The sequence below is a fragment of the Carcharodon carcharias genome, chromosome 33 (genome assembly GCF_017639515.1).
Source record: "Carcharodon carcharias isolate sCarCar2 chromosome 33, sCarCar2.pri, whole genome shotgun sequence".
NCBI lineage: Eukaryota > Metazoa > Chordata > Chondrichthyes > Lamniformes > Lamnidae > Carcharodon > Carcharodon carcharias.
In genome coordinates this window covers 9,369,830-9,441,559 of record NC_054499.1, presented here as the reverse complement: position 1 = coordinate 9,441,559, position 71,730 = coordinate 9,369,830, and the positions used below count along the sequence as shown (strand labels likewise).

General features: G+C 46.0%; 2 protein-coding genes across 4 annotated transcripts; both read left to right on the top strand.

Annotated features, from left to right (window-relative positions):
- Positions 1-633: 633 nt before the first annotated feature.
- mblac1 (metallo-beta-lactamase domain containing 1) lies at positions 634-5,162 on the top strand. Of its 2 annotated transcripts, none has more exons than XM_041178971.1 (2): positions 634-733; positions 4,427-5,162. In XM_041178971.1, the coding sequence occupies exon 2, from the start codon at positions 4,505-4,507 to the stop codon at positions 5,159-5,161; it is 657 nt and encodes a 218-aa protein (XP_041034905.1). In that variant the 5' UTR covers positions 634-733; positions 4,427-4,504; the 3' UTR covers position 5,162. The 2 variants fall into 2 exon arrangements, with proteins under 2 accessions (XP_041034905.1, XP_041034904.1); XM_041178970.1 differs by lacking the exon at positions 634-733 and adding an exon at positions 3,092-4,334.
- Positions 5,163-21,083: 15,921 nt separating this feature from the next.
- Positions 21,084-43,293, top strand: tm4sf21b (transmembrane 4 L six family member 21b). 2 transcript variants are annotated; one of them, XM_041178973.1, is made up of 5 exons: positions 21,084-21,557; positions 30,607-30,672; positions 36,642-36,799; positions 39,343-39,532; positions 43,021-43,293. In XM_041178973.1, the coding sequence occupies exons 1-5, from the start codon at positions 21,378-21,380 to the stop codon at positions 43,030-43,032; spliced, it is 606 nt and encodes a 201-aa protein (XP_041034907.1). In that variant the 5' UTR covers positions 21,084-21,377; the 3' UTR covers positions 43,033-43,293. The 2 variants fall into 2 exon arrangements, with proteins under 2 accessions (XP_041034907.1, XP_041034906.1); XM_041178972.1 differs by having other exon boundaries at positions 39,331-39,532.
- Positions 43,294-71,730: the final 28,437 nt, after the last annotated feature.

The following is a 71,730-nucleotide window of genomic DNA, read 5'->3' as shown; positions in this document are numbered from 1 at the left end:
GAGACAAAATTTGACACCAAGGCACTTAAAGGGGTGTGGGGTAACGTTTAGCGATTGATGTATTTGTATTCCGTGATCCAATTGTTCCTCTACCCCACCTAGATTAATTGTTTGACTCTGAAAGAGTTACCCCACCTAGACTCGCACCTTCCAAGTGAAAAGTGACCTTCCTATTCTTCCGGCCAAAATGTACTGCCTCACGTTTATCTGTGAAATTTCATTTGCCGTGGTTGTGCCCATTCTGCTAGTGTATTAAACTAATTTGTTGCAGTCCTCCTCGGTGTTGACTGTCCTCCCCCCCCAATTTGTTACGTCATTGACCTGAAACATTGACACCCTTGTTGCTGCGAGAACTGTTGAGTATTTCCAGCTTCCATTGTATTTTGCTCTCCTTAAGTGCCTTGGTGTCAAATTTTGTCTCATTAACGCCCCTCTTAAGATGCCTTACTCTGTTAAAGCTGCTTGATGAATACAAGTTACTCTAACTCAAGCCCCATCATCTGACAGCCAAACCCTTGAAATTTGGTTCATAATTCATTAAAAGGCGGGAGGGCGCCAGAACCTGATTATTATTTATGAGCAGCTTTGATTTCTAAGTACACCCTGGGTTTCCCAGACTCAGTGAGGCGGGCGGGCAGTTTTCTTTTCATGTCTTCAGGCCGGCGCCCGGTTTCGGACCGGGAGCAGAAACGGGCGGCGAGGGCGCCAGTTTTCAGGCGGGACCCGGGCTCAGGTTAGTCCCTGGGGCGGGGATGGCGGTGTTTTATTTGATGGGAATAATCTTTGGTTAAAGTTTGGCCTCCAGCCGGACCCGAGCCCCGGCTTCAATTTCCCCCCAAACCCCGCCTGAAGGAGCCGCTTCCCGGGGCCTCAGGAGGGAAAATAACCCCCAAAACACCCCAAATAACCCCTAAAACACCACAAATCACCCCTAAAACAACCAAAATACCCCCCAAAACACCCCAAATAACCTCTAAAACACCCCAAATAACCCCTAAAATACCCCAAATAACCCTTAAAACACCCCAAATAACCCCTAAAACACCCCAAATAACCCCTAAAATACCCCAAATAACCCTTAAAACACCCCGAATAAACCCTAAAACACCCCAAATAACACCTCAAACACCCCGAATAACCCCTAAAACACCCCAAATAAACCCTAAAACACCCCAAATAAACCCTAAAACACCCCAAATAACACCTCAAACACCCCAAATAACACCTCAAACACCCCAAATAACCCCTAAAACACCCCAAATAACACCTCAAACACCCCAAATAACCCCTAAAACACCCCGAATAACCCCTAAAACACCCCAAATAAACCCTAAAACACCCCAAATAACACCTCAAACACCCCAAATAACACCTCAAACACCCCAAATAACCCCTCAAACACCCCAAATAACCCCTAAAACACCCCAAATAAACCCTAAAACACCCCAAATAACACCTCAAACACCCCGAATAACCCCTAAAACACCCCAAATAAACCCTAAAACACCCCAAATAACACCTCAAACACCCCGAATAACCCCTAAAACACCCCAAATAAACCCTAAAACACCCCAAATAACCCCTAAAACACCCCAAATAAACCCTAAAACACCCCAAATAACACCTCAAACACCCCAAATAACCCCTAAAATACCCCAAATAAAACCTAAAACAACCCAAATAACCCCTAAAACACCCCCAAATAACCTCTAAAACACCCCAAATAACCCCTAAAACACCCCGAATAAACCCTAAAACACCCCAAATAACCCCAAAATACTCCAAATAAACCCTAAAACACCCCAAATAACCCTTAAAACACCCCGAATAAACCCTAAAACACCCCAAATAACCCCTAAAACACCCAAAATAACCCCCAAATAACCCCCAAAACACCCCAAATATCCCCTAAAACACCCCCAAATAACCCCCAAAACACCCCAAATAACCCCTAAAATACCCAAAATAACCCCCAAAACACCCCCAAATAACCCCCAAAACACCCCAAATATCCCCTAAAACACCCCCAAATAACCCCCAAAACACCCTAAATAGCCCCTAAAACACCCCCAAAACACCCAAAATAACCCCTAAAACACCCCCAAATAACCCCTAAAACACCCCCAAATAACCCCTAAAACACCCCCAAATAACTCCTAAAACACCCCCAAAACACACAAAATAACCCCCAAAACACCCCCAAATAACCCCTAAAACACCACAAATAACCCCTAAAACACCCCCAAATAACCCCTAAAACACCCCCAAATAACCCCTAAAACACCCCCAAATAACTCCTAAAACACCCCCAAAACACCCAAAATAACCCCCAAAACACCCCCAAATAACCCCTAAAACACCACAAATAACCCCTAAAACACCCCTAAACACCCAAAATAACCCCCAAAACACCCCCAAATAACCCCTAAAACACCCCAAATAACCCCTAAAACACCCCCAAATAACCCCTAAGACACCCCCAAATAACCCCCAAAACACCCCAAATAACCCCCAAAACACCCCAAATAACCCCTAAAACACCCAAAATAACCCCAACAGACCAAAACTCGTCTTTATTTCTTCCCCTCTTCCCTCCCTCCCTCCCTCCTTCCCCCTCCCCCTTCCCCCTCCCTCTTCCCCACTCCTCCCTCCTTCCCCCTCCCCCTCTCCTCCCTCCTTCCCCCTCCCTCCCCTCCCTCCTTCCCCCCTCCTTCCCCCTGCCCCTCTCCCTCCTTCCCCCTCCCCTTGCCCCCTCTCCCTCTTTCCCCCTCCCTCTTTCCCCGTCCCTTCTTCCCCCTCTCCCTCCTTCCCCCTCCCCTTCCCCCTCCCCTTCCCCTCTCTCCCTCCTTCCCCCTCCCCTTTCCCCCTCCCCTTCCCCCTCCCCTTTCCCCCTCCCGTCTTCCCTCCCTCCCCTTCTACCCTCCCCCCTCCCTGTCCTCTCTCCCCCTTCCCCCCTCTCTCCTCTTTTCCCACTTCCCTCCTCCTCCCCCTTCCCTCCTTCCCCCTCCTCCCCCTTCCCTCCCCCTCCTCTCCCTCTCCCCTCTCCCCCTCTCTCTCCGCTACCTCTCTTTCTCCCCAAGTATAGAGACCGAGAGTGAAGGGAGAGCTGCTCTTTCCTTTCTCCCCTCTCGTACTCCTCCCCACAGAGATTAATGCAAAGGAGCTGAACAGTTGAGGTTAACTAATTCAGCAAAGAGCAGAGGTTGTGACGTTCCTGCTGACTGTGGTTCTGACCCTCAGTGCTTGATGTATTCAGTCTAATCTTTGTGGTAAATCTAAATGAGCAAGAAAATGATGAAGCTAGCAGCAAGTTGCCTTCAGTGCCGTGCTCACTGATTCGAGGGCACCAAACAAGTAGAATCCTGGTTAGATCCCTCCATCTATGTCTAGGATCCTCTGCTCCCATTTCTGTAAGCGGTAAAGTTCAGATGAGATGTTAAACAGAAGCCTCGTCTGCCTCTCAGGTGGTTGTGAAAGATCCCACACAGCCATTATTGAAAGAAGAGCAGTGGAGTTTTACCCTGTATCCTGGACAATATTCATCCCTCATTACTCAAAACAAAAAATATCTGGTTCTTATCTCACTGTGGGATCTTGCTGTGTGCAATTTGGCCGCTGCGTTTCCTACGTTACAGCTGCGACTAAGCTTCACAAAGCACTTCGTTGGCTGCAAAGCGCTTTTGGGTATCCTGAGGCCCTGAAAGGCGCTCTATAAATGTAAGCCTTCTGTTTGAAGAGGAAGGCCACTGAAGCCTCACAGTGAGCGGGGCAGTGACCAGGGATTAACCACTGGGCCCACCTAGAATCCCATCGTTGGGCGTGGCGTCGCAGAGACCTGTGCAAGTTCCATGTCTGCTACTCCGAGCAATGAGCCTGCGTAGCTCAACTCTGTGTCATGCTGTCCCCTCGCCGAGAAGGGCCTGGGCTCAAGACCCTTTGCAGGACTTGAAAGGCCTCATCGGGCTGAATTTCGGGAAGAAGGTGACGTGGCGCCAGTGTCACCGGACGAGTAATCCAGAGGCCTGGGCTAATATCCTGGGGTCGCGGGTTCAAATCCCACCACGGCAGCTGGTGGAATTTAAATTCAGCTAACGAGTCTGGAATTGAAAACTAGCCTCGGTGATGGTGACCCCGATTGTCGCTGACGCCCATCGGGTTCACTAATGTCCCTTTAAGGAAGGGAATCTGCTGCCCTCGCCTGGTCTGGCCTACACGTGACTCCAGACCCACAGCATCACTCAGTTGAAGGACAATTAGGGATGGGTAACAAATGCTGGCCTTGCCAGAGACACCCTCATCCCACCAAGGAATTTTTTAAATGCCATTGGTCCCAGGTATGTAAACAATTAAAGTACATTTTAAACGTGAGTCTGTTCCATTTTGAGCAGTGAATCCATTTGTTTTTCTTTCCTTTCCTTTTTCGTAGGGTAAGAACCGGATCTCGACGTCATTTCGAGGTTTCTCTCGTTTCTCGGTTATCCCGGCCTGCCGCTGCTGCTCGGCCATGAGTGTCGCTTCCAGAATACGGACGCAGCCCGTGGGCTCGTCCGCCATCCGCGGAGACCCTTACTCCGTCTTTGTGATCAAAGAGGGCTACGCTTACCCAGACAGAGACGGCAACACCAAAGCCGACGGCTCGATAACGCTGCTGAAGGGGAGGCAGGCCGTTTTAGTGGACACCGGCAACCCCTGGGACAAGGGGGTGATCTTACAGGGCCTGGGAGGCCACGGCCTGGAGCCGGAGGACGTCTCGTTTGTGGTGTGCACCCACGGCCACTCCGACCACGTGGGAAACCTCAACCTCTTCCCCCAGGCCACCGTCATCGTCTCGTACGACGTCTGCCGGAGGGATGTCTACCTCAGCCACGACTTCCGCGCCGGCCTGCCCTTCAAGATTGACGACGGTGTGGAGGTCTTTGCCACGCCCGGGCACTGCGGCAGCGACGTGAGTGTCCTGGTGAGGGGCACAGAGGAGGGCACAGTGGTGGTGGCTGGGGACTTGTTCGAGAGAGAAGACGACGAAGGGAGCTGGCAGCCCCTGAGTGAAAACCCCGAGCTCCAGGCCAAGCACCGGGATAGAGTGCGGAGCCTGGCTGATGTTATTATTCCTGGGCACGGGGCACCCTTCAGAGTAATAAAGGAACGTGAGCCCGCTTTATGAAGCAATCCACCCTCGTGTCTTTATTTCATTGACCAGAAGCTGAACTGGACCCAGCCATATAAATACTGTGGCTACAAGAGCAGGTCAGAGGCTGGGAATCCTGCGGCGAGTAACTCACCTCCTGACTCCCCAAAGCCTGACCACCATCTACATGGCACAAGTCAGGAGTGTGATGGAATACTCTCCACTTGCCCGGATGAGTGCAGCTCCCACAACACTCAAGAAGCTGGACTTCGTCCAGGACAAAGCAGCCCCGCTTGATCGGCACCCCATCCACAAACATCCACCTCCTCCACCACCGACGCACAGTAGCAGCAGTGTGTGTACCATCTACAAGATGCACTGCAGGAATTCACCAAGGCTCCTTCAACAACACCTTCCAAACTCACGACCGCTACCACCTAGAAGGACAAGGCAGGTAGATGAGAACACCAATACCTGGAAGTTCCCCTCTAAGCCACTGCACCATCCTGACTTGGAAATATATCGGCCATTCCTTCACTGTCGCTGGGTCAAAATCCTGGAACTCCCTCCCTAACAGCACTGTGGGTGTTACCTACACCACAGGGTCTGCAGCGGCTCAAGAAGGCAGTTCACCACCACCTTCTCAAGGGGCAACTAGGGATGGGCAATAACTGCTGGGCCCAGCCAGTGACGCCCACAATCCATTAAAATTAATATTAAAACAAGCAAACTTGATCGTTTCTCCCGAATGTGCCGAGTCATGTTTGGCTCCATCTGTCTGGTTGGTGGTAGCCCTTGTTTACGTAGCCATCTCTTGCGTTAGCCTGCTTCTCAGCCATGACTGGGCCACCTCTGGGTCAGAAGGTTGTGGGTTTAAATCCCACTCCAGAAACCTGCGGGCAAAAAAAATCCAGGCTGACACTCCCAGTGCGGTACGGAGGGAGTGCTGCAAGGTCAGAGGTACCATCTTTCAGATGAGATGTTAAACCAAGGCCTCTCAGGTGGGTGTAAAAGACCCCACAGATGCTATTTCAGCGAAGGGCAGGAGTGAGGTGAGGTGGGGGGGGGGGCGGTGTGGGGGCAGGGTGCTGTTATCCCTGAATGCGATCACACTAGAGAGGGGATAGATTTACAGAGGATGATGCCAGGACTGGAGACTTTTGGTGACGAGGAAAGATCGGATAGGCTAGAGTTGTTTTCCTTGGAACAGAGGAGGCTGAGGCGAGATTTAATGGCGGTTTATAAAATTATGAGGGGCCTCGACAGTCGGTGGAAAGGATCCATTTCCATTAGCAGAGAAGACCATAAATGCGGGGGTGGTGGGGGCGTGCATAGATTTAAAATTAGTAGAAGAATTAGAGGGGACTTGAAGGGGCGAGTTTTTACCCAGTGTGTGGTGGGGATCTGGAACTCACTGTATGAAAGGGTGGTAGAGGCAGAAACCCTCATCGCATTTTCAAAAAAAATATTTGGATATGCACTTGAAACGCTGTAACCGGCAGGCTCACCGAGCAAAGTGAGACTAGCCCGGATAACTGGGCCTCAGCCAGCACAGACATGACGGGCCAAATGGCCTCTGGGCCATACATTTCTATTGATTCTACAAATCCATTGCAAATCAATGGCATTTTATTGTACCCAGTGTCAGCTCATACCTGGTACACACACAGGGAGTACTTTAATGTGTAACTTGTCCAGGTGAGACCCTTTCAACAACAAACTTTAATACAAATAGTGGGGGGTTGATGTGTATGTGTATTGATACGAGGCCTCCTATTTTAAGAGAGGGGATTTTGCTGCTTCTGCAAACGCACAAGTTGTAGGAACAAAACTGGATGTGGAAACCTTCGGCAATCGAATGATAAGATTTAATGACTTTAATGGACTTTAAATAGCCAATGAAGAGTTATCAGTCCCGGAACACACACATTACTGTTTGTGACACTGCCGTGGTTCTTTTGTGTAGCTATGGAGGACTTTCCCTCATTTTATTACCTACTGGCTTTTTAACATAATTCGAACTTCCTCCTACCCTCTCAAAGGTGCTGGAACTCGATGGGAAGCCCTCAATGGATTTAGAATCGTTGTGTAGTGTGGTTCTGGGTTGAAGCACAGTGTGTGTGCATGTGTCTGCTGAGACATTTGAGTAGAAATTAAACTTCAAGTTCCATTTGATCATCGATCCTTTTGAACCTGCTCCGTCACACCTTTCCCTTTGATGACTTGCTGTGGTATCCCCTCAGATTCTCTCCTCTGTATTCTCTTGCATCTTGTCGGAGAGATATTCAGATTAAGGCGCTTCAGATCAAGACCCCTTCAGCATCTTTGGAAAAGACAGATTGGCAGGTCACCTTGGAACCTCTTTTCGATGTTACCCGTGGTTCAGTGGCTAGCACTCTCACCTCTGAGTCACCAGGTTCACAGTTCAAGTCCCACTCCAGAGACTTGAGCACAAAAATCCAGGCTGACATTCCCAATGCAGCGCTGAGAGGGTGCCGCACTGTCTTTCGAATGAGATGTTAAACTGAGGCTCCCTCTGCCCTCTCAGGTGGATGTAAAAGATCCCTTGACACTCTTTTGAAGAAGAGTGGGGTGTGGTTAAGGTGGGGGGGTCATTCAGGATAGTATGAAGTTGAAAGAAAAAACATACATTGTGGCAAAGATTAGTGGTAAACCAGAGGGTTGAGAAAGTTTTGGTAGTAATCTTTCAAGAATGCTTAGACCCTGGAGAAGTCCCAGAGGATTGGAAAAAGGGAGGGAGACAAAAAGCAGGTAACTATAGTCCAGTTAGCTTAAAATCTGTTATTGGGAAAATAAGGTCCTTAGGGGTCTTGACAGGGTAGATGCTGAGAGGTTGTGTCCCCTTGTGGGAGAGTCTAGGACCAGAGGGCATAATCTCAGAGTAAGAGATTGCCCATTTAAAACAGAGATGAGGAGGAACTTCTCCTCTCAGAGGAAAGTTAATCTGTGGAATTCTTTACCACAGAGGGCTGTAGAGGCTGGGTCGTTCAGTATATTCAAGGCTGAGATAGACAGGTTTTTAATCAGTAAGGGGATCGAGGGTTATGGGGAAAAGGCAGGAAAGTGGAGTCGAGGATTATCAGATCAGCCACGATCTCATTGACCGGCGGAGCAGACTCGATGGGCCGAATGGCCTACTTCTGCTCCTACGTCTTATGGGGTGTTTTCCCTGGTTTGTGGGCAAATACTTATTCTTCAACCAACATCACAGAACAAAAGTATCTGGTCATTATCACGTTGCTGTTTGCGGGATCTTGCCATGCGCAAGTTGGCTGCTGCGTTTTCTACGTTACAGCAGTGACTGCACCTCAAAAAAGCACTTCGTTGGCTGTAAAAGGCTTTGAGATGTCTGGTTGCTGCGAAAGGCGCTATAGCAATGCCAGTTTTTCTTAACTCTTGATACCTGCCTGCGGGGGTTTCACGGGTGACAGTCAGAGGGCAGCATGTTCATCCTCTTTATTTGTTGGGTTGACCCTCGAGAGAGAGAGAGAGAGAGTTTACAGGCCCTCACCCCATCCATAATAACCTACTGGCCTTTACCAATGCAGCAGCGATTGCCCCATGAACACTGAAACCTGGATGATCCAAGCTACCAGGTGTTATTTTTGCTGGATTTGGATGGTTAAAGAGTGACTGAGCAGCATTACACAGACACATCCCAATCAGTTTGTGCCTTGCAGAAAGCAAAGTGAGTCAAAAGATACATTGCTGATGGTGAAGCTAAAAGGGACACAGGGTCAAATATGATTTAGTGCACTTTCCCTTGAAGAAGCCTCCTACCACCCTTAATAGGCTTCTGTCAATAACCACCGGCCTGGATATTTATACAGATGAGATGAACAGAAGGAAAGTGAAAACTAGAAATCGGATAGGCTGCAGCAAGGTTGGTTAATTGTTACTGAATCTCAGTAAAAGATGGGAAAAATTCCCTGGTGTTGCTTGTGGCTGGAGCCAACTCCTGTTAGTAACAACTTGTAGTGACACAATACATCCCAAAGGTGCTGCACAGGAGCAGGATCAAACAAAATTTGACAGCAAAGTACCTTTTTCATTCTCTCATGGGATGTGGGTGTCACTGGCAAGGCTAGCATTTATAGTCCATCCCTAATTGCCCCTTGAGAAGGTGGTGGTGAGCTGCTGCCTTGAACTGCTGCAGTCCCTGTGGTGTAGGTACACCCACTGCGCTGTTAGGGAGGGAGTTCCAGGATTTTGACCCAGTGCATCTGCCATGCGCATTAAGGTATTAGGGCAGATGGTAAAAAGCTTGGTCAAATAGTTGGAGATAGTTATGAGGAGTACCTCCAAAGGAGGAGGGAGAAGAGGAGAGGTTTAGGGAGGGAAATGCACAGCTTAGGATCTGAAATCAGGGATGCACAAGAGGCCAGAATTAGAGATGTGCAGATATCTCAGAGGATTGTGGGGCGGGAGGAGGTCACGGGGATAGGTTTGAAAACAAGAATGAGAATTTTAACATTGAGGCGTTGCTTGACTGGGAGCCAGACATGTCAATGAGCACTGGTGGGGGGTGATAGGTGTTGAGGATTTGGTGCATGATAGAATACAGGCAGCAGTGTTTTGGATGAGCTACTAAGTTTACAGAGGGGTACAACAGAGGAGGTCGGCCAGTGGGGGGGTAACAAGGGTACGGATGAGGGTTTCAGCAGCAGATGAGCTGAGATGGAGCAGTGTCAGGTAATGTTGCAGAGGTGGAAATAGGCTGCCTTAGATATGGTTGGAAGCTCATAAAAACGAAGCTCAATATAAAGAAAGCAATGGCTGTTAAGGATCAGCACTCGAGTCATTCATTATTGCATCCCAGCACTATATGTAAATCAATTGCATCAGCAGCTCTGATAATGACTGCAATGTTCTCATTTATAGTGACTAGGTACTTAGCAAGGTGTATATAAAATGTATTAATAGCTCGCTGACATTTCAAAAAAAGGCATATCATAAACAAGATTATAACGTGCAATTATTTGAAATGATTCCCAGTGTTTATGGATGAAGACAAAGAGAAGAAAGAGTCTTAGGTTGAGTAAAATAAAAGCAAAATACTGCAGATGCTGGAAATCTGAAACAAAAACAAAAAATAGCTGGAAAAACTCAGCAGGTCTGACAGCATCTGCGGAGAGGAACACAGTTAACGTCTCGAGTCTGTCTGACTCTTCATCAGAACTGAGGAAATATAGAAATGAAGTGAAATATAAGCTGGTTGGGGGGGTGGGGGTGTGGTGTGGGAAAGGTAGAGCTGGATAGAGGGCCAGTGATAGGTGGAGGCAAAGAAGAGATTGCCAAAGATGTCATAGACGAAAGGACAAAGGGGTGTTGACGGTGGCGATATTATCTAAGGAATGTGCTAATGGTGACATTAAGGGTAGAAAGCAGGACAAGCTAGTGGCAGATGGCCCTGGTGGGGTGGGGGTGCGGGGAAGGGATCGAAATGGGCTAAAAGGTGGAGGTAAAATGATAGATCGAAATAAATTTAAAAATAGGTGGGAAAAGAAAAATATATTTTAAAAATTATAAATTACTGGATAAAGGGATTGGAAAGGGGGTGGGGATGGAGGAGAAAGTTCATGATCTGAAGTTGTTGAACTCAATATTCAGTCCGGAAGGCTGTAAAGTGCCTAGTCGGAAGATGAGGTGCTGTTCCTCCAGTTTGTTTTGTGACCAAGACTCCAAGATGACTTGCTCGTGCCCTAATACACTGAATTAAAGTTAGTAAGCCAAACTCTGTCTTGTAAGTAAATGATGGACCTTTTGAAATGTTGCCATATAAAAATGAGACATTTTCATCTGTTTGGCAACACAAAAGGACAGACCATCAATGTGATACAGTCGATAAAGCTTCACAGAAACACAGCACAGGAGGAGGCTGTTCGGCCCATCGCTAACTGTGGTGCTGACTCCTCACGTATTGAGAGTGGGGACTGGGCTGTTTCCCCTCCTGTCCCCCGGGGAAGGAGGTTGTTGAAGTGCCACCCTGGCTGGAACAAGGCACTTTGACCTGGAGGGGAGAACCTAGGGGAATTGGTGCTTAAGTGGCTTAGCTGCACACAGTGTGGCACGATCATCTATTGAACTATGGGTGCTCATCATTAATAAACACACAAAATGAGCATCAAAGTGGCATATTTATTTTGATGTAGATAAGTGTAAGATGATGCTTTTCAGTAAGAGGAATACTGCTTGGAAGATGTGTCAAAATAGAGTGGAGGAACAGAGGGTGCGAGGGGTACAGATATTAAAATCAATACATTAGCAACACAGGTTAACAAGGCCATAAAAATAAAGCACTGGGGTTCGTTTCTCAAGGAATACAATTGAAAAGTAGAGAAGGTATGTTATACTTGTTATACAATGGTGATCTCATTGAAGTATACAAAATTCTTACAGGGCACAACAGGGTAGATGTAGGAAGGATGTTTCCCCTGGCTCGGAGGTCTAGAACCAGTGGACACAACCTCCATAGGAGGCAGGCCACTTAGGACCAAGATGATGAGCAATGTTTTCACTCAGTGGGTGGTGAATCTTTGTAATTTCCTACCCCAGAGGGCTATGGAAGGTCAATCTTTGAGCATATTCAAGTTAGAGATTGATAGATTTCTAGATATTAAAGTATCAAGGGATATGGAGAGTGCAAGAAAATGGCGTTGAGGTAGAAGATCGGCCATGATCTAGTTGAAAAGTGGAGTAGGCTCGAGGGGCTGAATGGCCTACTCACTCCAATTTCCTATGTTCTTTTGTACTTGTACGGAACCTTGGTTTGACCACAATTGGACAGTTTTGACCTGCTGGGCACAAGTGCTGATCTCCATGACTATGAAAAGGACACAAGAGGCACTAGAAAAGATGTAAGAAAAAGATTTATGAAAGTGCTACCAGGACTCTTAAGTTATTAACTTATCAAGAGAGACGAACAATCTGAGGCTATTTTTTGCCCTTTAAAAAAAAAAGACAGGGGTGAACTGATGGTGATCTTCAAAATTTTGAAAGGATTTGATAGGTTAGATGTAGAAAAGATGTTTCTGTTAGTGGGGAGGCTTAAACTAGGGATCATAAGTATAAGATAGCCACTAGTAAATCCAATAGGGAGTTCAGGAGAAAATTCTTTACCCAGAGGGTGGTGAGAATGTGGAACTCGCTACCATAGGGAGTGGTTGAGGTGAATAGTATAGATACATTTAAGGGGAAGCTGGATAAACACATGAGGGAGAAGGGAATAGAAGAAATGCTGACAGGGTGAGATGAAGAGAGGGTGGATGGAGACTCCCACCAGCATGGACCAGTTGGGCCAAATGGCCTGTTTCTGTGTTGTGAATTCTATGTAATGTCTGGAGAACATTTATAACGGTTTCAAAGGGAGATGGGCACACAATCACTTTCGAACAGTAAATGCCCTTTGAACAATAACCACCCCTCGGCATGTTGCAGTACTCAGGTTCATATCCACCCCAGAACGGCCTTTAATCCAGTTCCTCTAGAAAGGTTTGCATTGAAAAGAATGAGGAAGTAGTGGAACCAATTTACAATGAATAAGTAAGGGGCTGTCTGTCTGGAGCTAGAGGAGCTAAACGGCCTTTAATCCAGTTCCTCTAGAAAGGTTTGCATTGAAAAGAATGAGGAAGTAGTGGAACCAATTTACAATGAATAAGGGGCTGTCTGTCTGGAGCTAGAGGGTAGAGTTACAGGAAGGTCGTCAGCCTTGAGGAATGCTACAGTGAGGTTTCATGAGAATCTATTTCAGGACCTCGTTAGTTAAATATAAATGATCTGAAGCTAGGAGTCATCAGCAATAACTAAATTTGATACAGAGCCAATGGTAGAATGGACACAACACAGAAGGAGGCTATTTAGCCCTTCTTGTCCGTGCCGGCTGTCAGCAAGAGCAGCTCAGTTAGTCCCACTTCCCCACCCCCCTCCACCCCCCCGCAATCTCCACCTTTCCCCATAGCCCTGCAAACATTTTCCCTTCAGGTAATCAACTAACTCCCTTTTGAAAGCCACAATTGAACCTGCCTCCACCACACTCTCAGGCAGTGCATTCAGACTCTAACCACTCACTGTGTTTAAAAAAAAAAGTTTTTCCACACATTGCCTTTGCTTCTTTAGCCAATCATCTTAAATCGGTGTCCCTTGGCTCTCTGGTGGCAAGACTCCAGAGCTGAACTGGATAATCTACAGGAGGATTTGAAGATATTGAGCCACAGTCACAAAGCTAATTCTGCCACTTGTTGCATTCTTGGCGTGGCCGCATTGCAATACTGAGTACGCTTCTGGTCACATCAGAACAGAAAGGATAAAGTAGCTATTGAACGGATGCAGAGGAGAGTAACAAAAATGATCGAGGACAATGGAGGGATTGGATTCTTGGGAGTGGATTATGTAAATGGGGCATCTTCTCACTGGAAGCCAGAGGTGATACAGTGCTGATTTTAGGATTCCAATCAAGCTAGATAATGTTGACTGTAACAAACATACAAATTAGGAGCAGGAGTTAGGCCACTCGGCCCCTCAAACCTGCTCCGCTATTCAGTAAGATCATGGTTGATCTGATTGTAACCTCAACCCTACATTCCTGCCTACCCCCGATAACCTTTCACCCCCTTGTTAATCAAGAATCTATCTAGCTCTGCCTTAAAAATATTCAAAGTCTCTGCTTCCACCGCCTTTTGTGGAAGAGAGTTCCAAAGACTCACAACCCTCTGAGAGAAAGAATTTGTCTTCATCTCTGTCTTAAATTAGCAACCCCTTATTTTTAGATTTTCCCACAAGAGGAAACATCCACCCTGTCAAAATCCCCCAGGATCTTTAAAGGTTTCAATCAAGTCACGTCTTACTCTTCTAAACTCCAGTGGGTACAAGCCTAACCTGCCCAACCTTTCCTCATTAGACAACCCGCCCATTCCTGGTATTAGTCTAGTTCGCCTTCTCTGAGCTGCTTCTAATGCATTTACATCTCTCCTTTAATAAGGAGATGAGTACTATACACAGTACACAAGAATTAAGAGCTGGAGTAGGCCATTCAGCCCCTCAAGCCTGCTGCACCATTCAATGAGATCATGGATGATCTGATTGTGACCTTAACTCCGTTTTCCTGTCTGCCCCCTGTAACCCTTGACTCCCCTGTCGATCAAAAACCTGTCTAACTCAGCCTCGGATATATTCAATGACACAGCCTCCACCGCTGGCTGGGGAAGAGAATTCCACGGACTGACAAAAATTCTCCTCATCTCCGTCTTAAATGGGAGACCCCTAATTTTTAAACTGTGGCTCCTGGTTCTGATTCGCCTCGTCCAGAACAGTGGGGCGTGGCTTGTGCTCGAAGTGAGAGTAAACCCAGGACTAATCATAAGATCATTGAAATTCAAGGTGTGCAAGGAGTCAGGAATTCAGTCCATCCTGGCTGAGAGAGAACCATCCAGCCTAACCACTCTTCCCAGCTCATGGCCATGTAGACTACGGCACTTTTTCTGGTGCCCGTGCAATCTTAGGGTCGGTGCACGGGCATAACCGGCAGGCGGGTAGGACACATTTGATGTAGGGCCTCATCCACGGGCGGGATAAGAGGGCTCAGTGGGTTCGCGAGTGTGCTCTGTCAAATATCGTTTTTCAAAGTTACTGATACTTGCCTGAGTGTCCTGCAATACTTCAAAACGCAGACCAGCTGATTGGTCTGGACTCACAACCTTCAGGTCAGCACTCTGCAGTGAGGAATCTTTTTTGGGTCTGCAGGTTTCAGGAAGCCTTCCCTTAGCCTGGGAATGGGAGCTGAACTCTCCACTGGAGGCACCTCCTCTGAGGAAGGGAGGGCTAGAAGTGGGAGGAGGCCAGGAGTGCACAGTCAGCCTCCAGGGAGCCACCTTTGGGAGGACAGGCACAGGCACAAGGGGCGCAGGGCCAAGAGGTAGTCCAAGGTGAAAGGGGTCGCAGAAGATGCCCCTATCCTGCTGCCAGGGTTTACAGGCGGAGAAGCAGCTACCTCAATATGTCTGAGGTGCTGTGCCAAAGGAGGCTCCATCTCTCAAGGGAGACAGTCAATTACATCTGTCAGATGATTGGGCCTGAGATCTTGGCTAACTGTGGGGGTGGACACCCCATGCCAGTGTTTCTAAAGCTCACAGCTGCCCTCAACTTCTATGCCTCTGTCTCCTTCCAGGGCTTGGTTGGTGATCTTTGCAGTGTCTCCCAATCAGCTGTCCACACTTGTGTCAAGCAGGTTACAGACGCTATGTTCAGGTGTACATTGACCTTCATCCACTTCTGCTGGGACCAGGCAAGACAGGCACAGCGAGCCAGAGGCTTCGCGGCCATTGCTGGCTTCCCTCGCATCCAGAGTGCAATAGGCTGCACACACGTGGCCAGCAGTTGAGCCCGGTGCCTTCATCAACAGGAAGGGCTTCCACTCCATGAATGTGCAGATAGTGTGTGATCACAAGGTGCAGATTCTACAAGTCTGTGCAAGGTACCCAGGCTGCTCCCACGACGCCTACATCCTCAGACACTCCCAGGTGCCGGGGCTCTTCAGTGCTCCAGCCCGGCTGGATGGATGGCTGCTGGGTGACAAGGGCTATCCCCTCAGAAGGTGGCTCATGACACCTCTCCGCCATCCAAGAACAGAAGCTGAGCAGCGCTACAATGGGAGCCACGTCTCCACAAGGGCTGTGGTGGAGAGAGCCATCGGTCTTCTCAAGATGCGCTTCCGCAGCCCGGACCGCTCAGAGGGCACACTCCAGTATCCCCCAGATCATGTCTCAGTGATAGTGGTTGCATGCTGCACTCTCCATAATCTGGCGCTGGAAAGGGGGGGGATACTGTGGATGATGAAGATATAGACACAGTGTCTGCGGCTGCACACAATGAGTCCAGCAGTGAGTCTGAGGATGAGCACACACAGGGAAATGCTGAGGGGGTAGACGCTGACCCGGACATACTCCAGGGAGACATGGACACCCAGGAGGCTTTAATCCAACAAACCTTCGGCTAGCATACCGCAGATGGACTTCCAGGACAAGCCTGGGCTGCAGGCTCCTTACTCGATACCTACGTGCAAAATCTGCCTGGATAGGAACAGTAACTAAGGGCCTTGTTAATAAAGCTGAATTTCCCACAAAGCACTCCTAGCATTATTGGTAACCGTCCACCTGCAGAAGAAAAGAGGCACCCTCAGCCATGGTGACATGTCTGAATTTAATATTACAACCAAAGGTGGTGTGTCTAAGGTGCCTTATGCTTATGTTCACAGGTGCTACATCTTGGTGCTGCCACCTCGCTGGGAGTGGCATCTGCTGTCCTGTTGGCCTCGATGATCTTGATGATCGTCCTCTAGCCCATGGAGCCTGTGCTGGCCCCACCTGGGAGGGATTTGCCAGCTCCACAGCTGGCATCTCCCCAGTCATTGCAGCCTCGTGGATGCTACAGTCACTGGGGGAGGGGCGGAGGAGCTGCCTCCCTCATCTGGAGCGCCCTGAGAGGTGCCCGCAGGGACAACAGGCAGCTGCTGCACCAACGTGAGGTCGCTTCAGACCTCCCTGCTCACCATAGATGGATGGGCACCGAGCTGGGAATCTTGGTGCCCAGACCATCTTCCACACTGGCACTGACCAGCTGAGGTCAATGCCAATGTGAGGGCTTGCTGGTCAGGGTGCATCCCCAGGAAGCCCTGATGGGTCTCCTGAAGGAGCCTCTCCACAAAAGTCGCCACTCGCTCCATGGAGGACGCATGGCGTTCGGACATGTGGCTCATTGAATCGGCGATCGTCCACGAAGACTCCTCCACCATGAAGACCAAGCCAAGCATAGCCTCATGTATCTCCACCAGATGCTCCTGCACACCCAGCCACATTTTGTGTGTTTGTTGCATCATGGACGACTCCAGAGGCACATCAACAGGCACCGACTGAGCATGTGCCTGGTCCCCTGCAGTCCTCTGACTGCTGGCGCCGTGGTCACGCTCTGACTCTGCCAGCTCCTCCAGCGACTGTGAAGTGCCCTCACTGCTGTGCGCTGGGACAGTAGCCAATGTCCTAACTCCCACCGAGGTGCCAGTATCTGCGCTGATGCCTCCCTGACAGAGATGGTGTGACGCTGGTGAGACTTCAGGGCCCTCAGGTATAAGATGGGGCCTCTGCTGCTCCTCCTCCCAGCCCTGCTCTGCTGATGCTAAAAGGAAGAACAAGGACATTGGATCAGTTAACGTGGAGACAATGACAAAGTGCATCCCTTCCCCTGAATCATGTGCTCATCCTTCCATAAGCAATGGTCAAGCCATGTTGCAAACTTCAGTCACTGAACATTCAGCAGTGCCATGGCTGTTGGGAGAACAATGGTGACCTCAGTGCTGGGCAAACATACCTGCCCGTGGCACCCCAGCCTCACCGACACCAGTGGGCCTGGGCACATGGTGCCTCCCCAAGTCTAGGGCCTCCTGCTCGAAGTGGCTGAGAATCGCTAACTTCCGCCAGTCCTCACCTGCTCGGCGACATTATGAGCATTCTTCTCCTGGGAAGGAGAGAAGAGCATTGATTAGTGCTACTTGTACCTGGACTCTCTCCTCGCACGGCCCACCCCAACCAGAGTGGGACATTGCAGGGCTCCAGTGTCTCCTCACCCCGCTGCTGCCGAATACTCGCACAAAGATGCTAGGTCTGTCCCTGCCCCCCACCCCCTTGGCCAAATGCTGCAGATTGACATCACATTAGGCACCACACGGTATATCCTTCCATAGCAAGGAGGCACAAGCACTTGGAGCGCAGAGGGCAGCAGATTCATTGCCAACGCCACCTTGAACTCCCCTCCCAGCATCTCATCACCCTGACTTTTACATGTCCTGCAGTTCCATCACTGCGCCTGGGGGCAGCTCCTCCAGGTTGCCCCCCCAAAACAGTCATGTGGGTCTCAGTGTACCACATGCTGCAGGCGCAGAACCCATCTCTTCACCGCCCTCTCAGGGTGACCTCAGCATGGGCAGTATCTGGCCCACCCAGTGAAGGACACATGTTGTAATGATTCGACGCAGTCACTACACCCAGACTTGGGGGGGTGGGGAGGGAGCAGCAGGGGGGGGAAAGCCGACCTGCTGGGTTAAGTGACCAATGCCAACATGGTTCTCACCCTTACCGAGCGCAACAGATCGTTGAAGCGCTTGCGGCACTGGGTCCAGGTGCGCTGCACCACTTCACGGGAGCTCATCACCTCCTCTACCTCCTCCCAGGCACGTTTCGCTATGTTAGGGGGGACCTCCTCCTCCTGTCCTGGGGAACCAGCACCTCCCACCGTGCTGCCACCTCAACGAGGCAATCCTCAGAAAAACGAGGGGCACAGTGCCACCCCCCCTTGCCCTACCCCTCCTGCCTGGCCCTGCTCACCAGCAGCGCGCTGGGGAGACCTCCCCACTGGCCGTCATTCACAGCCTTGGAAAGACTGCAGCAGCTTTTTAAAACAGGCCTCCCAGGTCATTGGACCCCGCTGGTCATTGCAGTCCCGCCATCGCCCGCTCCTTCTGTCCTCAGGAGCCGTGATTCACGCCGGGTGGGCCTTAACTGGCCCGCCAGCGTAAAATGGCGGCGCGGACAAAGTCGCGGGCGGCAATCAGGTCCGCGCCCGCCTACGCCCACTCCCACACTGCCCGCCCGACAGGCAGAAAATTCTGCCCAAAGAGAAATTATGTGTAACCTTCATAAAACATTGACCTATTCTGGATATTGCATTTTAGAGAAGGTGTCAAGGGCTTGGCATATGAGGAACGTTTGAGGACTCTGGGTCTATACTCGATGGAGTTTAGAAGGATGAGTGGGGGGGATCTGATTGAAACTTACAGAATACTGAAAGGCCTGGATAGAGTGGAGGTGGGGAAGATGTTTCCATTAGTAGGAGAGACTGGGACCCGAGGGCACAGCCTCAGAGTAAAGGGAAGACCTTTTAGAACAGAGATGAGGAGAAACTTCTTTAGCCAGAGAGTGGTGAATCTATGGAATTCATTGCCACAGAAGGCAGTGGAGGCCAGGTCATTGAAGGTACTTAAGAACGAGATAGATAGGTTCTTGATTGGTAATGGGATCAAAGGTTACGGGGAGAAGGCAGGAGAATGGGGTTGAGAAACTTATCAGCAATGATTGAATGGCGGAGCAGACTCGATGGGCCGATTGGCCTAATTTCTACTCCTATGTCTTATGGTCATATGGCCGGGGTGCAAAGGCGGTTTACTGGAATGGCACCAGGGATGAGGGACTTCGGTTACATGGAGAGACCTGTGGGGAGGAGGTGGTGGCTTAGTGGTACTGTCACTGGACTAGTATTCCAGAGACCCAGGGTGATGCTCTGGGGACTCAGGGCTCCATTCCCACCACAGCAAATGGTGAAATTTGAATTCTGGAATTTGAAAATCTGGATTTTAAAAGTCTGACGATCATCGCCAATTGTTGTAAAAACCCATCCGGTTCACAAATGCCCCTTCAGGGAAGGAAATCTGCCCTCCTTACCTGGTCTGGCCTACATGTGACTCCAGACCCACAGCAACGTGGTTGGTTCTTAAATGTCCCCTGAGCAAGGGGCAATTAGGGACGGGCAATAAATGCTGGCCTAGCCAGCGACACCCAATGACTTAAAAAAAAACCAAGCTGTGATTGTTCTCCTAAGAGCAGAGATTTAACTGAGGAACTCAAAATCATGAGGTAGAGCAAATAAGGAGGAAGCGGCAGAAGGGTCAGTAACCAGAGGACATTGGGAAAAAGAACAGAGAGGGTGATGAGGAGTTTATCTTTACGCAGCGAGTTGTTGTGATCTGGAAGGGGCGGGGGAAGCAAATTCAATAGGAACTCTCAAAAGGGAATTGGATAAATACTTAAAAAGGTAAAATCTACAGGGCTAAGGGGAGTGGGGCTTATAGGATAGTTCTTTCAAAGACCTGGCACAGGCACGATGGGCTGAATGGCCTCCTCCTGGGTTGTCTCATTCTATCCGAGGGTCGTGTGTGAAGAATGACCGCCTGTGAGGACATACACAGGTCCTCTACCTGTTTTACCTGTTTCCTTTGCAGCGTGCAGGTAACAAAAACAAAACACTGCGAATGATGGAAATCTGAAATAAAAACAGGAAGTGCTGGAAAATCTCAGCGGGTCTGGCAGCATCTGTGGAGAGATTGGCACCACATCCACAAACATCCACTCCCTCCACCACCGACGCACGGTAGCAGCAGTGTGTGTACCATCCACAATCACCAAGGCCCCTTCGAATGCACCTTCCAAACCCGTGACCTCTACCATCTCGAAGGACAAGGGCAGCAGATAGATGGGAACACCACCACCTGGAAGTTCCCCTCCAAGTCACACATCATCCTGACTTGAAACATATCACTGTTCCTTCACCGTCACTGGGTCAATCTCCTGGAACTCCCTCCCTAACAGCACCATGGGTGTACCTACACCACATGGGACTGAAGAGGTTCAAGAAGGCAGCTCACCACCCCCTTCTCAAGGGGCAATTAGGGATGGACAATAAATACTGACCTAGCCAGCAACGCCCACATCCCGTGAATGAACAAGCAGGAAAGAAACAAGAATTTGACGTTTCGAGTCCAGGATGACTCTTCTTCAAAGCTGATTCATTCAAGACCTTGGTAATCAGTCCTCACGATCATTCTGTCCCTGCACCATTAGCACTTTGCACCATTATTCGCAATTAGAACATCTGCAGGTTTAATAGCAGGCTTTGCAGAGGGGTGCATCATTTCCTAGCACCAGAAAATTGCACGCTCAGTCAAAGCTCTAGGCTTACCCAAGTCAAGGGAGAGTGAGTGCTTCTGATTGACTCAATACATGCAGTTCTCCACAAAACTGGGTCATGGTTCCCTCGCTGTACCATGAGCTCATTTTATCAGCAGGTTAATCATTTTGGACCAAATGAATCAATTGCTGCGTTCTGCAGTTCAAGGCTTTAGCGGCTGGCATTTGCTCTCTGGTGCTTCCTTATTGCTTGTCGACTATTTTCCCCTTCATTGGTAGACATGGCAGGAAAGCAAAGTAAACAGAGATAAGGAGAGAGAGAGAGAGAGAGAAAAAAAATCCGGCTCATTCATTGGCGATGTTGGTCAGTGACGCGCTTTAGAAATCCTGCTATTTATTGACAGGAAATGTAGCAAACAGCCTTATCACTAACTGGTCTATAAAACTTGAGAAGTCCCATCCAGGGGCCCTCACTTAACCCATCCCGTTAGCTCTGGGAGGAGAGGATGTGCACGGGAAAATGCGCCAAGTGTATTGGGGCTTCCTTGTACCCCCTTGCTTTCTGCTGCGTTATAGCCAACATCCTACTTTTCTTCCCCAACTTCGAAGTGGAATATGTGGAGGACACCAACAAATTGACACCAGAGGTCCTGTATCTAGGCGGGATTCTTGGAGGCGGAATCATGGTGAGAATTCCTTTTAGCTTCCAAAGGGGTTTTTTTTTTAACTGCACCAACCCTCTCCCTTTCCCCCTTTAAAGTTATTATCTATTAACGGATGCCTCCTGTTAATCTTAAATAATCTTCTGGCAGTCGGTAAATGTAACGTTGTGGAAATGTCGTCCATTAAAGCAGTGCCATAACCCTAAAGGGAGTGCGCCAGCGAGCAAGATAAATTGGGTGAGCTGCCTTTGTCAGGGCTTTGAGAGAGAGAGAGGTTGCCAACCCACCAGGGTTCCCCTGGAGTTTCAGAAATTAAAAGGCTGATCTCCAGGATATCGCAGTGAGTAAACCCAGGAGAAAAATCACGTGGCATTTACGTGGATTTTTTAAACTTCATTTTCATTTAGCACTTTTATTTATCCATTTGTTTTGGGGTGGAGGGTAGTAAAAAGGCTATTTGGCCGAGTGAGACGGTTGGAGGCAGAAGGACGTGTGTAACTTCCAGTCATCACTGGAATTGGCAACCCAAGTTTGGGGGCATTTATGCTTGTGGTAGCCGGGAGTTAGAGGTGGAGGGAGGGTAGGTCGGAAAATGAGTGGAGAAAGAATTGTATTTTCGAGTGGAGAGAAAATTTTGTAAGAACTCCCACGAACATGAGATGTGCTTGAGGAATGAACAGAAAGTTTTATTTCAAAATTCCAAAGAGGAAATGAGACCTTAATGTGCTCACTGATCTGCATCGACTCCCAGCCGACAATGCCTCGATGTTAAAGTCCTCATACTTTGTTTCGAAATCCCCCAGTGGCTTCACCCCTCCCCACCTCTGTAACCTCCTCCAACCCCTACAGCCCTCCGGGATCTCTGCGCTCCTTAATTCTGGCTTCTTGCACATCGCCGATTTTAATTGTTCCACCATTGGCGGCCGTGCCTTCAGCTGCCTGGGCCCCAAGCTCTGTAAATCCCTCCATACATCTCTCCCCCTCCCTACCTCACTTTCCTCTGTTAAGACACTCCTTAAAACCCTATCTCTTTGACCAAGCTTTTGGTCATCTGAGCTACATCCCCTTATATGGCCCAATGTCATTTTTTTGCTTTATAATGCTCCTGTGAAGTGCCTTGGGATATTTTATTATATGAAGGGCACTATCTAAATATTTGTTGTTGACAGCCATTAAGTGTCTACTTACTGTTATGGCGCAGCTGATGGTAAATGCTGAGTTGTTCAAATCCCACAGAGAAAATTGAAACAACTGCCACAACTTGTTTAGCAATTTGTATAAATTTCAAGGTATGTGCCTTGAATTCATAAGTAATAAGACCACCAAGTCTTATAGGTTTTTTTTACAAAATTAAATTAAACATTTATTAACAAGAAAAATGATTTTTAAGCACATATACATGTCTACAAATTACTATTATAATAACTTCTAAATCCCCTGCTTGATCTAACTCCCAGTTACACTTTCATTAAGATAACAGTAAGACTCATAGATTTTAAAAGACTCAGGTAGAGAAACATAGTACCCTGACAATCCAATTCAAAGTGAGTTTTCTTAACTTCAACACCTTATAGACAGCAGCTTGAGGCATAGATGCTGAAGGCTTTTCATACTTGTTAGATCTTAAAATGTCTGCCTTTACACACAATCTTCTTTCCTTCATACATATTTTCCCCTTTGAATGCAAATTCCCATTGTTTCACTATGTCTTTGGACTTTACCTTTCTGATAATAAAAAATTTCGCATAGTACTAAGTTTTACAGTAATCTTTGGGAAAAATAAACACTGTTTCTAAACTTCACCTGGCTAGGTGACATATTTCACTCCCTCTTTTGAAAACAATCTAGTCTTGTTTATTTAAAAATGAAAATGTTTACCTACTTAACATTTCAAACCTAGCTCATCTTCTACCATATCAAGTCCTTCAGACCAATTGTCTTTAATCCAAATAAGTCCCTCACACACATATACACACACACACACACACACACACACGTATAGACACAGATACCACTATTTTACAATATATTCCAATAAAAATTATTATATATTCCTTACATTAATTTGACTGATGCCTGTGTCAGGTGATCTGCCACGTCTGGGGAATGATATAATATTTCTACGTGAATAAGTTAAATAAAGTAACTGAGTGACCCCTAGCCATTCACACGCAGAGCATCATGTACATGCACATTCACTCAAATTGGACACCTAGGAGTGTGGCTGGAGGGCGAATGGCTTTAGGGAGCTGAAGAGAAGATTCATGAGAAAATTGCATGCTTGTTGGGTCAAGAGATTATTTTCATACAGATGTGCGTGCCCTACCCCTCAAATACACTCCTGTGGAAGCTTGTTCATTCTTTATCGCAAAGGGGATGGAGTTCTTTTTCATTCTTTCACAGGACATGGTCGTCGCTGGCTAGGCCAGCATTTTTATTGCCCATCCCTAATTGCCCTTGAGAAGGTGGAGTGAGCTGCCTTCTTGAGCCACCGCAGTCCATGTTGTGTTGGTACACCGATAGTGGGAAGGCGTTCCAGGATTTTGACCTAGCGACAGTGAAGGTATAAAAGTAGGGAAGTCTTGTTACAACTGTACAAGGCATTGGTGAGACCACACCTAGAAACTTGTATACAGTTTTGAGATCTCCTTATTTATGGAGGCAGTTCAGAAAAAGGTTCACTAGGTTGATTCCTAGGGTTGTCTTATGAGGAAAGGTTGAACAGGTTGGGCCTATACTCATTGGAGTTTCGAAGAATGAGAGGTGATCTTCTTGAAACATAAGATCCTGAAGGGACTTGACAGTGAAGACTCATGAGGGAGTCTAGAACTAGGGAGCACATTTTCAAAATCAGGGATCTCCCATTAAGACAGAGCTGAAGAGGATTTTTTTTCTCACAGAGGGTTGTTAATCTTTGGAGCAGTGGAGGCTGGGTCATCAAGGCTGAGTTAGACAGATTTTTTAATCTGTAAAGGGGTCAAGGGTTATGATGGGGGGGAGGCAGGAAAGTGGAGTTAAGGCCACTATCAGATCTAGAGTTGCCAACTCTGGTTGGATGTATTCCTGGAGATTTCATTACATGATCCCTTGTCACCAACTACCCCACCTGCTCAAATAGCCTAGCCAGGATTATACAGATCAGGCACTAGGATCAATAAATTATTATCAGCCAGTGAATAGACAGCGTTTTGGTGGCAATTACTCAAACTATAACAAATATTCTCTGTTCTTTTAGCTAAATTGAAGATTTAGCATCCACCCTGAGAAGCCGCCCTCAGAACACGTTTCAATAAGATCACCTCTCATTCTGCTAAAGTCCAATGAGTATAGATCCAACCTGTTCGGCCTTTCCTCTTAAGACAATCTCTTCATCTCCGGAAACAACCTAGCGAACCTTCTTTGAACCAGGAACCAGGAGGCTGCTGTTAACTTTATTAGTCAATTGGAGATTTGGTGGAATTCCAAGATAAATGCCAACAAAGAGTTTTGGATTAACTTTTGATTACTGTTAGGTAATTAGTGCTTTGCATTGTCCTCATCAAGCTTATTTAGCATATTAGCAGAGGAAAATCCTTGCCCAGCCTCCACCCTGTTAACATCATCAGGCAGCCTTGACCCATAGGGTCATTACAACACAGAGGGAGGCCATATTGATCCACTCAAAATTGTCCCCACCAGCAGTGACTGACCTGTAGCCACTGATACTTCACCCAAGTGTTAAACAGCTCGAAACATGCTCTCCAGGTGCAGCCAAAGGTTAGAAAAGCAGAATCTTTGCCTTGGACTATCAGGGCCTCTCACAGTTAAAACTGAGCAGGAACAAAGGTTGTCCACGGACGCCATTACACATCTGAAATTTGAGTGATCGCTGGACGAAAGATGTTTTTCTGATATTAAGGGGAACAAGTAGTGTAGATAAGGAGGAACTGGACGTCGAAGGCTGGGGACATTGAAATCACAGCTTTTGGGAGTGAAATGAGGAAACTCTTCTACACATAAAATACAAGTTTCTTCCACATATGGCAATTGGTGTTGGATCAGTTGAGAATAGGTTAGCAGGCAGGAAGCAGAAGTGGGAAGAAATGGATCTTTTTCAGAGTGGCAGGTGGTGACTAGTGGGGTTCCGCAGGGATCAGTGCTTGGGCCCCAGCTATTCACAATGTATATCAGTGATTTGGATGAGGGAACCAAATGTAATATTTCCAAGTTTGCTGACAACACAAAACTTGGTGGGAATGGGAGCGATGAGGAGGGTGTTAAAACGTTTCAAGGCAATTTAGACAGGTTGAGTGAGTGGGCAAATACATGGCAGACGCAGTATAACATGGATAAGTGTGAAGTTATCCACTTTGGTAGGAAAAACAGGATGGCAGAGTATTATTTTAACGGTGATAAATTGGGAAATGTTGACGTACAAAGGGACCTGGGTGTCCTCGTACACCAATCACTGAAAGCAAGCATGCAGGTGCAGCAAGCAGTTATGGCAGCAAATGGTATGTTGGCCTTCATTGTGAGAGGACTTGAGTACAGAAGCAAGGATGTCTTACTGCAGCTGTACAGGGCCTTGGAGAGACCAGACCTTGAGTATTGTGTGCAGGTTTGGTCTCCTTACCTAAGAAAGGATATACTTGCCATGGAGGGAGTTCAGTGAAGGTTCACCAGACTGATTCCTGGGATGGCAGGATTGTCGTATGAGGAGAGATTGGGCTGACTAGGCTTGTATTCACTGGAGTTTAGAAGAATGAGAGGGGATTTCATTAAAATATATAAAATTCTGACAAGAATGGACAGACTGGGTGCAGGGATAATGTTTCCTCTGGCTGGGGAGTTGGGGGGTGGGGGCGGTGGTCTAGAATAAGGGGTCACAGTCTCAGGATACAGGGTAAACCATTTAGGACCGAGATGAGGAGAAACTTCTTCACTCAGAAAGTGGTGAATCTGTGGAATTCTCTATCACAGGAGGCTGTGGAGGCCAAGTCACTGAATATATTTAAGAAGGAAATAGATAGATTTCCAGACTCTAAAGGTGTTAAGGGGTATGGGGAGAGAGCGGAGTTGAGGTAAAGGATCAGCCATGATCACATTGAATGGCGGAGCAGGATTGAAAGGCCAAATGACCCACTCCTGCTCCTATTTTCTATGCTTCTATGTTAATTTCAAAATTGAGATTGATAGATTTGTTAACCATAGATTTTAAGGGATATGGGGCAAAGGTGGAAATGTGTAATTAGGTTACAAATCAGTTGTGATCTGATAGAACCGGCTCGAGGGGCTGAGCGGCCTCCTCCTGTTTCTATGTTCATAGAGAAGCTGAGATTGTCCTTCTTAAGGAAGCAAGGAAGGTTAAGGGGAGATTTAATAGTGGCGTTCAAAATCATGACCAGTTTTGATAGAGCAAATAAGGAGAAACTCTTCCTCACTGCCAGGAGGGTCGGTAACCAAAGGGACACAGATTTAAGATAATTGGCAAAAGAACCAGAGTGGGAGACGAAGAGTTGCCTTTTTTTACGCAGCGAGTTGTTGCGATCTGGAACCCGCTGCTTGAGAGGGAGGTGGAAGCAGATTCAATGGGAAATTTCAAAAGGGGGATTTAGTAAATACTTGAAAAGGATGTGTTTGTAAGGCAATAAGGGAAAAGGCAGGGAGAGTGGGATGAATTGGATAGCTCTTACAGATAGCCAGCACAGGCTCCGTGGGCTGAATGGCCCTCCTGCTGTGCTGCACGATTCCATGACACTCATCTAGCAAAAAGCTTATGAAAAATATTGGTCCCACGATTGCGCGTGACAAGCAAGATTTTTTTAGTTCATCTGTGCTAAAATATTAACATTCTTATCATAAAAAAACAAATCAGTCAGTCATTGACAGCAGTAACTGCTGGTATGCAGATTTGACCCTAAGATAGCAAACTTTTGATAAACAAGTGTGTATCTTTTCACAGTTCCTTACTCACTCCAGTGGTATTTTCACCAGGAAGAGGGAAGTATTCTTATGAATAGTGTTTTGCGGCTTTTCCCAGCTATCAAGGCAGATGATGTTGTTGCAAAGATGATAATAATTACAAGCTGGAGGAGGCCTCAAACCTGTTCCACAATCCAATACGATCATGGCTGACTTTCTGCTCCAACTCCACTTTCTCGCACTAGCTCTATATTCCACACTTCTCTTCGTGTCCAAACAAAACTATCGATTTCTTGGTCCAGCAGTTCACTGGAGTTGAAGACTAACAGCAGTCGAGATACCATCTCTTCATGGTCAACATTAACATGGACCAGTTCATGTCTTAACAAAGTCTGAGCCAGTTGTCTCCAAAAATCACATGATTGTTGCTGACAATTTATGCCAAACATTCAAAATGTCACTCTAAAATACAGGAACAGAAGCGGTCAAAATTACTCATCAACATGATTTGGCTGCCCCTTAAAAGCCTTCGTCAAGTCTGATAAAATCTGAAATGCTGGAAGCAGTGACAGGCAATCATTAAAATCATAAAATAATAAAGGGATTGCACAACTGTGAACACCTCAACAATCTTGTGGCACAGTGGGTAATGTCCCTGCCTCTAAGCTAAAAGCTCTGGTCCTCTTTATTCCTACCCCAGGCTTTGATGGGCAAGGAAGGCATGTTTTTCATAATGTGGCCAAACAGGTTGACTATCAACCTATAAATTCTTCCAGGATGCCTATAGCAGGCAGTAAGAGTGAAAGAGTCTCATGCTTGATGTGATCCTCAAGCTGTGGTGACCTGTTCCAGGGAAAAAGCTAGCTAGGAAACAACATGTGTGCTTTGTCTGCCTCATGTGTTATTCAACACAGGAAAGCCTCTATGCATAAAAATAACAATATGTTGTAAAATACAGAATAACTGAATAAAACTGAAAGGTATTGTGTATTAAAGTCCGTAGATCATATGTTTTCAGGTTGAGTTTGTCAAATCCTCAATCATTTACATTCTATTCATAAGCTTTATAAAGTAGAGGATTGGGCTAGCTCGTAATCTATTCGTTCCATATCTTATTTTCTCCTCACTCCCATCGCACGCTTACTTTCATGTGGAGAGAGAAACAGAGTTAACATGCCAGGCCAATGACTTTTTCTCCAGAACTGAGGAAAAGTTAAAGATGGTTCAATTGAGGCATTCAAAAGCGAATTAAACTTACGTGAAAAGGAAGAGTGTGCGGGGTTACGGGGAGAAAGCGTGGAAATGGCACTAGGTGAATCCTTTAAGCGGGTACAAAGGGGAAAAGACAGGAGGAAAGAACAAAAGAGGAGGACTTTGATGGGGTGGAAGGAAGGAATGATTAAATGACAAAGGGGATGATGGCGCAAGGCAAAAACTGGGTGATAGGCTCCCAACTTGGAGACCATTTTGGGGTAAGAAGACCTACAGTATCTCATCCATTTTTCAGTGTTAACAATAAGGGTCAGAAGACTTGGAAGGGGCACTAAAGCATACCAGTTGCATTCCAGATAACCTGGGGCTAGAGGATAGAGTTGGACCCTAATCTTTAAAGGCGTTTAAGCTTTTATTTCCAGAGATGGGCGTTACAAGCATGGTCCTCCAAACCCAACAATCATAGTTTCCATCTGCTCCTACGAATAAGTGAATCTCCATTGGATGATCACCACCTAAATACAATAAAACACTTGGTGAATATCCAGTTAACAGAGCAGGGCCCAAATCTACCCTAACCCTAAAGTCCAACATGTGTATACCTGTAGGCTAGCAATGAAAGAGGGCTCTTGTTGGCAAGATCCACCCTGCAAAGGAGATGCTCTTGCGCGAGAAGTTTTAGTTATGAGACTGGAGCCGATAGGAACAGATACGGTGAAGTAAGTGGAGATCCGATATGAGTATGCGAGATTATAAAGAATTTTACTAAGATAAACAAGACACCAGTGTGGATCATGAAATTAAAAACAGAAAATGCTGGAAAAACTCAGCAGGTCTGGCAGCATCTGTAGAGAGAGAAACAGAGTTAACGTTTTGAGTCCGTATGACTCTAGAGTCACATGGACTAGAAACGTTGTGGAGAGAGAAACAGGGTTAACTTTTCAAGTCTGATTGACTCTAGAATCATATGGACTCGGAACGTTAAGTCTGGTTCTCTTTCCACAGATGATGCCAGACCTGCTGAGTTTTTCTAGCATTTTCTGTTTTATTTCAGATTTCCAGCATCCGCAGTATTTTGCTTTTATACCAGTGTGGACCAGATGAATCAAATCTTTGCTCCTCATCCTATGTAAAACAGAGAGAGGCTAAGGAGATTATTTTTCCACAGAGGGTTGTTGGGAATATCCCACAGAAACAAGGGAGAAGTGGAAAGTGAAAGGGAAATATGTTTAAAAAGGAAAACATAATGGAAAGGACGTGGAAAATATAGATATGTACTCCGCAAACGAAAGATACAAGCCTTGCACCATTTTTTAATTATCCGGGAGCTTGGGGAGCCTATAATTCTCTATTGCTTTCTCCCCAGAAACACCTTGGCCAATCAGCGTTGACTTTTCAACCAATCAGCACCTTTTTCTCCTGAAGTATAAATTGTGGTGATCATTTGAAATTTGGAATTCTTGCATTTGTCCTGATGAGGTGATGGCATGGTGGTATTGTTACTAGACTAGTAACCCAGAAACCCAGGGTAATGCTCTGAGGACCTGGGTTCAAATCCCACCATGGCAGATGGTGGAATTTTAATTCAATGAAAACCTGGAATTAAAAAGTCTAATAGTGACCATGAAACCATTGTAAAAGCCCATCTTTAGGGAAGGAAATCAACCCTCCTTACCTACATGTGACTCCAGATCCACAGCAATGCAATTGGCTCTTAAATGACCTCCCAACAAGGGGCAATTGGAGATGGACAATAAATGCTGACATAGTCAGTGAATTAAAAAAAGCTTCAGCAACATATCTCTCCTTTCATCGAGGCTCAAGGTGTGGGAAATGTTTTAGGGAGCCATCACAGATATGATGAGGTCAAACTGCTCCATTTGTGATTCTTTAGGCATTGTTTTCTTAAAGACAATCTTGAGTATTTTAATTGCCTTTTCTTAATCATTACTTCCAACAGATCTTGTTTCCAGCGATACACATCCATGCGACTGGTAATGGAGGCTGCTGTACCAATAGATGTGGGGTGAGTTTCTGTGATTCCGGATTCTGTTTGTTGGAATACCGTGCGCAGTTCTGGTCACCTGATTATAAAAAGGATATAGGTGCACTGGAGAAGGTGGGGGAGAAAAAGGGATTCCCAAGGATAATACCAGAACTGAGAAGAGATACTTATCAGGAGAGACTGAACAGGCTGGAGTTTTTTTCTCTGGCTGATGGAGTGACCTGATAGAGGGCTTTAAAACTATGAATGGGTTCAACAGGGTAGATGTAGAGAAGATGTTTCTACTTATGGAGGAGACCAGAACCAGGAGTCTATGAATATAAGATCGTCACTAATAAATCAAATCAGGAATTCAGGAGAAACTTCTTTGCCCAGAGAGGATGCTGTAAGTTTTTTTTCGATATACCTTCTCTAGGACTTTTTACTTTGTTCTGAGTCCCAGCCAGACTGGGACAGAATTCTAATAAAATAATTTAAGATAAGGCAACTTAATCAGCTAAATCCTTAGATCTTTAAGGTTCCAATGAGACTTAGGCCCACAGGGTAAACCCAGATAGTGAACTCAAAGGAGTTTATTTAAAGAGAAGTATAAATTAGTACAAAGTACAGTGTGCTAAGAATTACACAACCAATTTAAGATTGTTAGCTGGGGTCACAACGTAGTTCACGTATACTTGTTGGAAGCTACATATATTCATATGCAGGGACCTCTCCTCTGCAGGCAAAAGGAACATGTCTAGGCATTGCACCTTTTCTGATTAAACAAAAGCGTGGGGGCCAATAGTTCCCTGGTGCATTTGCCATGGCAACATCTGAACCAATCAGAGCCAACCTGCCAACTAATCATACAGTATAAATTGTTGTTCTGTTTGAAACTTGGCATTCTTGCATCTGTTCTGATGAGTGCAAGACAAAAACTTCATCAGCATGTTTCTTTTTCTCAGGAATAGTACAGAGTTATAACACACAATTATCGAGTTTTAGGCCTTCAGTCAGATCAAAATTAATTTACTACTTTCTATATGTATTTTAATAAAATACCTCAAAAATATAAGTATACTTATCACATTCGACAGTCTTTTGTGACTTTCAGTGATTGATCAGGCCCTCAAAATCCCCTTCCTTCGTTCGAACAGGTATCCCTGTCAGACCATGGCTAGCAAAGTTATTGATTAAAAACCGGAGTTTAATATCGCCAACGAAGAAACAAAGTCCCTCCCTCTCCACTTGGTAAAGGAGTTCTTGTTGTTTCATAATTGGCTGACATACTCTTCAGTTTAGCCTAATTGGGTTTTGGCCTATGTATGTAATTAATCGCGATCGTGGACTTTTTAATGCGTTGTTCTTAATCTGATTTTGAACACACCTTTTCTATCATTTGTACAAACTTTAGTTTCGAGGATGGTCACTGTCCTTTTATCTCATTATTGATGCGTTCTTTGCTGCCATTTTGTGTTTGCAGATTCTAACCTAACGTGTGTAAGAAGGCTTTAGATTAATCCTTAACATAAAACACTTTACAAAAAACATTTCTCATATAAATCTGCGTGAGAGTTTGACGCCTGTCCTTAAAATAGAACTAATGATTATTGTAAATCCTTCAAACATATAACTGAAGCTTAAATAATCTGAAATAAAAACAGAAAATGCTGGAAAAACTCAGCAGGTCTGTTGACTGGACAGTTGGAGAGAGAAACAGGATTAATGTTTTGAATATGGTTACTGGTATACGTATCCTTTACTGGCAAAGTACATGTAATTTGCTGAATTTAACAGAAGTTTATATCGTTTTTCAAAATTGCAGTAAATGTTTTAAAAGAAGATATTTGAAGGAGTTTTAATTTCCCAGAGTGGTATTGTTGCTGGACTAGTATTCCAGAGACCCAAGGTAACGCTCTGGGGACCTGGGTTCGAATCCTGCCACAGCAGCTGATGGAATTTAATTCAGTAAAAACCTGGAATTAAAAGATGACCATGAAACCATTGTTGTAAAAACCCACCTGGTTCACTAATGTCCTTCAGGGTTCCTTACCCAGTCTGGCCTACATGTGACACCAGGCCCGCAACAAGGTGGTTGACTCTTAAATGCCCTCTGAACAAGGGCATTTAGGGATGGGCAATAAATGCTGGCCTGGACAGCAATGCCCACATCCCTATGAATGTTGAATGAATGGAGACAAAAACAGTTCGGACCAGTACTCTTCTTTCCCAGTTTTTACTGGTGGTCTATTTTAAGGTATACAAGACCAGTTCGGACCAATACTCTTATTTCCCAGTTTTTATGGGTGTTCCATTATAAGGTATACAAGACCAGTTCAGACTAGTACTCTTATTTCCCAGTTTTTATGGGTGTTCCATTATAAGGTATACAAGACCAGTTCGGACCAGTACTCTTATTTCCCAGTTTTTACAGGTGTTCCATTATAAGGTATACAAGACCAGTTCGGACCAGTGCTCTTATTTCCCAGTTTTTACTGGCGTTCCATTTTAAGGTATACAGGACCAGTTCGGACCAGTACTCTTATTTCCCGGTTTTTACTGTTTTTTCCCCCTCTGGGTTAGCCAAGCCTTTTAAAAGAACTATTGATTTATCTAAAGTCTTCAATTAAAATTAATTGAGCTGAACTATATTAGAGTTGATCTGTTGCAGGCTTGCCTAACGCTTGTCAGTATAACGATATATGAAATGGTTGCTCTCAGGAAACCACATGTTACTTCTAAGATGGCTTCCTTTGGCCCTGTTAGCTTATTCAGTAAGTTTGGTCAAAGAAAGGTTGTCTTTTTTTTACTAAAAATCACCATCTAAGCTCACTTACAATGTGGAACATGATACTACAGGGGGTAGGTGAGATGAATAACACAATACCAGAAATCACAGAATCACAGAATCACACAGTGCAGAAGAGGCCCTTCGGCCCATCGAGTCTGCACCGACACGTGAGAAACGCCTGACCTACCTCCCTAATCCCATTTACCAGCACTTGGCCCATAGCCTCGAATGTTATGACGTGCTCATCCAGGTACTTTTTAAAGGATGTGAGGCTAACCCGCCTCCACCACCCTCCCAGGCAGCGCATTCCAGACCGAAATGTTAGGTTACACCTATCAGGAGAGAACGAACAAGCCGGGGGGCTCTTTTCTCTTCATAGGGAGGTCGAGGAGCAATCTAACAGAGGCATTTAAAATGATGAAAAGTGTTGATACGGTTGAACCAGAGATACCGGGCCGGATTGTTCACACCCCTCCCGCTCCCGCGATCTTCCAGTCCCGTCGCAAGTCAATGGACTCCTGGCTGGGGCGCCGCCTCATCCCACAGCGGGTCCCACCTGTGACAGGGCCGGAAAATCCCAGCCCATGTTTCCTCTTGCGGGGAAGAGCAAAACTAGAGACCACGAATATCAGATAGTCGCTAATAAATCCAATAAGGAATTCAGAAGAAACTTCGGTCCCAGATGTTAATGAGAGTGTGAAACTCGCTACCAAAGAAAGTGGTTGAAGCGAATAGTCCAGATGCATTTAAGGGGATCTGGATAAACACATGAGGAGGAAAGGAATAGAAGAAATGCTGATGGGGTGAGATGAAGGGGAGTTGGGAGGAAGCTTGTGTGGAGCATAAACACCAGTTGGGTTGAATGGGTCAGGCTCTTTCTGTGCTACATAATTCCCTATATATTTTTATTAGTTAAATAACAAAATGCATAAAGTAAATACGTTCTATGTATTAACCATTAGCTGAATCCAAGAGGTGAGGTGAGAGTGATTGCCCTTGACATCAAGGCAGCATTTGACCTAGTGCAGCATCAAGGAGCCCTAGCAAAATTTAAGTTAATGGGAATCGAGGAAAACTCTCTGCTAGTTGGAGTCATTCCTAGCACAAAGGAAGATGGGAAGATGGTTGTAGTTGTTGGAGGTCAATCATCTCAGTTCCATGACGTCACTGCCGGAGTTCCTCAGGGCAGTGTTCTCAGCTCAACTATCTTCAGCTGCTTCATCAATGACCTTCCTTCAAACATAAAGTCAGAAATGGTGATGTTTACTGATGATTACACAATGTTCAGCACCATTCGTGACTCCTCAGATACTGAAATAGTCCATGTCCAAATGCAGCAAGACCAAGACAATGGTCTTGGGCTGATATTATGATATAACCGATAAAGGCTGAGCTGCTCAAATCACAGAGGGAAACGTAAAACAACTGTCATAATCCATTTTTGCAATTTGTATGTTTCAAGATGCAGGCTTTGAATTCAGTAGTAATAAGACCACTAATAAGGGTTTTCTTATATAAAACTAAATTAAACATTTATTAATTTAACAACAAATTAAACACATACACTTGTCTACAAATTACTACCATAATAACTTTTAGACAAATCCCCAAATTAATGACTCCCAGGTAAATCTTCACCAAGGCAACAATAACCTATAGACTTTAAACAGACACCAGGCAAAGCACATTTGACCTTCGAGGTTCCTTGCAATTTGGTTCCTTTACAGACACAGTTGTAGGGCTTACAGTCTGGTAAATGCTTTACAGATACAAACTCCTTTTTGTTTATACCTAGCTTTTCCTTTGAATGTAAATTTTCCATTGTATCACCAGACTTTTAACGTTACATCTCCTAACAATAATATTTTCATCCTGCTAATTTTATTAGTAATATAAACACTTTGCTTGGTGTCTCCCAGCTAGGTGCAAGATTTTACTCCCACTCTTGAAGGCTTTATTCAACAAATGCAAATTTACACTTTACCTTCTATCCTCGATACATTTATCTAATTAACATCTCGAAACTACTATACATCAAAGCACCCAGGCTAATGGTTTTAATCCAATTAAGGCACACACACACACATACACATACATACACCACAAAACTCTATTTTAAAAAATAATTTTCAATAATATTATAGACATTAATCTCTTCATGACAGTTGATATGTGGCAAGTAACATTTGTGCCACACAAGTGCCAGGCAATGACCATCTCCAACAAGAGAGAATCTAACATCTCCCCTTGATATTCAATGGCATTATCATTGCTGAATCACCCATTACCAACACCCTGAAACCAAACTGGACCAGCCATATAAATACTGTGGCTACAAGAGCAGGTCAGAGGCTGGGAATCCTGTGGTGAGTAGCTCACCTCCTAATTCCCCAAAGCCTATCCACCATCTACAAGGCACAAGTCAGGAGTGTGATGGAATACTCCCCACTTGCCTGGATGAGTGTGGCTCCCACCACACTCAAGAAACTCGACACCATCCAGGACAAAGCAGCCTCCTTGATCAGTACCCCATCCACCACCTTAAAAATTCACTCCGTCCACCACTGATGCTCAGTAGCAGCAGCGTGTGTACCATCTACAAGATGCACTGCAGGAATTCACCAAGGGTACTTTGACAGCACCTTCCAAAACCACGACCTCTACCACCTAAAAGGACAAGGGCAGTAGATGCTTGGGAACTCTACCATACAGCTGTTTGTTGAAAGCATGTGGGGTGAATCGAATTGGCTGAAGGCTGGCATTGAAATGCTTGGTGACCTCAGGAGGAGACCAAGGTGGATCAAGTGGTTACAAATGCTTCAGCCTTGTCAATTACTCACAGGATGAAACCGATGAGGACTCCGAAGTTCCCAGCAACATCTCCCTCACCACAGTGGCTCTGACAGTATTGGCCCCCTGACCACCCTCTCTGCCCGTCACCCAGAAAGTGCAGACCATAGATCGTGCCTGTGCATGAGCGTTGTGCAAAAGGAACTTAGCCCTGGAATTTGGGCACAGAATCAGGGCAATCAGCTATATTAGAAATTGTTGCTTGTCGAAAACAAACCTGGCTTCTGTAAAAAGAGTTGCGTTGCAAATTAAAATGTGAACAAAATGATGTACATTTATTCGTAATGTGCACACACAGGTGAGCCTTTGCGCTGAAATCGTCAGTAACCTCTGAATGTTCTAACAAACCTGTATCCTGACAATCTTTCAGATGTTCCTCTCCATAATCTTTGCTGCTTTGGGAGTCGTGGGTTCAGGGTACTGCCTGGCTACTTCATCACTGGGCTTGGTGAATGGACCAATGTGTGTTGATGGAACAGGGAATTGGACGAGACCTTTCCTCACTGACTTTGAAGACTTAGAGGGGAAGTAAGACCCGCAAACATATACATCCTGCCTTTGCCGGGTGGGGATTTCCAGACTCGCATTCCGACACTCCACGGTTGTTGTTTGCACTCAGCATGGTGTATGAGTTGGTGAAGCTCTGTAACCACTTAGTCACAAGGTTGTAGGTACAGTTCTCAGTCCGGGGGAGTGCTGCACTGGTGGAGGATAAGAAGTCAAACCGAGGCCCCCATTGCGCTCTCAGGTGGGCACAATAAGATCCCACAACCATTATTTCGAAGAAGAGCAGTGGATTTCCCACCCCCCGCCCCCCACTATCTATAGTAGGCAGTAAGAGTGGGAGAGTCTCCTGGTCAGCCATGCTTGATGTGACCTTCAAGCTGTGGTGACTGGCTAGTAACCTGTTCCAGGAAAAAGCTAGCTATGGAAACAACATGTGTGCTTTGTCTGCCTTAAGTGTCATTAAACATTCAATATTTATCTCTCATCTAGCAATGCTTACAACCAAATTTGTTCATTATTGCATTCCAGTTTGTAGAAGCTTACTATTGACTGCTGCGCTCCCTCCATTATCTCAACAGTGACTACACTTTAAATGCATTCATGGATTATAAAGCTTTTTGGGGCATTCTGAAGACATGGAAAGCACTGTATACGTGCATGTTTCTTTTATAAGATGATATTTTATCCAGAAACTGAACTGGACCAGCCATATCAATACTGTGGCTACAAAAGCAGGTCAGAGGCTAGGAATCCTGCAACGAGTAACTCACCTCCTGACTCCCCAAAGTCTGTCCACCAACTACAAGGCACAAGTCATGAGTGTGATGGAATAGTCCCCACTTGCTTGGATGAGTGCAGCTCCCACAACACTCAAGAAGCTCAACACCATCCAGGACAAAGCAGGCCCGCTTGATTGACACCACATCCACAAACTTTCACTCCCTCCACCACCAACGCACAGTAGCAGCAGTGTGTACCATCTACAAGATGCACTGGAGGAATTTACCAAGGCTCCTTCGACAACACCTTCCAAACCCACGACCTCTACCATCTAGAAGGACAAGGGCAGGTGATACATGGGAATACCACCACCTGAAAGTTCCCCTCCAAGTCACTTACCATCCTGACTTGGAAATATATCGCCGCTCCTTCACTGTCGCTGGGTCAAAGTCCTGGAACTCCCTTCCTAACAGCGCGGTGGGTGTACCTACACCACATGGACTGCAGCAGTCCAAGAAGGCAGCTCACCACCACCTTCTGAAAGGCAGCTAGGGATGGGCAATAAATGCTGGCCCAGCCAGTGAAGCCCACATCCCATGAATGAATAATTTAAAAAAAATTGATATGACATTATGATATTTTAATAGGAGTGTATATTGATGATTATTAACAGAAATACTCAGCAGGTCAGGCAGCCTTTGTGGTCGATGACCTCCTGTCAGCAGTTCTGGGAGTCCTTAAGGGGAATCTATAAGGAAAGGCCATAAAATATAGCATAGTCACCAATAAATCCAATAGGAGCTTCAGGAGAAACTTCCTTACTAAGGTAAGGCAAGAGTAGTGTGACAGCGGAGACAAAACAGGATAGGTGGGATGAGCAGGGGTAGAATCAGAGAATCACAGAAAGTTAACGGCACAGAAAGAGGCCACTCGGCCCATCGTGTCTTCTCTGGCCAGAAAACGAGCCCCCAGCCTAATCCCAATTTCCAGCATTTGGTCCATAGCCATGCAGGTTACGGCACCTGAGGTGCAGATCCAGAAAACCTTTTAAATGAGTTGAGGGTTTCTGCCTCTACTGGCCTTTCAGGCAGTGAGTTCCAGACCCCCACAACCCTCTGGGTGAAAACATTTTTCCTCATCTCCCCTCGAATCTTTCTACCAATTACTTTAAATCTGTGCTCCCTAGCCACTGACTAAAGTAAACAGGCCCTTCCCATCCACTCTATCCAGGACCCTCGCAATTTTGTACATCTCAACCAAATCTCCCCTCAGCCTCCTCTGTTCCAAGGAGAACAACCCCAGCCTATCCAATCTTTAGGGGCAAGGACTAGCTGAAGAGAGGGAGGCATGATGAGGAGGGAAAAGGGGAAGAGAGAGAAAGAAAGATCAGGAGAAAGCCAAGCCTGGGTCAATGTTGAGGGTCAAAGCCAAGTCAATGGTACGTCTGCATTTATTAAAGCATAGCTAAGCTATTCCACTTTGACAAAAGTGCCCGGGGTGTTGACAATAATTGAACGAATATTCCTTTTCCCTATTTACCTGAATGGAACTTGCTATCACTTGAGGTGAATCACATAGATGTGTTTAAGGGGAAACTAGATAAACTAGAAAGGAATAGAAGGTTATGTTGATAGGGCAAGATAAAGAGGGGATGGGAGGAGGCTTGTGTGGAGCATAAACACCAGCACAAACCTGTTGAGCTAAATATGATGTAACATAATGTATTGTTCTCATTTTCTGTACCCTTTAGACGATCACGTTATTTGCTTTAACTTTTCAATTTCCACTAATTTCCTGCAAGGGAGCATTTCCTAACATTATCTCATGTGTAGTTTCTCCATCAGTGAGGAAAATTATCTCTTCCATTACGAATTGTGGGACAAGTGCCATCGGCCGAAAGATGTGATCCTCTTCAATGTGGTCCTCTTCGCCTTGCTGATAGGCTGCAGCCTCATTGAGCTGGTGCTGTGCCTGCTTCAGATGATCAACGGTCTCTTTGGGTGCATCTGTGGGACTTGTGGGAAAAGGAGAGCGGTGAGTCCTAGATTTTAACATCGGCGTTTCTGCATTGACTGGGGAGCAGTTGCCTATTGGGCTGATGTGGTGTCACTCCAGGTGCACACGTGGTGCCTGGCTGGTTCACACCAGCGTACAGCAGCCTTGCTTCTTGAACAGGTCGGTGGGCACGTGAAGTTGATGAGAGGATGTTTTAAGTTGGACCACACCTGGAGTACTGTGCTTGGTAAAGCGTCTTGTAGTGGAACATGCTGCTGCCACTGTGCGTTGGTGTGAAGAGGAAGAAAGGGTGGGGTGAGATGAAGACGCTCGTGTGGAGCAGAAACACCAGCATGAACCTATTGAGCTAAATACAATGCAACATTGTTCTTGCTCTCTCCTCCTCTTCTCCCTCCTCTCCATGCCTCTCTCCTAAAGATTGGATAGGCTGGGGTTGTTCTCCTTGGAACAGAGGAGGCTGAGGGGAGATTTGATTGAGATGTACAAAATTGTGAGGGGCCTGGATAGAGTGGATGGGAAGGTTCAGCAGAAAGGTTCAGTGACTAGCTGGCTTAGACTTAAAGTGATTTGTAGGAAGATTAGAGGGGAGATGAGGAAACATTTTCCTAAGTTCACTTGGGAAGCATATATTCATCTTGGAGAGAGTGCAGCACAGATTTATCAGAATGATACCTGAATTCCAAGGTTAAATTACGAGGACAGGTTACACAAGCTAGTATCTTTTCCCTAGCAATTTAGAAGATTAAGGGATGAATTAATCAAAGAATTATCAAGAATACTGATAGTTAGAAAATATTTCCACTGGCTGGGGAGTCTAGGTCTAAGGAACTTAGCCTAAAAAATAGAGGCAGACCTTTCAGGAGTGAAATGAGGAAACACTTCTACATGCAAAGGGTGGTAGAAGTTTGGAACTCTCTTCCACAAATGACAATTGATGCTGGATCAATTGTTGATTTTAAAATGGATAGATTTTTTATTATCCAAAGGTTTTAAGGGACATGGTGCAAATGTGGGTATATGGAGTTAGGTCATAGGTCAGCCATGATCTCATTGAATGGCAGTACAGGCTCAGGGGTCTGACTGACCTCTTCCTGTCACAAACAAATCTGGAAAAAAATCTCATTAAGGGCATTGAAAACATTGTGGGGTTTGAACCCTTTCACTTATTAGTTATGACAATATATCTAATAGCCATGATTAATCTAATTGGATAGCAAAGAGCTTGCTCCTTTTCCAATTGGCTGTGGGATGGCATGTGCCTGGAGGATGCGCCAGTGGCGGGCTTGAAGTGGAAAGTCATGTGTTGAAACCTCCGCAACAACACCCAATTCGAGTTGGCAACCTTAAATCGGCATGTGGTTATCCAATCAGCATCAATATGGAGATGATCGTGCCCTTTATTACACAGTTTCATTGAATATGTTCAGTTCTTATGTTCATGGAACACTGCACCCATTTCTGGGGACCGCACTTTAGGAAGGATGTAGAGGCATTAGAGAGAGTGCAGATTCACAAGAATGGTTCCAAGGATGAGGAACTTCAGTTATGTGGATGGAAACATAGGCCCATTCGACTCAACGAGCCTGCTCCGCTATTCAAACAGATCGTAGATGATCATCTACCTCAATGCCATTTTTCCCACTATCTCCATATCCCTTGATGTCATTAGCATCCAGAAATCTATCAATTTCTGTCTTGAACATGTTCAGTGATTGAACTTCCACAGCCCTCTGGGGTAAAGAATTCCAAAGATTCACCACCCTCCGAGTGAAGAAATTCCTCCTCACCTTAGTCGTAAATGGCCTATCCCTTATTCTGAGACTGTGTCCCCTAGTTCTAGACTCACCAGCCAGGGGAAACATCCTGACCACACCTACCCTGTCACGCCCTGTAAGAATTTTGTAAGTTTCAAAGAGATCACATCTCATTCTTTGAAACTCTAGAACATACAGGCCCAGTCTCCTTACTCTCACTTCATAAGACAATCCCACCATCCCAGGGATTAGTTTGGTGAACCTCCGTTCACTCCCTCTGTGACAAGTATATCATTCCTTAGATAAGGAGACCAAAACTGTACACAGTACTCCAGATGCAGTCTCACCAAGGCTCTATACAATTTCAGCAAGACATCTTTACTCCTGGACTCAAATCTCCTTGTGATGAAGACCAACATACCATTTGTCTTCCTAATTGCTTGCTGCAGTCATGAACAAAGACACCCAGGTCCCTTTGGACATCAGCTCTTTCCAACCTCTCACCATTTAAGAAGCATCCTGCCTTTCAGTTTTTTTCTACCAAACTGGATAACTTCACATTTATTCACATTTTATTCCATCTGCCATGTTCTCGCCCATTCACTCAGTCTGTCCAAGTCCCCTTGAAGCCCCCCTTGCATCCTCCTTACAACTTACATTCCAACCTAGTTTTGCATCATCAGCAAATTTGGAAATATCTCATTAGGTGAACAGATTGGAGAAGTTGGGACTGTTTTCCTTGGAGAAGAGAAGGCCAACAGCAGATTTGATAGAGATGTTCAAAATCATGAGGGATTTGGGCACAGTAAATAGGGAGAAGCCGTTCCCATTGGTGGAAGGTTCAAGAACCAGGGGGCACAGATATAAGGTACAAAACAAAAACAGAATTACCTGGAAAAACTCAGCAGGTCTGGCAGCATCGGCGGAGAAGAAAAGAGTTGATGTTTCGAGTCCTCATGACCCTTCAACAGAACTAGGTGAATCCAAGGAGAGGGGTGAAATATAAGCTGGTTTAAGGTGTGTGTTGTGGGGGGGGGCGGTGGGTTGGGTGGGGGGAGAGAAGTGGAGGGGGGTGGTGTGGTTGTAGGGACAAACAAGCAGTGATAGAAGCAGATCATCAAAAGATGTCACAGACAACAGAACAAAAGAACACATAGGTGTTAAAGTTGGTGATATTATCTAAACGAATGTGCTAATTAAGAATGGATGGTAGGGCACTCAAGGTATAGCTCTAGTGGGGGTGGGGGGAGCATAAAAGATTTAAAAATATTTAAAAATAATGGAAATAGGTGGGAAAAGAAAAAATCTATATAATTTATTGGAAAAAACAAAAGGAAGGGGGAAGAAACAGAAAGGAGGTGGGGATGGAGGAGGGAGTTCAAGACCTAAAGTTGTTGAATTCAATATTCAGTTCGGAAGGCTGTAAAGTCCCTAGTCGGAAGATGAGGTGTTGTTCCTCCAGTTTGCGTTGGGCTTCACTGGAACAATGCAGCACAGATTGACAAAGGGAAGCAATGAGGAGAAACTTATTCACACAGGGAGTGGTTAGAATCTGGAGAGCACTGCCTGAGAGTTTGGTGGAGGCAGCTTTTAATTGTGGCTTTCAAAAGAGAATTGTATCATTATGTGAAGAGGATATAAAGTTCAGGGCTAAGTAGGAGTGGGACTAGGTGAATTGTTCTTGCCAGCGTTGATGGGCTGAATGGCCTCATTCTCTGCTGTAACTATTCTACCATTCTAATCTATTTACAGAACCCTGTGTAACACAAGCCGGATCAAAAAAGCAGTGCACTGTTTTGCCACCGATAAAAGTCATGAAGTCAAATCACACAGAACTTCTTGCAAGAAAAATAATTTATCTTCGTCTTAAACATGGTTTCCCAAGCTTTCCTTCACTGCAAGTCCCCTCCTTCCCTGCACAGCCTGTTCTTAATGTATCGTGATTCATATTGTGCAAACTGCCGAAAAATGCTTATAATAATGGAGCAATCCGATAATAAAGCAAGGATCCTGATGTTTGGCTGAGGTCTTGAATTTGCGTGACTTTATTTCACATTCAGGCTGGGGTTTTCCGGCCTTGTCATAGGGGAACCCGCCATGGGAGATTCAACAGCCCAGCCAAAAGTCCATTTTCGGTGGGACCAGAGGGTCCCAGTGACGGGCAGGGATGGAAAGTCCCACCCCCCCCACTTTAGCCTTTGATGAAGGACATTAGTCCTGGCTCAGAATACATAGTCGCTAGCCTCACGTACTCCCAAATCAGGCCCAGCACTAATTGTGTGCGTCAGTTCAAATCCAATTGGGTAAAAATTGGCTGCTGTGTTTCCTACCTTACAACAGCTACTACACTTCGTGAAATAAATGCTTCTTTGGCTGTAATGCCACCAAGGGCAGAATTTTCCCGTTCTCGCTCTTAGGTATGGAGGTGGGACCAGGAGTCAGCGTTGAAGCCACTCCTTGGTGGGTGGTGTGAACTCCTGTCATGATGGGCCTCTCAGCTCACTGCTTATTCATGTGCAGGCAACACAGCGAATCTTGAAGTGGGGCGGGCAGGAAGTCGACACCGCTCCCACTACCTCACGGGTTCAAAGGAACTGGGCACCATATTTAAAGGATGCCCAGGGAGGCATTCATTGTCTGCGTCACAAGATTAAAATAACCAGCAGGTCACAAATGATGAGTGAGAAAACGCACTGTTTCATAACTACAGGGCTCTCAGCTAGTAGATCACCCACGATGAGTGATAAACTGCAGCGTTTAACAAGTATAGACTGTCAAACCGCATAATGGGGCTAATGATGCTCATTGGGTGCAGTCAACCTGTCACAAGGGACCGTGACCATCTCAGTGATCAGCATGGTTAGCCATCCAATATCATTCTGAAATCCGAACACCAAGGCTTATTAAAGGTCTGTCCTTCACTTCAGATTGCTTCAGGGAGATGATGGTGTAGTGGCAATGTCAGTAGACAAGACAAATGCTTTGGGGACATGGTGGGGTTTAAATTCAATTAAGAATATCTGCAATATCAGAACTGCTTTCAGTGATGGTGACTGTGACAACTATCATTGATTGTTGAGTGGTCCACTAATGGCCCCTTAGGGAAGGAAATTGGCCACCCTTACCTGGTCTGGCCTACATGTAATTCTGGCTCCACAGCAGTATTTTTGACTCTTAACTGCCCTCTGAAATGGCCCAAGCAAGCCACTCAGTTCAGGAGCAATTAGGGGTGGGCAACAAATGCTGGCCTTGCCAGTGATGCTCACATCCCGAGAAAAAATGAAGAGATAAAGTAGCTCAGTGGATAGCATTCTTACCTCTGAGTCAGAAGGTTGTGGGTGCAAGTCCCACTCCAAGGACTTGAGCACAAAAAAAAATCCAGGCTGACACTCCCAATGGAGTACTGAAGGAGTGCTGCACTTTCAGCAGTGCCTTCTTTGGGATGGGATGTTAAACTGAGGCCCAAGTGAGTGCTGCACTGTCAGAGGTGCTGCCTTTCTGTTGAGAAGGCTCCATCTACTCTCTCAACTGGATGGGGGAAAAAAAATTCCCAAGCCATTCTTTTGAATAGTTATCCCCAATCCATTAATCAACATCACAAAAACAGATTATCTGGCCCATTAGCATATAGCTGATTTATGGACCTTGTTGTGTATAAAGTGGCTGCTGTGTTTCCTATATTACAAGTTACTACATTTCACAAAAGAAATGCTTCATTGGCTGTAAAGACACTATGGTTGTGAGAATATAATATTGCCAATAAAAGACATACATCAAAGCTTTTCATCTTGCACTTAGCAGGACATTCACAAGGATTCCAAATGTAAAGGGAACAACAATTTATACTTCATGAGAAGAGAGCGCTGATTGGTTGGCAAATGGACTCATTGATTTTTTGCAGCAATACTTAAGTTTTGTACTATCAAATGACTACAAATCTTTCCATGAACCTAATTATGTTTTTTATCTAGTGAATTATCTCATGCAGTATTGAGACATATAAGATTCTGAGGGGGTTTGACAGGCTAAAATGAACATTAGAGCAGGTGGCATTTGAACTTGGGTCCCCAGATCATAATCCTGGTTGCTGAATTACCAGCCCAGTGAAATACCACTACCCCACTGCCTCACTTCCCACCACTGTCAAATTTCAAAATGCTAACATGAAAGCAAAATACTGCAGATGCTAGAAATCTGAAGTAAAAACAGAAAACGCTAAAGAGCGCTGAAGGAGTCATGTGGACTCGAAACGTTAATTCGGTTTCTCTCTCCACAGATGCTGCCAGACCTGCTGAGATTTTCCAGCATGTTATGTTTTTATTCCCCAAAGCTAACCTTTGTTGAAAGTTATGAGGGATTCCCTATGCGTTCCATTACAGTGTTTGTCCATGCTTTCACATACAAAGCCTAAATCAGCTCATTTTGAACATAACCCTGTCCAAAAGATGATAATCATCAACTAAGAATAGTCTGTCACCAGCTAGATCACCAGAGTGAAATGCAACTTAAACCTTGATCATCAGGGGAGTCAGAGGCAGTCAGGTGCAGAGTCAAAGCCACCTTGTTTAATAACATCTACAGTATGGTCAGTTATCCCTTGATTTAATACTGAGACAACAGTAAAATGAAAGACACAATAAGAGGTTCACCCACAACTGGAATACTGTGTCCAACTCTGGGCATTGCACTGAAAATTTTAGAGTGGGTGCAGGAAAGATACACGAGAATAGGTCCGGGGATGAGAGTTATGTGGATAGAATAGAGAAGCTGGGGATATTCTTCTCAGAGAAGAGAGGGTTGAGAGGAGATTTGATAGAGGCTTTCAACATCAATGAGGGGTCCGGACAGAGTAGATAGAGAAAAACTGTTCCCGATGGAGGAAGGATCAAGGACCAGGGGGCACGGATTTAAGGTGATCGGCAAAGGAATCAACAGCAACATGAGGAAAACCTCTTTAATGCAGTGAGTGGTTAAGATCTGGAATGTGCCGCCTGAGGGGGTAGTGGAGGGAGGTTCAACCAGAGTTTTCTAAAGGGAATTTTTTTAATTACTTGGGAAATAAAAATGGCAGGGCTATGGGGAAAGGAAGAGGGAGTGGGACTAGCTGAGTTTCTCTTGGAGAAAGCTGGCATGGACGCAACGGGCAGAATGGCCTCCTTCCATGCTGAAACTGTCTCGTGATTGCATGATCATAAAAAAAGTCTTGCCAGTAGCTCTGCACTTTGCTCAGTAAATGCTGTGGCACAATTACATTTGAAGAGTCCATGGTTACAGTCGAGGTTTTAATAAAGTTAGGTTCACAGTCCATATTGTTGGTCACTTTCCAGTGTTATGGCTGTTCTTTGTGGTGACATGACCATAAAAATAAACTCTCTCTTTTCTTGAGTAGCCATGCCACCTACTGCATTTGGGCAGTTCTACTTTTCTGAGGGATGAGCTGGTTTCACCTCTGGGTTCTGACCAGTCGCCATTTCTTCCTCAAGTTGTTGGTTGGGGGAGGGGGGGTGGTGGTGGTTACTGATTCTGTGCCAGCTGTCTGCCATCCTGTTACGTTCCATCCATTAAAGGCAATGCAAAGACAGGGACCGGCAAAAGCGGCAAAATCCCAGGTACTGTATTTCCTGTACTTTAAAACTTAGCTCACTGAATTATTGCAATAAGGGTTAGGAGCTGGAAGAGGCCATTTGGCCCTGGAGCCTGCTCTGTCGTTCAATACGATATGGTTGACCTTTTACCTCAACTCCACTTTCCCATCCTCACCCCATATTTCTATGTTCCCTCAGTATCCAAAAATATCGATCTCAGTCTTGAATATACTCATCGGCTGAGCACCCACGGCTCTCTGGGGTACAGAATCACAGAAGATTCACAACCCCCTGAGTAATGAAATTTCTCATCTCAGTCCTAAATGGCAGACACTTTATTCTGAGGCTGTGACCCCCTAGTTCTAGACCCTCCAGCCGGGGGAACCCACCTCCCGTTGTCTTCCCTGTCAAACTCTCTGAGAATCTGACGTGTTTTGATGAGATTACCTCTTATCCTTCTAAAGTCCAGAGAGTTTGGGCCTATTCTACCCAATTCCTCCTCTTAGGGCAACCCTCTCATCCCAGGAAACTGTCCAGTGAAGAACGAGGGAATCAAAACATCCTTAAGGGTAAATGTTGAGAAAATGTTTCCCCTGGCTAGACCATCTAAAACATGGGGAGACAGCCATTTAATACTGAGATGAGAAATTTCTTCACCCCAGAGGCTGTGGATGCTCAGTTGTTGAGTCTATCCAAGACTGAGATGGATGGGTGATTCGGCACAAAGTGACATGGGGATCATGTGGGAAGACGGAGCTGAGTAGAAGGTCAGCCATCTTACTGAACAACAGGGCAGGCTCAATGGGCCAAATGGCCTCCCTCTGCTCCTATTTCCTATGCTTTAAAGTTGCTGTCTTCCAAAAAGTGTGCAACAAGCAAGGAGGGTAAGATTATAAACAAAACAAAAATACCTGGAAAAACTCAGCAGGTCTGACAGCATCTGCGGAGAGGAACACAGTTGACGTTTCGAGTCCCAAAAAGTAACAGTAAAGTAAGATTATTCCCACTGAAGTAACCTGGAATTTTCACTCACTCACACACACACACACACACACACATACACACACACACAGTGGGGATGAGGGTCTGGTAATATTGCTGAACTAGCAATCCAGATTTCCAGGCTAATGTTCTGGAAACCTGGCTTCAAATCTCACCACGGCAGCTGGTGGGAATGTAAATTCAGTTAATAAATCTGGAAAGTAAAGCTAGTCTGTGTTGGTGACCATGAAACTACCATTGATTGTTATAAAGCCCTGACTGGTTCACTAATGTCCTTCAGGGAAGGAAATCTGTCATCTTTACTTGGCCTGGCTTACACATGACTCCAGAGCCACAGTGATGTGCTTGACTCTTAACTGCCCTCTGAAATGACCTAGCAAGGCCAGTTGAAGGGTAATTAAGGGTGGGCCACTTGCCAGTGCTGCCCACATCCCATGAAATAGTTTTTTTTTAAAACATAAAGATGAAAAGGAAGGGGGCTATTTTCAGTGCAACCCATAGAAGCAAAACCATTCCAACTCAAAACTCCAGACTGCAAAGTTTCCCAAACTTCTGGGGAGCCGGGCAACAATAGCAAAGTATCAGGGTGCCTAAGCCTGAACTAAAACAAGAAGGTGCTTCAGAAGCTGCTTCGCCAACTCAAAGCTGTTAACATCTGTCTAAAATTGCAGAGCCCTCAACGCTTTCATTCAGCGTCACAAATTACGCCACTCAACTGACCAATCACCAACAATGAGAGTCCAGTTGCCAGGGGCGACGAGTTAAAGAAAATGTTTCATTAAGAAAAGAAATTAACACGCGCGCGTTTTCTTTAGAGGTTAAATGGGTGAGCGATGGTTCCTTATGACTCCCGAGCACCAGTTAGAAAGTGAGTAAGAGAAAAAGTTAACTCCCATTGTGACTAACACCCTTTCCTAAAGACTGACCCTGGTGAGCTTTACGCCTCTCGCACCCCAGAGACGTCCTCAACAAGGTTAAAACCAAAAAGAAAACACCCCGGGCATTCAGTGCAACTCTCAGTCTTCTGGGATTGGCAAGCCTATTTTTTGTTTGGTGTTAGAACCCAGGTTGCAACTCAGGATGGCTTGAGCAGAAGGTGTGGGTCTCAGAATGAATCGGAAACTTCACTGCCGACATCGTCAGTAAGAGCGAGGGACAAGAGGAGGTCATTCAGCCCCTCCAGCCTATCCCCACCATTCAGTTATATCCTGTATCTTAACTCCAACCTGCCTTCCAAAAATCTCAAACTTCCAAAGGTCCAAATACCTCCACAGGTCTTTTGGAGGAAGAGAGTTCCAGATTACTACCACCCTTTGTGTGAAGAAGTCATTTCTGACATCACCCCCTGAACCTTCCAGCTCTAATTTTAAGCTTCTGCCCCCTTGTTCTGATCACCTCCCCCCCGCACCATCCCCCCCACCCCCCCCCCCCCCCCCCCCCACCGCCAACCAGAGGAAATAGTTTCCCTTTCGCTGCCCATTCAAATCCTCTAATCATCACAAACACTTCAATTAGATGCAACAAAAGCTATGGCAATATCCCAACTGCAGTGCTGAAGATTTGTGCTCCAGAACCAGCCATGTCTCTGGCCAAGCTCTCACCCACCCGACAAGATGTCCAATTGCCCAAGTATGTCCTGGTCCATAAAAAGCAGGACAAATCCAATTACTGCTCCATCAGCCTACTCTTAATCATCAGCAAAGTGATGGAAGGTACCATCAACAGTGCCACCAAGCACTAAATCAGTAGCAATGTTCAGTTTAGGTTCTGCCTTCCAGCTCCAAACCTCATCAAAGCCTTGGTCCAAGCATGGACAGAAGAGCTGAACTCCTGAGGTGAGGTGAGAGTGAGTGCCCTTTGACATCGAGGCAGCATTTGACCAAGTGTGGCATCAAGGAACCTCAGCAAAACTGAGGCCAATGCAATGGGAATCAGGGGAAAAATTTTCCACTGAGAGTCAAACCTAGCATAAATGAAGATGGTTGTGCTTGTTGGATTCCAATCATCTTAGTCCCAGAATATCACTGCTGGGTTCCTCAGGGTAATGTCCTAGGCCCAACCGTCTATAGCTGCTTCTTCAATGACCTTCTCTCAATCATAACATCAGAAGTGGTCATGTTCGCTGATGATTGCACAATGTTCAGCACCATTCGCAACTCCTCAGATACTGAAGCAGTCCATGTCCACATGCAGCAAGATCTGGTCAACATTCAGGCTTGGGTTGATGAGTTGCAAGTAACATTGGTTACAAAGATACTAGGCAATGACCATCTCCAACAATAGAGAACCTAATCATCTCCCCTTCATATTCAATGGCATCATCATCACTAAATTCCCCACCATCAACATCCTGGGGTTACCATTGACCAGAAAGTGAACTGGACTAGCCATATAAATACTGTGGCTACAAGAGCAGGTCAGAGGCTGGGAATCCTGCAGCGAGTAACTCACCTCCTGACTCCCCATAGCCAGTCCACCGTCTACAAGGCACAAGTCAGCAGTGTGATGGAATACTCTCCACTTGCCTGGATGAGTGTGGCTCCAACACTCAAAAGTTCAAAATTTGTAGATGACACACAGTTTGGAAGTATTCTGAGCTGTGAGGAGGATAGTGATAGACTTCAAGTGGACATAGACAAGATGCTGAATGGGCAGATATGTGACATGAAATTTAATGCAGGGAAGTGTGAAGTGAACATTTTGGTAGGAAGAACAAGGAGAGACAATATTAACTAAAGGGGACAATTCTAATGGGGCTCCAGGGACAGAGAGACCTGGATGTATCTGTGCACAAATCACTGAAGGTGCCAGGGCAGTTTGAGAAACCATTAATAAAGTCTACAGAAGGAACCCTGGGCTTTATAAATAGAGGCATAGAGTACAAAAGTAGGGAAGTTATGGTGAACCTTTATAAAACACTGGTTCAGCCTCAACTGGACTATTGTGTCCAACTGTGGGTACCACAATTTAGGAAGGATGTGAAGGCTTTAGATGGGGTGCAGAAAAAGATTCACAAGAATGGTTCCAGGCATGCGAGACTTCAGTTATAATGATAAACTGGGAAAATTGGGGTTGATTGCCTTAGGGCAGAGAAGGTTGAGAGGAGATCTGTCCAAAATCATGAAGGGTCTGGACAGAGTAGATAGGGACAAACCGTTTCCATTGGCGGAAGGGTTGAGAAGCAGAGGACTCAGATTTAAGGTGAAAAGCAACAGGACTAATGGCACCATGAGGAAAAACCGCCTTAAGCAGCGTTGGTTGGGATCTGGAATGCACGGCCTGAGAGTGTGATGGAGTTGGCTTTGAAAAGGGAATTGGACCATCACCTAAAGAGAAAAAACTTTCATGGCTACAGTGAAAGAGGCAGGAAGAGGGAATCACTGATTTGCTCTCTCAGAGAGCTGACATGACGCGATGGGCCAAATGGTCTCTTTCTACACTGTAACTAAGACAAAGCAGTGCACTTGATTGGCCCCCCATCCACCACTTTAAACATTCACTCCCTCCACCTGGGCAGAGTGGCAGCTGCATGTACCATCTACAAGGTATACTACAACTGCCCAGTGCTCCTTCAACAGCACCTTCCAAACCCATATAGAAGAACAAGGAGAACAGACACACGGGAACACCACCAGCTGCAAGTTCCTCTCAAGTTGCACAACATCCTGACTTGGAACTTGTTGGCTGTTCCTTCACTGGGGTTGGGTCAAAATCTAGGAACCCTCTCCCTAACAGCTCATGGACTGCAGTGGTTCAAGAAGGCAGTTCACCACCACCATTTCAAGGGCAATTAAGGATGGATAATAAATGTTGGCCCTGCCAACAATGCTCACATCCCAGAACCACAGAATTGTTATGGTGCAGAAGAAGGCCATTCGGCCCATGGTGTCTGCACCGGCTCTCCGAATGAGCATTATGACTTAGTGCCATTCTCCTGCTTTTTTCCCATAACCCTTGCACATTGTTTCTATTCAAAAAATCATCTATTGCCCTCTTCAATGCCACGATTGGACCTGCCTCCACCACACTTCCAGGCAGTGTATTTCAGACTCCAACCACTCGCTGTGTGAAAAAGTTATTCTCGCATCACATTTGCTTCTTTTGCAAATCACTTTAAATCTGTGCCCTCTCATTTTTGATCCTTTTGCGAATGGGAACAATTTCTCTTCATCTACTCTATCCAGCTCCCTCATGATTTTGAACATCTCTATCAAATCTCCCTTTAGCCTTTTCCTCTCCAAGGAGAACAGTCCCGACCTCTCCAATCTATCTTCATAACTGAAGGTTCTCATCCCTGAAATCTTTCTTGTAAACCTCTTCTGCACTCTCTCTAATGCATTAATACCCTTCCTATAGTGTGATGCCTAGAGCTGTACACAATGCTCCAGCTGAGGTCTAACTAGTGCCTTATATAAATTCAGCATAACCTCCCTGCTCTTGTACTCCATGCCCCTATTAATAAAGCCCAGGATACTAAATGCTTTATTAACTGCTCTCTCTACCTGTCCTACCACTTTCAATGATCTATGTACATATACACCCAATCCCTCTGCTCCTGCACCCCCTTCAAAATTTCACCCCTTATTTTATATTGTCTGTCCATGTTCTTCCTGCCAAAATGTATTACCTCACACTTCTCCGCATTGAACTTCATCTGCCACCTATCTGCCCACTTCACCAACTTGTCTATGTCCTTTTGAAGTTCTACACCATCCTCCTCGCAGTTTACAAAGCTTCCAAGTTTCTTATTTTCCGTAAACTTTGAAATTGCCCCCTGCACACCAAGATCTAGATCATTAATATATATCAGGAAAAGCAAGGGTCCCATGACTGACCCCTGGGGAACTCAACCACAAACCTTCCTCCAGCCTGAAAAATATCCATTGACCATTACCCTCTGTTTCCTATTGCTCAGCCAATTCTGTATCCATGTTGCTACTGTCCCTTTTATTCCATGAGCTATAACTTGTCTCACAAGCCTGTTATGTGGCACTGTTTCAGATGCCTTTTGGAAGTCCATGTACACCACATCAACAGCATTACCCTCATCAACCTTCTCTGTGACCTCTTCAAAAAACTCCAGCAAGTTAGTTAAATATGATTTCCCCTTTAGAAATCCATGCGGAGTCTCCCTAATCAACCTGCATTTTTGCACGTGACTACTAAATTTATCCCAAATAATTATTTCTAGAAGCTTCCCCACAATGAAGTTACACTGACTAGTCTGCAATTGCTGGGCTTATCCTTACAACCTTTAAATTAGATCACCTCATAATCTTCTATACAGAAGATCTGGCAAATGGAGGCTGCCATAGGCTCTGTAGAGACTGGGCTATTCAGGTCGGTGGGAGCCCTGTCTCAAGCAAAGAAGCTGATGGTTATCAAGGTTTATGGCACCCTATTCCATTCGGTTATATTCTCGCTGCGTGATGCCCCACGTTGTTTTGCTGAATAGGTCATTAAAATAAAACCATAATTGACCCCTTTGAGAATTGAAGTTCCTTAGATGGCTTGGTTGTCTCTTGTCTCTGAGTCAAATGACTCTGGGTTCCAATCTCATTCTTGATTAATGCACTCAATAGGAACAGGAGGAAGCCATTCAGCCCCTCGAGCCCCTTCTGGCATTCAATGATATCATGGCTGACCTGTGGCCTAACTCCACATATAAGCCTCTGCCTCACACCCCTTCATACCTTAGCAAAGTTATCAAAGAATCCAGCAATCTCAGATTTAAAATGAACCACTGATCTGGAATCTATTGACATTTGCAGAATGTATTCAAGTATTTATCCAGTTCCTTTTTGAAAGTTGCTATTGAATCTGCCTATCAGACCAAGTTCCAAATCCTAAACACATCCTGTGTAAAACTGTTTTTCCTCATGTCGTCTTTGGTTCTTTTGCCAATCGACCCTACCGCCATTGGGAAGTTTTTATTTACTCAACTTAAACCCTTAACGGCTCTATCAAATCTCCTCTCAGCCTTTCTCTCTGTGGAACAACCCCGTTATTCCCAGTCAATCCAGGTAACTGTAATCCCTCATCCCTGTAATCATTCTCATAAATCTCATTTCCACCCTCTCCAAAGCCTCCTTTCTAAAGGTGATGCCCACCGGGGGCACAAGCTAGTCTTTTGTATGGATTTAGCATTTAATGGCTTAATTAAGATTAAAAGATCCTTTAAATTGTCAGCTTATCTGGGGTGTTTTTTAGTTCCTATTTTCTTCCTCTCTTTGACAGTGGGGTATGAGGGTTCCTGCCACCCCACGTCAAGGGCTTTCCAATACCTCGTCCAGTCTAAACTGTATTTCCCAGAGCTGAGGGCCTTGTAACTAATTCTTGCCCCAATACATTCACTCAACTTCCAGATAAGTTGCCGTTGACATGAGAAAAAGCCTCAACTGACTTTTTCACCCTGTAAACCCAGGAATTGCCGGCAACTAAGTGTGCTGCCACATTGGCGATGTCTAATGGACTGGTTACAGGCCCTGAAGGTTGTCCTGGCTTCAGGGGCCTAGTTCAGAAGTTAAGAATTTTAAGTAGAAAATATGATCCACTGGATAGGCACCTTGATGTTAACACATGATCACGCACAACCTAAAATTATTGGAAAGCCAAGCATTCAAAAATTTTTCTTTTAAAATTAAAGTTAAGGATTAAGATCATCAGATTTTAAGTTCCAACCCAATGGGTACATGAGGGGAAGCAAATTTGTTGCTGAATACAGATGGAGAAGCACTGAATCTCTTCTAAATGAAGGTGAAGTTTTGGGTGGCACTAGCCTCTCTTGCTACACACTGCGCATCCCAATTGGCCTGTCTCTGCCCTGAACTTGCTGCAGGATTCGTCCTATCCTCTGTTTATGCCTATGTTATGATGCAAAATGGAAAAGTACACTTCAATTTGCCTTCTTTTCAATATGTTTGTTAATCATTCACTTATTTTCACAGAGAATTTCTTTCTTCTTTTTATGATGATGGACCTCGGATACATCGGGATATGTAAGTTCAAGAACAAAACTTGGAATGTTGTAATAGCTGGATTTTTTAAAAAAAACTCTTTTGTTGCCACATCAAACTTGCCCTACAAGGCCATTTCATTTCAGAGTCAACCACAGCCTGGAGTCACAAGCAGGCCAGCACATTTCCTTCCCCAAATGGTCATTAGTAAACCAGATGGGTTTGTGCAACCAGTGATGATAGTTTCACAGTCATTATTACTGATGCCAACTTTCACTTCCAGATTTAATTAATTGAATTTAGATTGCACCAATTGCCATGGTGGGATTTGAACCCATGCCCTCTCCCCAGATCATGAGTTTGGAGTACAAGTCCAGTAACATTGCCATTATGTCACCATCTCTCCTTGTTGACTAAACTGACATTTGGTGCCCTGTGTTTTACAAGTGACCCCAAATTTTGATTCCCCAGCCTTCCCACATAATCCAGCCCAGTTAAAAGACAGTGCTGCGGCTAGATTAACTCTTTGGTTTAGCACAGTTGCCATAGAATAAACGGGTTAACTTTTATTCAAGGTGGCAGAGTGACAGCTGTTATAAGGCACGATGGTATAGGATGAAGTCAGGCTCTCAATCTTTTAACCATTTATTTTACCTAGTTTCACACCTATTCTATTCTATTTAGGTTTTATGGATTCAGTAGATTTAAAGGTAGGCTCTCTCAGTGCTAATAAAGCAGGAATTAGCCCGTTGCACATTCCCATTAATGGGAATGCCGAATAATTCACTTCTGTAAATGGCATGGATCGCTCTGATAAACTGCGCAGTCTAACTGGACCAATGTGAATTTTTCCATTTTCTCCCCAATGCCAGGAATTTCATTGCTAAGCAAGATCACAAACTCACTGCCAGGTTACAAGGTTTGAGTTGAGCAGGGGACTAATTCCTGGGTGAATATTTATCCCATAGTTGACATCGTTAGCAGCAGGTGATTTGGCCATTATCACATTGCTGCTTGTGGGACCTTGCTGTGCATGAATTGGCTGCAAAACATGTTTGCTACATTATAACAGTGAATGCACTTTTAATTAAAAAAAGTACTTCATTGGTTGTAAAGCACTTCAAGACATTATTCTTCTGTTGAAAGTTCTGTTTCTTGTCCAACCCCAGAACCCTTGAAGGTCTCTGCGCTCCTCCAATTGTGGCCTCTTAAGCATCCCCAATTTTAATTGTTCCACCATTGGCAGCCATGCCTTCAGCTGCCTGAGCCCCAAAGCTCTGGAATTCCCGTCCCTAAACCTCTTGGCCTCTCAGCCTCTAATACTTACTTGAAGACAATTTTCTTTTGAAATCATTCAGTTCTGGTTGGCAGTCAGTTTCAGGTCATCACCACACACTGTGTAAAATGTCCTTCTTCATGTCCCTTCACTTTCCAAAAACCTTAAATCTGTGCCCACTATTCCTTTTACAATCAGCTAATGGGGACAGCTTTTATTTTTCTACCTTATCTAAACCTTGTCATATTCCTGTACACCTCCATTAAATGTCCCCAGTTGAGATCTTTTCCCAACACTTTTTCTATGTGTTTACACAGGACGATAGTTTCTATAACAATAAACTGTATTGGGAATAGCATGCAGACATTTGAAAATAGACCATAATAGGGGCTCACTCCTGGGATGCCCACTCCATTTTCCAGTCCTGTTTGTTAAACAGAAAATAATACATTGTCAGACTAACATATGCAGGCTAAAAGAATTTAGTCAGATTTATTTACAGGTTAAATGCTATACAAAAGCCCAAATAGTATCAAGATACTCAAAAACAACATATTGTAATGGAATAAGCATACTAAGGTGTTTCACAGGAGCATTACAATGCAAAATTAGATACCGAGCCAAATATTAGGGCAGATAACTAAAAGCTTTGTCAAAGAGGTGAGTTTTAAGGGGTGTCTTCAAGAAAGAAACAGAGGCGGAGAGGCCTAGAGGTTTAGGGAATTCCAGAGCTTTGGGCCCAGGCAGCTGAAGGCACAACCACCAATGGCGGAGCGATGAAAATTGGAGATGCTCAAGAGGCCACAATCAGAGGAGCGCAGAGACCTTCAAGGGTTGTGGGGTTGGATGAGAAACAGAATGTTCAGTAGAAAAATACTGAGAAAACAATGAAATTAGAGACAGCCACAAGTTAAAAGTGGAGCAAAGATCTCTTATTTAAATAAAAAGAGACAAAATTTCTACCGTTGTAAGTTTTAGCAAAAAAGTTAGTGGAGCATAAACTAGATTAATAAAATAGTCACTACCGTTGTGTTATTCTGATTGTGACATGTATTTTTTGTTTTGTCTTTCAGCTGTGTACTTTATGGACTCTTGTCCAAAAGGTCAAATGCTTCCCATCTATAATATTGTTTCTGCGTGCTATAATATTATAACAATGTCGATAGAGCTTTTTGAACATAAATGGCCCAAGTTGTGTATGAGATTTTTCACTGTGCTCACCAAGATTCTTGAGGGGGCTTGGATCGCTGCAGGTAATTTGAAGTGCTTTCCACCTCTTGAGATAAAAGCAGGGAATGCCGGAAGTACTTAGCAGTTCAGGCAGCATCTGCGGAGACAGGAACAGAGTTGAACATTTCAGGCTGGTGACTATTTGTTCGAACTGGAAAAAAGTTAGAGACCCAGCAAGCGAAGGAAAAGACAATGGGACATGGTTTATAAGTCAGAGCCAGAAGCTTCAGGAGCTTAAGGAACACTTCTACACACAAAAGAGTATTTGAAGTCTGGAACTCTCACAAGCAGCAATTGATGGTGGATCTTTGTTTTTTTTTAATTTGCTTATGGGATGTGGGTGTCACTGGCTGGTTCAGCATTCATTACCCATCCCTAGTTGCCCTTGAGAACTGAATGTCATGCCAGGCCACTTCAGAGGGCAGCTGAGAGTCAGCCACACTTCTGTGGGTCTGGAGTCACATGTAGGCTAGACTAGGTAAAGGGCACCAATGAACCAGATGGGTTTTTAACAACAATTGACAATGGTCTCATAGTCATTGTTAGACTCTTAATTCCAGATTTCTGATTGAATTTAAATTCCATCATGTGCTGCTCTGGTGGGATTTGAACCTGGGTCGCCAGAACATTATCCTAGGTCCCTATATTACTAATTCAGGGACAATACCACAACACCACCACCTCCACTATTGTAAATTTTAAATGCAATTGTTAGATTTTTGATAAACAAAGGGATTAAAGGATATAGGGCAAAGCCAGGTATATGAAGTTAGGTGGCAGATTAACCAAGGTCTCAATGAATGGTGGAACAGACTCAAGGGATTAAATGACTTCCTCTTACTCCTATGTCATCTTGCTCTGGACTCCACCACCACACCACTCCCCCACCCCCGAGGAAACAGTTTTTCTCTAACTACCCTATCAAATCCATTAATTATCTCAAATAGTTAGGTCACCCCATAATCTTCTATTCTTGACAATACGAGTTTCATCTCTACAAACTGTCCTCACCCATTTTAGTCCCAAGTATCACCCTGGTGAATCTGCTCTTCCCCCTCAACCAAGGCCAATATATCCTTCCTGAGGTGCAGTGCCCAGAACTGAGCAGTTACCCCAGTTGGGGGAAAGTAAGATTCAGCAGCTTCCTAGGGGCCTTGACCATGAAGCTGCTCCTAATTCAACACTACGTTGGCTGTGTCATTCTGACAGGCTACAAGGGTGGCTGATGTGCGAATGGGGAAGAGACGACTGCAGTCAGGGCTGTTTTGGGACTGAGAAAATGCTACAACATAGTTCACCTTTTGATCTAACATGCTGAGCCTCTGCCACCTTTCAGCTGGAACTTAATTAAACTAATCCCATTTCCCAGCATTTTTGTATCCTTTTGCTTCAACATTGCAAGCATCTCGTGTTAAGGCTCATTGCAACAAATGCATTTCCTGCTGTGTACTTGTAATGGGATTGTGTCTGCTCCCCAGCGAGAAAGTCTCCATTTCCAGTACTGGCAACTCTCACTTAAAGTTATAGTTCTAATAAACAAAAGTTAACAAGTTTGTTCTTGGGAAGGATACTCGTTTAGATTCCAGAGCTGCCCTGGAGGCTGCAGTGTGTTTAACAGGATTCAAGTTGGTTGGTGAAGTCAAAATGAAGGCACAGAGCCCTTCCTTGCTGAGAATTTATTGACGTCGTTCAGTGTCAACAATCCTCACCCACACCCAGTGCCCCTGCTATCCCCTATTTATATGTGTTTAAATACCCATCACATGTTTCCCTTAACAATGTAATAGACATCAACAAAACTTAACAATGTAATTTACACTAACAATCCCTAACAATGTAATTTATAAAACATTGATATCCAGGAATTGGACACTGCTGTGAGTAAACACAAGGACACACTTCTTAAGAACATAAGAAGTAGGAGCAGGAGTAGGTCATTTGGCCCCTTGAATCTGCTCCGCCATTTGATAAGATCATGGCTGATCTGATCATGGCCTCAACTCCACTTTCCTGCCTGTCCTCCATAACCCTCAACTCCCTTTTTGATCAAAAATCTGTCTAACTCAGCCTTGAATTTACTCAGTGACCCAGCCTCCACTGCTCCCTGGGGAAGAGAATTCCACAGACTAACAACCACCTGAGAGAAAGTTTTCCTCCATATCTCCATCTTAAATAGGAGAGCCCTCATTTTTAAGCTGTGTCCCTTGGTTCCAGGAGTCTAGACAAGCCAAGGGGAAACTTAAACACCCAGGAGAAAAATCTTTGGGGCATTTAAAAAAATATATATAAATACTTTTTTTCTCATTTTCTTTCAAGACTTATGCATTCTGGTTATAAAATATATCAGAGATGGGGTGTAAAAAAGAATATGGTCCTTTGGTTGAGAGTCAAGAACCATCCACATGTTCAGGAAGAGCATATCTGTCTCCCAATTAGTGTGGGGGGGGGGAGGTGTGTCCCATTGGGGGAGGGAGGGCTGGCAATAGTGGGGGAGGGGAGGTTGTTAGAAGCAGGAGAACAGGTGATGAAACCTCCAGGAATGCGTCCAATCACGGTTGGCAACACCAGAAGCGGGTAAGTGTGGTAAAAGCTATACCGTGTGGCATTGAGTTCTTCAATGGGAAACCTTATGGCGCCTCCAGTGAGAAGGCATCATAGAGTGGTGATAAAGGACTGCACAAATTTAAAGAAATGCTGACGCCACTTTGGGTTTTGCAATCGGAATTTGCAGCTCAGTATGTGGGGTGTTTTTTTAATGCTCTTTTCTCTATGCAGGTTCTTTCTGGATATATAAGATCTATCCACCGGACTTTGTCAGAGAAGGCTCACCTGAATACTGTGACCAAGGATTCTATACTTTTTGCCTTGTGACTGTCACTCTATCCTGCTTAATTTTTGTCAGCTCGCTGCTTGTTGACCTGTGCTTAAAGTGTTGTCGTAAGCGACGGCAGAGGGTAAAGAAGAAGCCTGACCAGGAGCTGGAACGGACACCCCCACCGCCCCCACCACCCCCACCGCCCCCAGCACTCCCACCAACCGTGCCACCCAAGGTCACGCCGTCCTTCAGTATAACGGAACAAGTATCCATTATGTCTTCGGTCTCCCAGAAGCGAGGCACTCAGCGAAGGAAGCAGAAACAGAAGCCAGAGCCCAGGAGGAAACCTGTCTGATTGTACTCCAGCACCGCCCCCCCCCCCAACAACCCTCCCACCCTGTCCCCTTTTGAATGCATGGAGTACGGAAGACGTCTCACCCCTCTGCTGACCATTGCGCTGACAATATTGACAAAACATAAATAGTATTCTGCTCAATAACTCCTGCCACTATATTCCTTCTTCCTAGTTTGAAAGCATCATCGCAGCACTATCACGCAAAAGGCCTTCAGGCATCCCCATTGATTTGCTTCACTCTGATGTGCTATTGGAAGGCTGGTCTACTCACTGCACTTTAAACAGAATCATAGCAATGCTCACAACAGGAGGAGGCCATTCATTCTGTCATGTCCATGCCAGCTCTCTGCAAGAGCGACTCAGCTCACGCCCACTCCGCCCACCTTTTCCTCATAGCCCCGCCAATTTTTTTCTCTTCAGGTAATTAAATGGCTTATGAGCGCACCTTAAAATGGAGGCTTTGGAATGGTAAATCAATGTAGCAGCACAGGGTAAATCACAGGTTTCACTATATCATTGATATATTTTTCTTAAATGTTTATTAGAAGTTTTAGATGAATAAAATTATGTTCCACATGCACAGATGCCAAAAGGCTCATTGTAAGAAAATAAACTGTATTTAAGTAGTGGCCTAGCTACTATGCCTCTCAGAATGTCCTGAAACGCTTGATGTATAATAAATTGAGTTGAGGTAGAGTAATGTAGGCAGGTGGTAGAAGTCATGCTTCAACTATACAAATCCACATCTGGAGCACTGTGCGCAGTTCTGGGCACCACGCACACCTTCGGAAGGGAGTGCGGCCTAGAGTTACCGGAATGATACCTGGACTCCAAGGGTTAAATTACGAGGAGGGATTGCACAAACTAGCATTGTGTTCCCTGGAATTAAGAAGATTAAGGGGTGATTTGATAAAAGTTATCAGGGTGTTAAGGAGAACAGATATGGTAGATAGAAGCTATTTCTGCTGGTTGGGGAGTCTAGGACTGGGGCGGTGGGTGGTGGGGGGCAAAGTCAAAAAATTAGACCCAGAACTTTCAGGAGTGAAATGAGGAAACAGTTCCACACACAAACGGTGGTAGAAGTTTGGAACCCTCTTCCACAAATGGGAACTGATGCGGGATCAATTGTTAATTTTATATCAGAGACTGGTAGATTTTTCTTAGCCAAAGCTATTAAGGGTGTGGAGCAAAGGCTGGTAACTGGAGTTAGGCCACAGATTGACCATGATTTCATTGAATGACAGAATGGTCTCAGTGGGCTGAATGGCCTCCTCCCGATCCTGTGTTCCTTTGAGTACTGAAGAGGGACTCAAACTCATATAATGCCCATCCCTGAGGGCAAGAAACACTGACGATGGGATTTTCCAGCCCTGACATTGGTGGGCACGGTCGCAGACGGGATGGGATAATTTGGGGGTGTTGACTCTTAACGGGCCTCCAAGTTTCCCCATCCCACCTAAGACGATGCCTGCCAGCGTGGGGGCCAGAAAATCCTGTGCTTAAACTATTTGCAAAGCCAAACAGGAAGCAAAGCTTTAGCAGCCAGCAATGGAAACCAATACTTAGTTGCTCATGGCCACTGTGGAGTGATCTCGGGCACTCTGAAATATAAGGAGCACCGCAGAGCACCATAAATGGAAGAAAAGTTCTAAGAAACGGCAGCTGCCACATGGAGACCAGAACAATGAAATCTTTCATCCTCACGAGGACCTATCTCTGAAATCTCCTCCCGCCCCACAACCCCCTGAGATGCCTGCGTTCCTCCAATCCTGGCTTCTTGAGCATTCCAGTTATAACCGCACCGTGCTCATGCCTTCCAGTCCTCGGTCCCCCCCCCCACCCCCCCCAGCTCTGGAATTCCCTCCCTACACCTCGTCGGCCTCTCCGCCTCGGTTTCCTCCTTCGAGACACTCCTCAAAACCTACCTCTCCGCCCAAGGTTTTGGTCACGTGACCTAATGACCCCTTGTTGGGGGGGGGGGATGGCAGCGTAGAGACAGACTGACTAGTAATCCAGAGGCCTAGGTTAACACTCTGGGGCACATAGGTTCAAATCCCACCACGGCAGCTGGTGGATCTTAAATTCAATTAGTTAATAAAGCTACTCTCATGGCAACTATCATTGATTGTTGTGAATACCCATCTGGTTCACTAATGCCCTTTAGGGAAGGAAATCTGCCTTCTTTACCTGGTCTGGCTTCCATATAACTCCAGGCACACAGCAAGGTGATTGACTCTTAACTGCCCCCTGCACTCAGTTCGAGGACAGTTTGGGACGGGCAATAAATGCTGGCCTAGGTTTGCCACATCCCATGGAATAGTTTTTTTAAAATGTGGCTCGGTGTCACATTGTTTCACGACGCTCCTCTGAGGTGCCTTGGGGCATCTCATTATGTTGCAGGCTCGGTGTAAATATAAATTGTTGGAGCCAAATTAACCACACTTGCCACAGATGAGGAATCCACTGTTGACAAGGTTAAGTGCAGAAAAACGAGAAGAGAGGGCAGGGGGGAAGCTATTTCGCACAGAGAGCGACGAGGCTGTCGAATTCACTGCCAGGGTCAGTGGCTGAGACAGTCGAGGTTGAGGGTGCAGGATGTCCCGCACCTGCCCGCTGCCGGAACCTTCCGGTCCCGCCACAAGTCAATGGACTTCCGGCTGGGGCCGGAAAATCCCGGCCTGAAAATTATGAAGACAGGTAGGGTTGTGGAAAAGGTAAATAAATATGATTCAAGCTATTTACTGGCATGAAGGGTAAAGGCCTGAATAGACTGCTTGAGCTGAATGGTCTGTTTCTTTGTTGTACCTTCCATTTATTCAAAGCAAGGCCATACCATACAATGATTAGGAAAATGAACACTTCTCAAGCTTGGCGTCCTACTTCACTGAGCTTCTGACACTACACCCTCCCCATCATTGTTCTTTTATTCATTGACAGGTAGTGGGCATCGTTGGCTGGGCCAGCATTTGTTGCCCATCCCTAATTGCCCCTTGAGAAGGTGGCGGTGAGCCGCCTTCTTGAACCGCTGCAGCCCCTGTGGTGTAGGTACACCCCAGTGCTGTTAGGGAGGGAGTTCCAGGATTTTGACCCAGCGACAGTGAAGGAATATATTTCCAAGCCAGGATGGCGAGTAACTTGGAGGGGAGGGTGGTGGTGTTCCCCATGTGTCTGCTGCCCTTGTCCTTCTAGATGATAGCGGTCGTGGGGTTGGAAGGTGCGACAATCGATGATCACCAAGGTTGCTGACTCCCACCTCCGTAATATCACCCGTCCCAGCCTCTGCCTCAACCCACCTGCTGCTGAAGCCCTCATTCATGCCGTTGTTACCGTAAGATGCAACTATTCCTGGCCTCCACCTCGCACCCTCTGCAAACTCCAGCTCGTCCGAAGCTCTGCTGCCTATATCCTAACTGGCACCAAACCAGGCACACTTGCCCATCAGACCTGTTCTTGCTGACCTACACTGGCTTCTGAACCAGCAGTGGCCCCGTTTTCAAATTCTCATATTTGCTTTCAAATCCATAAGTGGCCTCGCCCCTCGCTATCTCTGTCCACCTCCCTTTCACCAGCCCCCAGCCCCGACCCCCTTCAGCTCCTATCATCCTCCAAAATCTCTACACTCCTCCAAATCTGACTTCCCTGGTTTCCTTTGCCCAAGTTTTGTGGTCAGGTCTTCAGCTTAGGCCCTAAGCTCTGGAATTCCAGTTCTTAAACCCTTCCGCCACCCTGACAGCCCAGCGGTCCCTGTTGCTGTCGGCCGAGATTATGGGCTCAAGGCCCTGGAACGTGACTTAAACCTCCAGGGGCTGGATTTTACCGGGGTGCCGTGGCACCCAATCACCCAGCTAGAAAGTTGGCGGTGAGCCCACCCACCACAGCGACAACTGCCCACTCAGTAATTTAACGCTGGGAGCAGTTTGAATTGCTTTGAGGTGAGACTTCCCGCCCTTTCTCAGGAGTTTCTGACTTAGAGAGCCTCCGGTCAGTCGCATGGGCGGCAGCTCTTTAGCCCCAGCAGCGCCAGGTAGAAGTGGTAGCCACTGTTCGGGACAACAGGCCATCCCGACCAAGAGGAGCCCAGACTTTAACCAAGTCCTGGCGATTGGTGGAGCCTGCTGAGGGGTGGGGGAGGTGGGCTAGGAGGGGGGTGAGGTTGAGGGGCTGGCTCTGAGAGGTCAGAGGGAAGGGTTAAAGAGGGGGTATGACCTTGTGGGGGTGGGAGGGGGTGGTGAGGGGTTGGCCTTGAGAGGTCAGAGGGGAGGGTTAAAGAGGGGGTATGACCTTGTGGGGGTGGGAGGGGGGTGGTGAGGGGTTGGCCTTGAGAGGTCGGAGGGGAGGGTTAAAGAGGGGGTATGACCTTTTGGGGGGGGGTGAGGTTGAGGGGCTGACCTTGAGAGGTTGGAGGGGAGGGTTAAAGAGGGGGTATGACCTTGGGCGGAGGGGTGGGTGTGCCTCCAATAGGCACGGGGACGCCCACCCAGCCACCCCCATTTGTACGACACCAGCCCACAGATAAAGTATAATGGGGATGGGTAGGGGGGATGTGTGGAGGGGGGGTGGGGGAGCAGAATGAGACCCTTAATAAAGTGGCCATTAATTGGATACTTGAGAGCCTCAATAGGCCCAAGGGTGGGTGGGAACCCTGGGTGGGAACCCAATGTCTCTACCACCTCCTGTGAAATTTAAGACAGGTCAAGGGTGGGCAGGTTGGTGGAGGGCCTCTCGCTGGATTTCATGAGCCACTTCCTCACCTCCAAGTCCCCCAGTGGGGAGGGGGGGAAGGGGGAGGGGGTGTAAAATCCAGCCCCAACTTTCCGACTTCGAAGGGGCATGAGTGATACCGCTGAGCCAACAGATAGATAACCAAACCGAGAAAAAGAGCCTGCCATGGACCAGGGGCCTGCTGCAACTCACAAGCTTGTGAGCTCCGGTTGCCAAGCCGCTACAACTAGCTGGACTCCCACAGCGAATACTGAGAAGCTGTATGTGATGCTAGTATCTGGGTGATATTATATTCAACAGGGAAACATGTTGCCAAAGCTTTTCATCTTGCACTTATCCTGTAGTTTCCCCATTGCTTTCTCCATGGCAATGCCTCAGCCAATGAGAGTTGGCTTGCCAACCAATCAGCACACTTTTCTCCTGTAGTATAAATTGTTGTGATTGTTTGAAATTTGGCATTCTTGCATTTGTCCTGAGGGGCCCAAGATCCCATGCCAACAGAGAGCCACAGGTCATGAGGAAAAGGAGGAGGTCATTCAGCCCCTTGAGCCTGTTCTGCCGCTCAGTTCAATCACAGCTGATACCTCAACTCCATTTAGCAGCGGCAATGCAAATGGAGCTCCCAGAACATGTCATTTGCAGTTAAACCCACCAAACGAGAATAGAGTCATGGACAGTCCCATTTAAGATGCTGCACTTTCTATTGCATTAATTTTATAGCAATCAATCATGACCCTGACTGTGGGCGAGGGCCGCAGCTAACTCTCCCTTCCAAAGCGGGCCACTGTTAATTGCTGCCCTCCCACAGTGGCTGGCTATCCCCAGGTTGGTGCTTCACCGGCCTGCTGTCCCTCCAGAAAGGACCTCAACTCCAAGGGTAGCCGAGTCCTCTTTAACAGACGCCAGGGCATAATAACCTGGTCCCTGAGAGAGAGCCCCCCTCCCCCACCCCTAACCACCAACACTCCCCCCCCCGCCCCCCGCCCCCCCGCCATTGTAATCCCAATGCACCAGGGTGCCATCGGCAGGCTACATTCTCTGCACACCACCCCCTGCTCCCTCGGTCTTAAATGTGTGGTAGTTAGCGATTTGCAAAGCCGCTCATTGTTCAGTCAGCGATGACACGTCCAGATATTTAACCACTCAAGTCCCAGGCCCACCACCCGCCACACCCCCCGCCCCCCCCAACCCCCCAACACCCCACCACCCCCGCCGACTGACATCACAATCTAATTTGTGTGCAAACTCCTGATTGGTCTGATCTGCAAGTGAATTGAAAAGCAGCAGGGGTGGGATGGGGTGGGGGTGGGGGTGGTGGGGGGGAGGGGGCAAAGCTGGATAAACTTGTCTATCCACAGATCACAAGTGAAAAAGAGGCCGAGGAGGACTGACAGCTGGTCCACATGGGGAGGACTTCATATAAACAAAGTGAGTGGAACCTTATTTCCTCAATTTTAACCTCAATTTCGAACCGAAGCAGTAGGGAAAAAAAAATTTAAAAATTTTTTTAAACCTGTTAGTCTCTCTACTGATCACGTCACCCAACAAGAAACATGACCCATCCTGTTGTGCGATTTAAGAAGAAAGATTGTCATTTCTCTCGCACCTTCCATAACCACAGGATGTGCCAGAGTATTTTGTAGCCAATGAAGTGCTTTCTGAAGTGTAGCCGCTGTTGTAGTGCAGGAAATGCAGTGGTCAATGTGCACACAGTGCAATGTGACAATGACTCAGATAATGTCGAGTCAGGGATCAATATTGGTTCAGTTCGCTGGGAGAGAGGCCTCACTGCTCTCCTTTGAAATAGTGGCCATGGGATCTCTTACATCCACCTGAGAGGGCAGATGGGGGCCACAGTTTTAACATCTCATCCAAAAGATAGCACCTCCGACAGTGCAGCATTCCCTCAGTGCTGCTCTGGGAGTGACGACACATGAGAAAACTTCAGCCAGAGAATCACGTCTAGATTATTTTAGGCTACCTACGACCTGTTTGCCCATTGGCGGCCTTGCCCATAGCTGCATAGGCCCCTAGGCTCTGGAATTCCCTCCACCTATCTGTCTTCCTTTAAGACACAACTCCGTCTTAGCCAAATGTTTGGTTATCTGTCCTAATATCTCCTTATACCATGTATAATATAAAATAAGATAAAAACAGAAAATGCTGGAAAACCTCAGCAGGTCTGGCAGCATCTGTGGAGAGAGAAACAGAGTTAATGTTTTGAGTCCACATGACTCTTCTTCAGAGCTCTATCTATTCTAATCCCATTTTCCAGCATTTGCCCCATAGCTCTGTATGCGATGGCATTTCAAGTGCTCATCTAAATACTTCTTAAATGTTGTGAGGGTTCCTGCCTCTACCACCCCCTGGGGCAGTGTGTTCCAGATTCCAACCACCCTCTGGGTGAAAAGATTTTTCCTCAAATCCCCTCTAAACCTCCTGCCCCTTACCTTAAATCTATGCCCCCTGGTTACTGACACCTCCACTAAGGGGAAAAGTTTCTTCCTATCTACCCTATCTATGCCCCTCATAATTTTGTATCCTTCTAACATGTCCCCCTTCAGCCTTCTCTGCTCTAAGGAAAACAACCCTAGCCCATCCAGTCTCTCTTCATAGCTGAAAAGCTCCAGGCCAGACGACATCCTGGTGAATCCCCCTCTCCAGTGCAATCACATTGTTCTTATAGTGCGGTGACCAGAACTACACACAGTATTCTAGCTGTGGCCTAACTAGCATTTTATACAGGTCCAAAATAATTTCCCTGCCTCCTGTGGGGGCAGAATATTCCAGCCACTATATAAGTGACTTGAATATTGCTGAAAGAAGAAACATGTTGCCTAACCTTTTCATCTTGCACTCATCAGGACAAATGCAAGAATGCCAAATTTCAAAAGATCACAATTTATATCACAATAGAAAAGAGTGCTGATTGGTTGGAGGCTTAGGGAGCCTGTAGTTCCCCATTACTTTCTCCATGGTGATGTCTCAGCCAATCAGAGCCGACTTGCCAGCCAATCAGCACCCTTTTCTCCTGAAGGATAAATTGTTGTGATCCTTTGAAATTTGGCATTCTTGTGTATGTCCTGTTGAGTACAAGCTGAAAAGCTTCAGCAACATGTCTCTTTTTTCAGTAATATTCAAGTCCTGTACTATCAAGCAACTGTTTATATACACAGAAGTTTTTGTTGTGTGTGACTGGCACCCAACCCTCTCCAAAAAAGGCTTTCCACCACCCTGTCAATCCTCTGAATGAGTATGCCCCCGAAACCCCTCTTATTCATCGCAGGATCTGATAGGGGATGTAATAAAATCCTTCCACCACTGTTGTTCCTTGTGTGCGCCCTTCATATATCCTACCCTTGACTTCATTTTAATGGTGGCAAGGCCTCTAACCCTCTCATTCCCTATAACCTGGAACTCTTTCCTCTTTGTGAGCTCCCTCTCCACCTTCAATATCCTCTTCCAATCCAATTTTATTATTTTTAATGTATGTGTTTATTTAATTTTATTTATTCATTTTCACATTTAAAAAAAAAATCTTCTAAAATCCTTTTTCCCCAACCCTGACACTGGGCCATCAGTTGTTTCACAAAGCGCTGACCCTAGTTCTGCTGTTAACACATTCTGCTGTCGTAGCTTTATACCACTATCAGCACCTTCTTTAATCTTTAACAGTCCCTTTGCCTTGTGTCCATGACATCTTTGTCAGTCCCCCCTGAACACCCACCCATCCCTAACCTATTTTGCTCCACCTGCTCCGCTCCCTCTTAAATGGCACAAAATCCACCACATTTCTACGCTTTAGTTCTGAGGAAGACTCATGCGGACTCGATACGTTAACTCTGTTTCTCACTCTCCAGTTGCTGCCGGACCTGCTGAGCTTTTCCAGCATTTTCTGTTTTGTTCCCCTTCCATTCCTACCTCTCCAGCCATGATTCACATCGGCTAATTCTTCCATCACTGCTTAGTGCTTGTCCAATGAGATGACTCAGGTCGTTCACTATATTATACATTGATGCAAGTTGTCACCAATTTATGTGGCATCTGTTCACTCAAGACAGACACTAATGGCGGACTTCTGATATGGGTTAAAACTTTGATTTCTGCAGAATTCCTGAGATTCCTCACATCACTGGTAGATATTGCCTACATCGCCACTGGTGAGTAAAAAGATAAGCCTGAGAAAATGGCCTGGGACGGGGGTTGGATTTGGAGGCAGGGGTACAGAGAGTTTGGTAAGGTCACTAGCTCAGTGTGAAAACTCAGGGTGAGGTTTGGTGGGTGGCAGTTGTTGGTGGGGTGGGGGTGGTGGTGGGAGGGTTGGGGGGGCTGCAGGTAGTTGGGCAAAGCAGCTATGAGAGAAGCGGATCAAGGTCAGGTGCTTGGAGGGGAAAACCTGTGGGAACTGTGGGGATTGGCGGCTGTGGGGGGGAGGGGGGTGGGTGGGCGGGGATGAGATTTGATCATTGCCATGACCCCAGCATAACGGATAGGGTGAGGCAGACAGTGAGACCTCAGTAAGGGACAAAGCGCTACCCTCTTGTGCGTCAAGTTTCAGTCAGAGCCAAAATGGAAGTCAATGCCATCACTGACAAGAAAGGCACTGTTGGCGGAATCTGAGATGAAAGGAATGGGAAGGAGATTGGTAGGAAGGTCTGTTGGAGAGAGGAGAATGGAGAAGTTTGGGGTTGCTCCTCATATGGAGGCAGCTTTGTTTCATATCTTTACATACACTGTTTCTCCTTTTGAGGAATAGTTGGGTCAAGGCCTGTCTCTGTCCAAGGCCACTAAGTCCCAGAGTGGGACTTGAACCTGGAAGTTCTGACACAGAGGCAAAGGCAGCTACCCACTGAGTCACAAGATCTCCATTATATTTTTTTTACATTCATTGATGGAATGTGGGCATTGCTGTCTGGGCCAGCACTTATTGCCCATCCTTAATTGCTTTTGAGAAAGTGATGGTTGAACCGCTGCAGTCCCTGTGGTGTTGGTACACCCACAGTGCTGTTAGGGAGGGAGTTCCAGGATTTTGACCCAGCGACAGTGAAGGAACGGCTGATATATTTCCAAGTCAGGGTGGCGAGTGGCTTGGAGGGGAACTTCCAGGTGGTGGTGTTCCCATCTGTCTGCTGCCCTTGTCCTTCTAGGTGTTAATGGCCGTGGGTTTATATGGTGCTGACTAAGAATCCTTGGTGTGTTGCTGCGGTGCATCTTGTAGATGGTACACACTGCGTCGGTGGTGGGGGGAGTGAATGCTTGTGGATGGGCTGCCAATCAAGTGGTCTGCTTTGTCCTGGATGGTGTCGAGTTCTTGAGTGTTGTTGGAGCTGCACTCATCCAGGCAAGTGGAGAGTAAATGGAAGGAGCTGCAGCTGCCCTGATATGGAGTATGTCAGTATGCCAGAGGGCAGCAGTTGAAAATACCCAGGCCAGGATATTCAGGCTTGGAACCTGAACAGCAAGAGAGCAAGAAGGCAGAGAAGGGCTGATGGGGTGGGGGGTAAAGTTACCAAAAATTATGCATCAAATTGTGGAAGTTTCCAATCAGATTGTACAAAGTAAGTTGCATTACTGCCGTTATGTCTTGCAGGTATCACCTACCGTGGCTCTTGTACCAAGGGGAGGTCACTTCCTTTCTATCTGGTCATCTGCGGAAGCTGTGATCTCGCTTTTACAATCATTTCACTTCTTCCACAGACTCCAGTTGGTGGGGATAGGTCAAAAGGATGGCTGCCATTCAGCCTATCTCACTCATTTGTTGAACATTGGAAATATGTTCCAGAACACATCAACTTTGCTTTGTTTGCAGCAGGTACCTCAACACACATTTTGCAAAACCTCATCCAAGGGCAGGATAAAAAGGGTCAGCAGCATTGCCAGTGTGAGTAGTGAGGTGTTTAGGAGATAGTTTGCTGCTGATTCTGAGCTTCATTCTTAGTATTTCCAGGCTTCATTTCAGGGCTCATTGGTGTCTCCAAGGCCCCCAGAGGATTTTGACAGTGAACCCTTCCAGGTATCAGACAGTCTTCCGTTACCCTGGTAATGGGGATTGTGCTCTCCGCTGGAGGCACCCCCCTCTGTGGGGGAAGAGAGGGGCGCTCAGGAGAGGAGGCCAGGTGTCCCAGTGCAGCTTCCAGGGGAGGGACCTGTGGGAGGACAGGCGCAGACACAAGGGCCACAGGGCCAGCAGGTAGTCCAAGACGGAAGGGGCCGCAGAAGATGCCGCTATCCTGCCACCAGGATTTATAGGCAGCGATGCAGTTACCTCAATGTGTCCAAGGTGCTAAGCTGAAGGAGGCTCCGCCGCTCCAGGGAGACTGTGACTTCCATTTGTCATATGATCGGGCCTGAGATCACCTCCAACTGTACGGGTGGACACCCCCATGCCAGTGGCTCTGAGGGCCACAGTGGTCCTCAACTTCAATGCCTCCGGCTCTTTCCAAGGGTCTGCGGGGGTTCTGTGCGGAGTCTCCCAGTCAGCTGTCCACAGTTGCATCAAGCGGGTGACGGAAGCTCTGTTC

Bases quoted from the DNA above. Each gene is read 5' to 3' on its own strand.
- mblac1 (XM_041178970.1), top strand. From the start codon at position 4,260: ATGGGTAACAAATGCTGGCCTTGCCAGAGACACCCTCATCCCACCAAG. The intron at 4,335-4,426 runs GTATGTAAACAA...CCTTTTTCGTAG, and splicing joins TTAAATGCCATTGGTCCCAG to GGTAAGAACCGGATCTCGAC.
- tm4sf21b (XM_041178972.1), top strand. From the start codon at position 21,378: ATGTGCACGGGAAAATGCGCCAAGTGTATTGGGGCTTCCTTGTACCCC. The intron at 21,558-30,606 runs GTGAGAATTCCT...TACTTCCAACAG, and splicing joins TTCTTGGAGGCGGAATCATG to ATCTTGTTTCCAGCGATACA. The intron at 30,673-36,641 runs GTGAGTTTCTGT...ACAATCTTTCAG, and splicing joins GCTGTACCAATAGATGTGGG to ATGTTCCTCTCCATAATCTT.